At 41.1% G+C, this 72089-nt stretch overlaps 1 protein-coding gene and 1 pseudogene across 1 annotated transcript; both read left to right on the forward strand.

The window, feature by feature from the left end:
* The first annotated feature begins 14244 nt into the window (after positions 1–14244).
* Positions 14245–39914, forward strand: LOC122436916 (cytochrome P450 2J2-like). The gene is made up of 9 exons (XM_043461178.1): positions 14245–14503; positions 18121–18283; positions 21038–21187; positions 21414–21574; positions 25714–25890; positions 28276–28417; positions 28769–28956; positions 34982–35120; positions 39392–39914. The coding sequence occupies exons 1-9, from the start codon at positions 14294–14296 to the stop codon at positions 39568–39570; spliced, it is 1509 nt and encodes a 502-aa protein (XP_043317113.1). The 5' UTR covers positions 14245–14293; the 3' UTR covers positions 39571–39914.
* A 14754-nt stretch (positions 39915–54668) lies between these two features.
* On the forward strand, positions 54669–54790 carry LOC122437395 (annotated as a pseudogene).
* Positions 54791–72089: the final 17299 nt, after the last annotated feature.

Here is a 72089-nt window from a genome sequence, read left to right on the forward strand (position 1 = left end):
AATTGCTCTGGCTTGGATTTCCACAACTGTGTTGAATAGAAGTGGTAAGAATAGGCATCTTTGTCTTGTACCAGTTCTTAGAAGAAAAACTTTCTGTTTCCCCCCACTGATTGTTACCTATAGGCTTTTAATATAAGGTCTTTAAGGTCAGTTCCGTCTACACCTATTTTTTTGAGAGTTTTATCATGATTAGATGTTTATTTAATTCTGTCAACTGCTTTTTCTGCATCTACTGAGAAGATCATGTAGCCTTTATGCTTCATTCCACTGATGAGATGAATCACATTGATTGATTTGTTTATGTTGAACCATCCTTGTGACCTGGGGATAAGTCCCACTTGGTCATAGTCTCAGTTCAGTTCAGTTCAGTCAGTTGTGTCCGACTCTTTGTGACCCTATGAATCGCAGCATGCCAGGCCTCCCTGTCCATCACAAACTCCCGGAGTTTACTCAAACTCATGCCCATCAAGTCGGTGATGCCATCCAGCCGTCTTATCCTCTGTCGTCCCCTTCTCCTCCTGCCCCCAATCCCTCCCAGCATCAGGGTCTTTAACAATGAGTCAACTCTTCACATGAGGTGTCCAAAGTACTGGAGTTTCAGCCTCAGCATCAGTCTTTCCAATGAACACCCAGAACTGATCTCCTTTAGGATGGACTGGTTGGATCTCCTTGCAGTCCAAGGGACTCTCAAGAGTCTTCCCAACACCACAGTTCAAAAGCATCAATTTTTCGGCACTCAGCTTTCCTCACAGTCCAACTCTCACATCCATACATGACCACTGGAAAAACCATAGCCTTGACCAGACAGACCTTTGGTGGCAAAGTAATGTCTCTGCTTTTTAATATGCTATCTAAAAAAAATATATATATATATGCTATCTAGCTTGGTCATAACTTTCCTTCCAAGGAGTGAGCATCTTTTAATTTCATGGCTGCAGTCACCATCTGCAGTGATTTTGGAGCCCCCAAAAATAAAGTCTGACACTGTTTCCACTGTCTCCCCATCTATTTCCCATGAGGTGATGGGGCCAGATGCCATATCTTAGTTTTCTGAATGTTGAGGTTTAAGCCAACTTTTTCACTCTCCTCATTCACTTTCATCAAGAGGCTTTTTAGTTCTTCTTCACTTTCTGCCATTGGGCTTCCCTGATGGCTCAGAGGTTAAAGCATCTGCCCGCAATGAGAGAGACCTGGGTTCGATCCCTGGATCAGGAAGATCCCCTGGAGAAGGAAATGGCAATGCACCCCAGTATTCTTGCCTGGAGAATCCCATGGACAGAGGAGCCTGGTGGACTACAATCCATGGGATCGCAGAGTCGGACATGACTGAGCGACTTCACTCACTTTCACTTTCTGCCTTAAGGGTGGTGTCATCTGCGTATCTGAGGTTATTGATATTTCTCTCGTCAGTCTTCATTCCAGCTTGTGCTTCCTCCAGCTCAGCATTTCTCATGATGTACTCTGCATATAAGCTAAATAAGCAGGGTGACAATATACAACCTTGACATACTCCTTTTCCTATTTGGAACCAGCCTGTTGTTCCATGTCCAGTTTGAACTGTTGCTTCCTGACCTGCATTCAGATTTCTCAAGGGGTAGGTCAGGTGGTCTGGTATTCCCATCTCTTTCAGAATTTTCCACAGTTTATTGTGATCCACACATTCAAAGGCTTTGGCATAGTCAATAAAGCAGAAATAGATGATTTTCTGGAACTCTCTTGCTTTTTTGATGATCCAGCTGATGTTGGGAATTTGATCTCTGGTTCCTCTGCCTTTTCTGAAACCAGTCTGAACTTCTGGAAGTTCACAGATCATGTATTGTTGAAGCCTGGCTTGGAGAATTCTAAGCATTACTTTACTACTGTGTGAGATGAATGCAATTGTGCAGTAGTTTTAGCATTCTTTGGCATTGCCTTTCTTAGGGATTGGAATGAAAACTGACCTTTTCCAGTCATGTGGCCACTGCTAAGTTTTCCAAATTTACTGACGTATTGAGTGCAGCACTTTCACAGCATCATCTTTTAGGATTTGAAATAGTTCAACTGGAATTCCATCACACCTCCACTAGCTTTGTTCATAGTGATGCTTCCTAAGGCCCACTTGACTTCCCATTCCAGGATGTCTGGCTCTAGGTGAGTGATCATACCATCATGATTATCTGGGTTGTGAAGGTCTTTTTTGTAGAGTTCTTCTGTGTATTCTTGCCCCCTCTTCTTAATATCTTCTGCTTCTGTTAGGTCATTCCATTTCTGGTTAAGTATGAATGAATAGAAGAGATGGAAAGAGAAGGTGGTTTCTTTGTCTTCAAAAGTGGAAAACTGTCATCCCCACTGGCTCCCTGGTAAAGAACCCACTTGTCAATGCAGAAGATGTGGCTTTGATCCGTGGATTGGGAAGATCCCCTGGAAAAGAAAAATGGCAACCCACTCCAGTATACTTGCCTGGGAAATCCCATGGAGAGAGGAGCCTGGCAGGCTGCAGTCTATGAGTTTGCAAAGGAGTCAGACACAACTTAGCGACTAAACAACAACTTGTCTCCATGACTGTTTTGTTTTCTCCATCAGCTCCACAATTTCTTTCCAAGGATAATGAATTACCTTCCAGGACCCCACCAACCTCTCTTTAGTAAATGGGAGAAACTGAACATGTTTATTACCAGTGTGATTGAAAACCACAAGAGAGACTGGAATCCTGCAGAAGCAAGAGACTTCATTGATGCTTCCTTCCGGGAAATAGAAAAGATGAGAAACCAGACTTTTCTCCTTAATTTTGTTCTTAAAAAGAAATGAGGAGATTCGGGTTTACTGCTGCTGTACCAAATCACCAAAAATGTGGAATCTTAAAAAAACACATTTATTCTCTTATAATTCCAGAGGTCAGAAGTCTGAAGCCAGTTTCTCTGGACTGAAGTCAAGGTGGGGGCGGGGCTGCTACTTCTGGAGGCGCTTGGGCAGAATCCATTCATGGACTTTTCCAGCCTGTAGAGGCTGCCTGTACTCCTTAACTCAGGGCCCCTTCCTCCATCTTCAAAGCCATCAAAATAGCGTCTTCTCTGCTCCCATCCTCACATCTTCCCTTTACACCTTGCTTGTACCCCTCTTATGAGACTCTTGTGATTGTATTCGGCTCCCTAGGATAATTCAGGATAATCTTGCCATATCAAGATCTTTAAGTTGATTGTATTTACAAAGTTCTGTCTGCATTTAGCATTCATGTGTTCCCGAGATTAAGACATGGACATCTTTGGGGATCATTATTCAGCCTACCACAGGGGAGGAAAAATATAGGCAGTATTTCATAGAGTATAGGAATAACATAACTCAGAATTGTTGATACAAGTAAAAATAAAGATAGAGATTTAATGGTATTTGACTTGAAGTCTTTGGAAAGCCGAAATACTGTCTTTTTGAGGTCTGTTCTCTATTCTTCCCCCATGTCTGAAGGAGATACACACAAGAGGAGAACTAAGTATTATTTCATGGTTCGTTGGATCAATACTCAGTCTCCTACCCCTTCCCCCAGCTCCCCAGTGCAGAACACAAGTGAAGCTGAGTCAGATGCCAGATTTAAACGTGAGGAAGTTCTGCTTTCCTCCCTCATCCCCATGTCATGCACTTTTCCAACATTATAGGTCAGAAGCAGGAAAAAAACTGAAATTGTATGTATATTCTTTAACATGGTAACCCCTCTGGTTAATACACATCACTGTAGGTGGTATCATCTTTGACATAGATTATGTCTTCCTTCTCCTAGAGTTGGCAGAATTGTACACTTCTTTGCAGCTCCTTTTTTATTTCCCCTTATTGGCATACCTTTAATAGATGCATTGATATCTCCTCAGAGGAGGATACTTCACTTGCTGTAAGGTGTGCAGATGTGGAGCCACACACAGGGAGGAGTGCTGACACTTTGAAGCTCCTGGAGGAAGGTGGGAAAGATGCTGGAGTGCCAGGAGGAATGGCTGATGGAAGTAGACATGTTTAAATTAACCTAAAAATTTGAGCACAATGAAGGACAGAAACAGATATGAACCTAACAGAAGCAGAATATATTAAGAAGAGGTGGCAAGAATACACAGAAGAACTATATAAAAAAGATCTTAATCACCCAGATAACCACGATGATGTGATCACTCACCTAGAGCCATAAATCTTAGAGTGTGAAGTCAAGTTAGTCCTTAAGAAACATAACTACAGACAAAGCTATTGGAGGTGATAGAATTCCAGTTGAGCTGTTTCAAATCCTAAAAGATGATGCTGTTAAAGTGCTGCACTCAATATGCCAGCAAATATGGAAAACTCAGCAGTGGCCTCAGGACTGGAAAAGGTCAGTTTTCATTTCAATCCCAAAGAAGGACAATGCCAAAGAATGTTCAAACTACTGCATAGAAGCACTCATTTCACATGCTAGCAGAGTAATGCTCAAAATTCTCTAAGCCAGTCTTCAACAATAGATGAACCGAGAACTTCCAAATGTTCAAGCTGGATTTAGAAAAAGCAGAGGAACCAGAGATCCAATTGCCAACATCCATTGGATCAGAGAAAAAGCAAGAGAATTCCAGAAAATCATTTACTTCTGCTTCATTGACTATGCTAAAGCCTTTAATTGTGACAATAAACTGTGGAAAATTCCTTAAGAGATGGGAATACCAGACCACCTTACCTGCCTTCTGAGAAACCTGTATGCAAGTCAAGAAGCAACAGTTAGAACCAGACATGGAACAACAGACTGGTTCCAACTAGGGAAAGGAGTATGTCAAGGCTGTATATTGTCACCCTGCTTATTCAAATTATATACAGAGTACATTATGCAGAGGTGGGATGAGATGGGGTCAGCCCTGAATAGGGAGCCCTGGGAGGGAGATTCCAGGTCACAATGGAGGGAAACGTGGTGTAGAGAGAAGGTGCCTCATACTTGAGAAGGCTTGATCTGATGTTCACTTTCTTATACTTCTCAACAATTTTCTTTTGAAGATTGAAAAAAATTAAAACAGAATTTTGCTTTTTGTGTGTTTTTATAGTCATTGTTTGCTCATGGATATTTGAAAGACTTTAGGCTAGATGTCATTTGTAGGTCAACCCAGCCCCTCACTTGTTCTATCCACAGCCTGCATCTTCATCCTGTGCCTCACCTGCCTGACCCCTGAAGGTACTGAGTGTGCACTTGTGGACTTAGCTCCTTGGGCTTCAGTTTACCCAGCTGGCTGTGATTAAATAAGTTGAGTACATAAAGCCCCAGGGCCTAGTCAAGTACATAAAGCCCCTCCCTTTGCTCAGATTTTGCAGAACTTCATAGAACTTTCATTTTCATCTGGGAAATATAAAGTAGAAAATGATCCTTCTCTAAAGAATGAATTGCTATAAAAACCAGAGGAAATAATGGACTTCAAGTGACTTGGAAACCATAAAGTATATCACAAAAGTCATAACTCTGATCTGCCTCCTTCTGTTTCCTTCCTTAGATGGGGACTTGCTTCTGGCCTGTTGAGATGGCCTAGGTGAAAGTGATGCCAAGTAGCAGATAAGAGAATTTTGGACTGGGGCAGCCATGAAGGTCTCTCAGAAAGGCCCTCACACCTGGTAGCATTGGGCAAGCTTATCCTGCTTCTGCCTCAGACTGGCCCCTGGGAAGTCAGTGGGCAGGTAAATTCCTGATTGATAGGCAGAATTCTATAGACAAGCAGTTTATCTGGTTTACCTAAGAAACCCTACCCTGACCTTGGACACTAGAGCTAAGAAGAATGTCACTACATATATACAAATGTGGAAATCAGGTTAGGGGGAAACAAATATGGAAATATTTCCTGTCTGTAAGGTGCCTCCTTACCTTCAATCCTCTCTCATGCATTTATTCTCAACCCCATTATTGCTGTTAACAATGTGGTGGTTGTGATCTTTTCTTGAAAATTGATTGTCAGCTGTGGTTGACAAGCATTTCCAGCCTAAACACAACTGATGAGCACTGGTAGAATGTCTTATGCTGAAGCTGAAGCACCAATATTTTGGCCGCCTATGTGAAGAGCCAACTTATTGGAAAAGACCCTGATGCTGGGAAAGATTGAGGGCAGAAGAAGATGAGGGCAACAGAGGATGGATGGGATGGTTGGATGGCATCACTGACTCAATGGACATGAGTTTGAGTAAACTCCAGGAAATAGTGAAGAACAGGGAGGAGGCCTGGTTTGCTGCAGTCCATGGGCTTGCAAAGAGTCAGACATGACTTAATGACTGAATAACAACAACAACAGAGTATTTTATAGCAGGAAACAGAAATGTGGGAATCCTGCTCAGCCCTCCTGTGTGTGATCACTGAGGGGAGAAAATGGCATCAACCAAAGGGCCAGGTCCCACTGAGCATCCTTGGGGTTTGGATACCGACCCCCATTTAGACATAAAATGAAACCCAGTAAACTGCCCTAAACCTTACAGAAGGTCTTTTTTCCTAAGGCTGTTAGAATTAAGGAATTTAAATAGCTCAAAACAAAAAGGACCATGAGAACATGGGGATATTCATTCCTATTGCTGAGGATTCAGTAAAAGCCAATCCAATGAATACCATTAGAAAGGGAAATAGACCAAGTGAGGAGGAGAGAAAGAGAATCTGGTTGGAGCTAACCTGAGCCTGTTGGAGCCAAGAGTAAGTCTCGGTGAAATGATTTTGTTTCCTAAACAGGAAGATTTTGTTTCCTAAACAGGAAACAGAGGGAGAGCTTGGTGTAGACTAGACAGGCGTGGCCTGGAACCCCAGCCTGGGGTGCTTTTCAGTAAGAGCTGTGTCTCATCCAGAATGTCATAGAACTTGTCACAGAATCTGAATTTGGTCATAGAAATTGGTCTGAATCCCCAGCCACCCCCAACTGGAATGCACTTTCTGTGTAACTTCCTGGAAAGTTGCATGTCTGCAAAGCACCACAAATGATATTTCTAGAATATAACCAATATAACCAGGCCTTGAACTTCCTGAATATCTGAGACCTTGTCTTCCACTTCTTTTTCCCCCAACTGGATCATCCATATAGGAAACTGAGAAATCGGCCAAATTTCTATCCATTATGTGCTCAGTCTCATCTGTTTAATGAAGGACTGTATTGGAGTCATATCTGAGGTCTATTCCTGCTCTGCTGTGCATTTTCCATGATTCCAGAAGAAGAAGCATTTACCTTCTCCAATGGAATTAGTGGAAAACCCCTGAATACTCATCCTACCTAATAGATGTAGCAGGACCCAGGCTCAAGTAGCATGTGACCACAGTTAACCAGAAGCTTGGGGACACAAGACTGGGAGTAGCTGAATTTTCCTCAAGCTCATATTTTAGAGACTCTAAAATATGAATTCTCTAGTGTAAAAGCATTACACAAGGATTTTGTTTTCTGTCCTTTTGTAACTCTCTTATTCCTCATCTGTTTTGGAAGCTCCCGGTCCCCTTTCCCTCTTCCTTTGTATCTGTATCTGACACGTAGTGTGGCCAGCATATGACATGTTCTGTGACGTCATGGGTGAGATGCAGATTTTACCAAAAAGCACCCCAGACTTGAATATTCCCTTCACCCTTGTCCTGCCTTAGAGGTTGTGCACCAGAGAGGGGGGTCTATCAGACCCTTATATATAAATATATAGGGGCCTGACAGGAGGTGAAGGCTGGCAGATGGCTAAGAAACAAGGGCAGCTACCTGGGTGTTTCTTTGTTAGACCTGGGAACTCCGCGGTCTACCTGCATGTCAGGCTCTTCTCCCTGTGATCTGACTCAAGCCTGCTTGTTGCTAAGATACCATGACAGAAGCTGAAGGGCACTAAGAATGAGAGTCCACGGTCATTCGTCCATGTCAATCATCCCAAACTCCAATCTATATTTTATCTTCTTAGCAAGATGAGACTACTCTGTTCTAAATCTACCCCACCCCCCAACTTTCTTGTGTTTCAGTGAATTGGCCCATTTCATCTAGGTTATCAAATCTGTGGGCTTATAGTTATTCATAATATTCCTTTCTTACAATGTCCATAAGATGAGTAGTTATGGCACTTGTTCAGTTATGATAATAATTTATACCCTCTTTTTCTTTTTCTCAGCTACTTGGCTAGATGTTTGCCAATTTAAAAAACATTAAAAAATTTTTTTTGATTTTCTATAATTTCTCCATTTTGTTTCTATTTTCAATTTCATTCATTGCTGCTCTTGTTTTTGTTATTTATTTTCTTGTGCTTTCTTTAGATTTAATTTTCTTTTCTTTTTATACAATCATGAGTTTGGCATTTAGATTGTTTATTGCAGACCTTTCTTCTTTTCTAGCATATGAATTCAATGCTTTAAATTTTCCTCAAAGCACTGACTTCACTTCATCCACACATTTTGATAAGCTATATTTTCATGTGTTCAAAGATATTTTTATTTTTTGGAGCTTTCTTCTTTGAGCCATGTTTATATTTATCAGTATGTTGTTCAATACTCAAGTGGTTTGAAGTTTTCCACCTGCTATTTTTTAATTGATTTCTAGTTAACTCAGTTTTGTTATGAAAGCATAATTTGTGTGATTTCTATATTGATATTTGATAACATGTGTTTTATATTAGAATGTAGCCTATTTGGTGAATGTTCTACATGAGCTTCAGAAGAATATGCATGCTGCTCTTGCTGGATGATGAATTCTATATAGGTTAATTGGATCAAGGTAATCGATAATGCCATAGAGTTCAACTTTGCTTTTACTGGTTTTCTGCTGCTTTTCTTTCTACCATTGATGCTAGAAGGGTATTCAAGTCTCTAACTATAATAGTACATTCATCTATTTTTCTTTGGAGTTCCATCAGTTTGCCTGCATGTATTTTCAAGCTCCCTTGTTAGGTGCGCACACATACAATTACTATGTCGTCTTGGAAAGCTGACCTGGTTTCGTTACGTAATGCCCTTTTAAAGTTTTTGATACTTCTCCTTGTTCTGATATCAGCAATTAATACAGTTACTTCAGCTTTCTTTGATTGGTGTTAGCATGATATATCTTCCTTTAACCCTTTAATTTCAAACTACCTATGTCTCCATAATTAAAGTAGGTCTGTTCTAGACAGCATATGGTTAGGTCTTTGTGTGTGTGTGTGTATGTATGATCAAAGCCAATTAATAAGAGATCTACTTAGGAGCTTCCCAGGTGGGACTAGTGGTAAGGAACCTGCCTGCCAATGCAGGAGACACAAGAGACACCAGTGCAATCCCTGGATTGGGAAGATCCCCTGGAAAAGGGCAGCGCCACCCACTCCAGTATCCTTGCCTCTGTCCATGGAGAATCCCATGGACAGAGAAGCCTGGGGGCTACAGTCCATAGGGTCACAAAGAGTTGGACACAACTGAAGCAACTTAGCATGCACACTCTTGTTTTAGAGCGTCTCTGGTGGCTCAGTGGTCAAGAATCTGCCTGCCAAGCAGATGTGGGTTTGATCCCAGTAGGGAAGATACCCTGGAGGAGAAAGTGACAACCCACTCCAGTTTTCTTGTCTGGGAAATTCTATGGGCACTGGAGCCTGTTGGGCTGTAATTCATAGGGTCCCAAAAAAGACATGCAACTGAACAATAGCTATTTGCTGTATGAAATTTATGTATGCAGTACAATACTCTTAACTCTAAAGACAGTATTGTGCACAAGACTTCTAGAAATTTTCCATCTCACATGGCTGGAACTCTACTGATGGAACAGAAATTTTTCATTTCCTGCTTCCCCAGGGGCTTCCAGGTGGCACTAGTGGTAAAGAACCCACCTGCCAATGCAGGAGATATAAGATATGTTGGTTCAGTCCTTGGGTCAGGAAGATCCCCTGGAGGAGGGCATGGCAACTCACCCCAGTATTCTTGCCTGGAAAACCCCCTGGACAGAGAAGCCTGGCGGGATATAGTCCATAGAATCTCAGAGAGTCAGATATGACTGAAGCAAATTTCACGCACTCATGCCAGTCCCTGGAAACTACTAAGTGTAGGGGAAATTGGGACATTGGGCACTGTTGGTGAGAATATAAAATGGTGCAGTTAGCCCAGAAAAGAGTTTGGAGGTTCTCCCGTTTGATCCACTGATCCCATTACGTGGCATTTATCAGAAAGAATAGAAATCAAAATCTTAAAGAGAGATTTTCATTTCACTGCAGCATTATACATAATAGCAAAGAGATGGAAATCAATGTCCATTAATGAATGAAGAGATAATGAAAATGTGGACTGTACATACAATGAAATATTCCTCAGGAGTAAAAAAAGGAGGGAATCCTATCAAATTCTAGAAATAGATAAGCTATGAGGACTTTATGCTAAGTGAAATAAGCCAGCCACAAAAGGACATGATTATATGATCCTGCTTCTCTCAATTATCTAGAATAGACAACTCTTAGATGAAAGTGTAGGGTCTCCAAGGCTGTTTGGCTATTTACAGTTTTGAGGTTTCACATGGATTTTAGGGTTATATTTTCTATTTCTGTATAAAGCATGCCTTTAGGATTTTGATAGGAATTGTTTTGACTAACATGAACAATTTAATTAAATTAATCCTTCCAGTTTGTGAACATAAGATATATTTCCATTTATCTGTGCCTTCTTTTATTTTCCTCAGCAATATTTTATAGTTTCCTTTGCCTTCTTGGTTATATTTATTCCTAAGTATCCTGTTCTTTTTGATGCTGATCTAAAACTATCTCTGTGTGCAAATAACATTATCTTAATATGTAAAAAATCCTAAAGATTACACATGCACACACACAGTCATAAATGAATTCAGCAAAGTTGCAGGATAAAAATCAACCTACAAAAATCAGTTGTGTTTCTAAACATTGAAAACAATCATCTGAAACAAGTCTTGGTTTCTTTTTAATGGGCTCTGGGAAGCAATCTTTTAATTAGTATGTTTAGAATATTAACATTTAATGTGGTTATTGATACAGACTGTTAACTACCGTAGTCATTACTATTTTGTATTCATTGCTTTTGGGGAGGTTTTGCCTTTCACTTTTTCTCCTCTCTTGTCTGGTTTTAACTGAGCATTTTGTATAGTTCCATTTTCTTTTCTGTCTTAGCATGTGAGTCATATTTCTTTTTTAAAATATCAGTGGTTGCTCTATAGTTCACAGTATACATTTCCAGCTGATTCAAATCCACTTTGAACTCCACTACAATGCTTGATCGTTAGTGCAAGTACCTTATAATAGAACTTTCCTAATTCCTTCCTCTGTCCTTTCCAACTACATCATGCATACCACTATCCCTAAGCTAGAATCACTGAACCCAATGTTAATATTTTTTATTTTGAACAAAATCTTATGCATCAGATCAGTTAAGAAAAAGAAAGTAAGAGGTTTAATGCACCTTAATTTTTTTCTCTAATATTCTTACTTTATTTAGATCTGAGTGTCTGACCTACATATCTTTCCTTTTTTCTGAAGAACTTATTTTAACATTTCTTATGAAGAAGTTCTTCTAGCAACAAATTTCCTCAAATATTGTTTGAAAAGATGTTTCCTTTTCCTTAACTGCTAGATGGAACAAAGAACTGTATCTGCACAATTTTATCATTGAAGAAATCCACATAAACAGGTGAGTTCAGTGCTTCACATATAAGAGCCCACAAGAAATGTGCTGCTGCTGTTTTTCTGATTGTTCATGAGGCTGGGTTTTAATCCTTTAGTGAGAAGTTGATTGAAAAACACAGCTCAAGTGTCTGGTGCACTCTGAGATGCAATGACCATAAACCTTAGAGCACCATTGGTCTCAGAGAATAACACACCTGGATATGGAACAAAACAAAAAAAGCAGGAGGAGAGGCCAGTTGGCAGGACGTTGGCAATTTGATCTCTGGTTCCTCTGCCTGTTTTAAATCCAGCTTGTACAGCTGATAGTTCTCAGTCCACGTACTGTCCCCTGATAGATAAGAATCTTGTGCAAGCTCCCTGATTGGAGAGACTTGTTTGTTAGTTCAGTCACTCAGTTGTGTCCAACTCTTTTTGACCCCATAGACTGCAACATGCCAGGCCTCCCTGTCCTTCACCATCTCTTGGAGCTTGCTTAAGTTCATGTCCATTGAGTCGATGATGCCATCCAACCACCTTGTCTTCTGTCGTCCCCTTCTCCTCCTGCCCTCAATCTTTCCCAGCAGCAGGGTCTTTTCCAATGAGTCAGCTCTTCCCATCAGGTGGCCAAAGTATTAGAGCTTCAGCATGAGTCCTTCCAGTGAATATTCAGGGTTGATTTCCTTTAGGATTGACTGGTATGATCTCCTTGCTATCCAAGGGACTCTCAAGGGTCTTCTCCACACCACAGTTCAAAAGTGTCAATTCTTCAGCACTCAGCCTTCCTTATGGTCCAACTCTCACATCCATACATGACTGCTGGAAATACCATAGCTTTGACTATACAGTCCTTTTTTGGCAAAGTAATGTCTCTGCTTTTTACTTTGTCGTCTAGGTTTGTCATAGCTTTTCTTCCAAGGAGCAAACATCTTTTAATCTCATGGCTGCAGTCACCATCCACAGTGAATTTGGAGCCCAAGAAAATAAAGTCTGTCACTGTTTCCTTTGTTTCCCCATTTCCCATGAAGTGATGGGACCAGATGCCATGATCTTAGTTTTTTAACTGTTGTGTTTTAATCCAGCATTTTCACTCTTCTCTTTCACTTTCATCAAGAGGCTCTTTAGTTCCTCTTCACTTTCTGCCTTAAGGCTGGTGTCATCTGTATATCTTAGGTTGTTGATATTTCTTCTGGCAATCTTGATTCCAGCTTGTGCTTCATCCAGCCCGGCATTTTGCATGGTGTACTCTGCATATAAGTTAAATAAGTAGGGTGACAGTACACAGCCTTGATGTACTCCTTTCCCAATTTGGAACTAGCCTGTTGTTCCATGTCCAGTTTTAATTGTTGCTTTCTGATCTGCATACAGATTTCTTAGGAGGCAGGTAAGGTAGTCTGGTATTCTCATCTCTTTTAAGAATTTCCTGCAGTTTTTGGTGATCCACACAGTCAAAGGCTTTAGCATAGTCAATGAAGCAGAAGTAGATGTTTTTCTGGAATTCTCTTGCTTTTTCCATGATCCAATGGATGTTGGCAATTTGATCTCTGGTTCCTCTGCCTTTTCTAAAGCCAGCTTGTACGTCTGGAAGTTCTTGGTTCACATAACTGTTGAAGCCTAGCTTGGAGGATTTGGAGCATTACTTTGCTAGTATGTGAGATGAATGCAATTATATAGTAGTTGTTTGAACCTTCTTTGGGAGGGACTGGCTGTGGGGGAAACTGAGTCTTGTTCTGGTGGGCAAGGCCATGCTCAGTAAGTCTTTAATCCAATCACTGCTGATGGTGGGGCAGTGTTCCCTCCCTGTAGTTTGGCCTCAGGTGGTAGGGGTAACAGCGATAATGGCTACCTCCTTCAAAAGTAGTTATGCAAGCATGCTGTGGCTCCCAGGACTATTTTAGTCAGTGCTCCTGACTCCGCAGCAGGCCATTGTCAACCCATGCCTCTGTCAGAGACTCCCAAACACACAAAGGCAAGTGTGATTCAGTCTCTTGTGAGGTCACCTCTCCTTTCTCCTGGGTCCTGGTGCACACAAGGTTTTGTTTCTGCCCTCCAAGAGTCTGTTTTCCCAGTCCTTTGGAAATTCTGTAATCAAATCCCCCTGACCTTCAAAGTCAGATTCCCTGGGGATCCTCAGTGTTTTTGCCTGATCCCCAGTTTGGGAAGTCTGTTGTGGGACCTAGAACTTTCCCAGCAGTGCAAGAACTTCTTTGGTATAATTGTTCTCCAGTTCGTGAGTTGTCCGCCTGGTGGCTCTATAGTGGGGCTAATGGTGATCTTCAAGGGGACTTAGGCCACATGCTGTGGCTCCCAGGAGTGCTATTGCCAGAGCCTCTGCCCCTGCAGCAGGCCACTGCTGACTCATGGCCCAGGGAAGCCTGATGTGCTGCCTCCATGGGGTGGAAAAGATTCAGACAGGACTTAGGGACTGAACAACAAATTGGAAAGAGGAGAGGAAAAGGTGGGTCTTAGGGACTGAACAACAAATTGGAAAGAGGAGAGGAAAAGGTGGGTCATGGAAGGGTAAAGTGACCAGGTGCCAAGAGGAACAAGGGGCAGGGCTCACTTGAGTGGAGGGGGGGAGGGAGGAGGAGAGGTGGGGGCAGGGAAGGACAGAAGAGGAAGGGAGGGAGGGTAGGGTCTGACAGGAAGGGCGGGGCAGGGCCTGGACATAGGGCAGGAAAGGCGTTGTGCAGAGATTATAAATTCACAGGTGCGGGGACCTTCCTTGCCTCTGATTGCTAAAGAGGAACCAGACAGAGCAGCCATGCTGGAGGCACTGGGCTCCCTGGTGCCTTCCCTCTGGACCATGCTCCATCCTGGCACTGTCTTACTGGGAGCCCTTGTCTTTCTCCTCTTTGCTGATTTCCTCAAAAGGCAGCGCCCGAAGAACTACCCTCCAGGGCCCCTGCGCCTGCCCTTCATAGGCAACTTCTTCCAGTTGGACGTGGGGAAGGGGAACCTGATTCCTCAGCAGGTAGGAGTAGGTGAAAGTGCCCAAGTGCATCCTGACCCTGACCTTCAGGACCAGGGCCATTCTGGGTACCAAGGGTGGGAGCCTGGGGGTTCAGAGGCTAAAGTGGTCACCCAGGTACATCCAGCTACAAGCCTCTCTCTTCTCCTATGCAACTGGCATGATTCAACCTGTGCTTCGTAGGGATGAAATATTAACTGTTTACTATTTAAGTGTACTAGACAAGATGTGCTTTGGGGGTATAGTGGTGGTACAGGTTTATTGTACAAAAGATGAAGAGCTTCTTGGTCCATCTAGATGATGGAAAAGGTGTAAATATTGAACTGTAGCACTCAAATGAAGCCTCACATACTGCCAGGAGCTTTGTTGTTGTTTAGTCTTCTCCAGCACCACAGTTCAAAGGCATCAGTTCTTTGGCATTCAGCCTTTTTTGTCATCCATCTCGCACATCTGTACGTGACTACTGGAGTTTAGTCATCTGCATATTTTCTCTCATGTCAGGGATCCTTGGATAGAGTATGGTTCAGAACCCACTCTGCATCCTCTGTAAATCTTTTTGGTTGACCAAGTGACCCTTTGTCTCTCTCTCTTTTTTTTTTTTTTTTACTGGAGCCTCAAGTGTAACAGACACAATACATATTTTAAATCATTTAGTTATGTCTTTTTACATATTACTGGGGCATTCTATTTAGAGCATGATCACTTTGTCTTTTTAATATTATTATCCTTGGTTGGGGGAGAGGGAATGCTAAGCTTTCGCTCTTAGAGGTTCTGTTTCCCATGTGTAAAATGGTGATACTCCTTACCACTTTTCAACTACATTGCTCCCATCCCTACCAAGACAGAGCCCCCACCGTCAGGCTTCTCCATCTGCAATCACTCTCAAGTATTCACTTAAAAATGTCATCCTCTGCCTAGGTTTTCTTAGTGCTTCCTGCTCCTTCCCAGAGCTCATATTCCTAGAGCTCACTCCAGGATCCCTTCTTGTAGCCTCTTTCTACTTTATAGTCTTCTCCCTTCAGGGTTCCCTAACTGTGGCCACCCTGAATTCCTTAAAATTCCCTTCAACCCAATACTATCTCAAGAATCTATCCCAATACTAACCCTGTTTCCCTGCCTCTCAGGACAGGTACCTTCATGACAGGCAGCTCTGTGGTAGGTGGTTATGATGATGAAATAAAAGGAATATTCAGTGTTAACATAGCTTATAGTTGGCGCTCAACGAATAATAGGTCTAGTTCCCTAGGGATGCCTGGAAAAGTTTAAACACAAGCCTATATTACAAAGTTCAGATGCACATGACTTTACTGGTTTCTGGAAGAAGCACCCCATTGCTATTGCTAAGTGATAGAATTAGTATTTAGAATATTAAAGTCCTAACCTATACCCTTTTTAAGAAATGTGTTGTTTTTCACGTATTGTGAAATATTCTTGTTTTCTTTCTGTTAATAATTTCCAACTGGAGTCCATTAGGGCAGAGGGCATACACTGTGTGATTTTCACCTTGAACAATTATGTAACGGTTGATTTTATGACCCATGATAGATACTTGAAACAATATGTCTTCTGCTATTGTTGAGAAGAGTGTTCTGTACTCTGTGTCAGGTAGACCTTATTAGATGTTTGTGTTGTTTAAGTGTGTCTGTACCCTTGTCTAGTCAAGGCTATGGTTTTTCCAGTGGTCATGTATGGATGTGAGAGTTGGACTGAGAAGAAAGCTGAGCACCAAAAAATTGATCCTTTTGAACTGTGGTGTTGGAGAAGACACTTAAGAGTTCCTTGGACTGCAAGGACATCCAACAAGTCCATCCTAAAGGAGATCAGTCCTGGGTGTTCATTGGAAGGACTGATGTTGAAGCTGAAACTCCAGTACTTTGGCCACCTGATGCGAAGAGTTGACTCATTGGAAAAGACCCTGATGGTGGGAGGGATTGAGGGCAGGAGGAGAAGGGGACAACAGAGGATGAGATGACTGGGTGGCATCACTGACTCGATGGACGTGAGTTTGAGTAAACTCCAGGAGTTTGTGATGGACAGGGAGGCCTGGTGTGCTGCGATTCATGGGGTCGCAAAGAGTTGGACAGGACTGAGTGACTGAACTGAACTGTACCCTTGTTGATTTCTTATCTACTAATTCTATCAATTACTTTAAGAGTCCTGATATCTGCAACTGGAAAATACAGGTTTGTCTATGTGTTTATTCAGTTCTGGTGTGTGTGTGTGTATTGTTGTGTTATATGTACTGGTCACTCAGTCATGTCCAACTCTTTGCAACCCCATGGACCTAGAGCCAGACATCCTGGAGTGTGAAGTCAAGTGGGCCTTAGAAAGCATCACTATGAACAAAGCTAGTGGATGCGATGGAATTCTTTACCATCTAAGCCACCAATAAATTTGGCAGCTCTTTTATGGCATACACACAGACATTAAAATTGCTATGTCATCTTGGTGAATTGGCACTTGGTGAATTGGCATCTTGATGAACTTAATTATTACATAATATCTCTCTTTATCTGTGATGACTGTTTTTGCCTGAACTTTATCTGATATAACCACAACAGCTCTCCTTTGGTTAATGTTTGCATAGCATATGATTTTCCACTCTTTCACTTTTAGCATACTTCTATGATTATATTTAAAATGAGTTTTTCTATGTAACTTATAGGTCGGTTATTATTTCATTCTACCAAACTCTTTTAATTGGTGAATTTAGATCATATATATTTAGTGTATTTTTTGATGTGTGAATGCTAAAGTCTATTGTTTTACTATTTCTGTTTTTCACTTTGTTTTCTATTCCTCTATTTCCCCTTTCTACTCTTACTGTGAGTCACTTAAACATTTTTTAATGGATCCACTTTAATGGATCTGTAGTGTTTTTTAGTATATCTCTTTGTATTCCGCTTTAAGTGCTTGCTGTAAAGCTTACAGGCTATGCATACATACATTACTGCCTCATCTGATATTGTTTCCATTTTAAGGCTGAGGAAACTGACTGAAATCTGTCAAATGATTTGCCTAAGTTATTCAGAATTGATAATGGTCAATAAAGGACTTGAACCTAAGACTATTTGAATCCTACACCCAATCTCTACTTAGGCTATCTGACTTCTCTTGATATCAGTTCAGTTCAGTCACTCAGTCCTGTCTGACTCCTTGAGACCACATGAACGGCAGCATGCCAGGACTCCCTGTCCATCACCAACTCCCAGAGCCTACCCAAACTCATGTCCATTGAGTCGGTGATGCCATCCAACCATCTCATCCTCTCGTCCCCTTCTCCTCCTGCCCTCAATCTTTCCCAGCATCAGGGTCTTTTCAAATGAGTCAACTCTTTGCTTGAGGTGGCCAAAGTATCAGAGTTTCATCTTCAACATCAATCCTTCCAATGAACACCCAGGACTGATCTCTTTTAGGATGGACTGGATGGATGTCCTTGCAGTCCAAGGGACTCTCAAGAGTCTTCTCCAACACCACATCAATTCTTCTGTGCTCAGCTTTCTTTATAGTCCAACTCTCACATCCACACATGACTACTGGAAAAACCAGCTCCGCACATCCTCCATCCAGGACACGAAGACATGTACATACCCAACTGTGACTCTTCTACTTTTTTTCAGATTGTGAAGAAATATGGGAACATTATTAGCCTGGATTTAGGTGTAGTTCATTCCATTATTATAACTGGATTGCCCTATATCAAAGAAGCCCTTGTCTACCAGGAACAAAACTTTGTAAACCGCCCCAGGGCACCTCTTCAGAAACGTATCTTTAACAATAAAGGTAAGTTCCATGACCAAAATAAGAAGCATGTGTTTGATATTCCTGTGGTCTCTGAAAGTGCTTCCAACATTCCCAGGAACCAGGCCCCTCATAAAATCTCTGCCCCTCAAAGAAGCTGAGTGACCCCATTTCCTGTTGAAGTCACCTCCTCAGGGAACCTGGCCCAGTCAGCTCTAATGTCAAAGGATTTGGGAGAAGTGGCATCACCTGCATGAACTCACTCTGGATGCTTTGATAAATGAGTATCCTCATCACTCAGTGATGTGATGTGTTTTTTTAAGGAGAAGAAAGGCAATGCTGCGTTCTCAGGCTCTCTTCTATTTTCTCATTCAAATCTTCAAATCTTTCCCCCCAGAAAAATATGTAGATCATCTTCCTCCTACTGACTCTGTGATCCCTTCTTGTTTCTAATTCCTTATGCTCTATTGTTAAAGCTGTGCCTACAAAGTATCTCGAGTTTTCTGTCAATGGAAGAGTTTGGCATGAATACTTAAAATGATCATAAAATAAACTTGGTAAATGAACTTACATTTTAAAAAATCTGAATGAAAAACTAAGATCTATTCCTCTACCAAAGCACTCTTCCCCGCCCCCCCCCCAGTGGTTTGTCAATTCCTCTTTGAAATATTGCACCTATTAACTCTACATCCGTTTACTCTATGTCTATAATGTGAACCCAGTGCTTGGCTCTAGTTATATAACAGTGAGTAGAACGGACAAAATCCTTGCTTTTCTATAACTTACAAGTGATTAGGAAAGACAATATCAATTACACAAATAATTTAAGGCCTCGTTGTTATGAAGAGTAGGATTCACTTGTGACAGATATCTAATCTAGTCTTGAGACTCAGGAAAAGCTAATAAAGTAAATGACAAGTATTAAAGTAAAGAAGCAATCCAGAAATCCGGTGAAGAAGCAATCCAGAATAGAATATGAAAAGTTTCTAAGGTGGGAAGAAGGACAGTGAACTGAGGAATTGAAAGGGGGCCAGTGTAGTAAATGCAGGGATTAAATGGAGATAATTAAGTGGAGATGAAGCTGGTGAGTGTGGCCAGAAACAGTTCATGCACGTTCTTGTTAAGGATATTGCTTTTTATCCAAATAACAATGGAGACTCCTGAATGGTTTCAGTAGAGGAAGGAATCACCATATTTACATTGTACGTTTTAGAGACTAATCTAAGCTGCAATATCAAGAATGGAATAAAAGTAGCAAGAGACTATGGAGTCTTGGAGGTTAGAGGAGGTGGTGTCCTGGATGAGGGAGGTAGCAAGAAATGATAGCACAGTAGGTTAGAAGAGGAAAGTGACTGTGAAGATACATGGATTTAAGCTACTCAGGAGGCAAGTCCAATAGGACATGATGACCTAGACAGAGGGAGAATGAGGTGTTGAGATAGACACCCAAATGGGTAGGTATAGGAAAGAAGGGACTTGTAAAGGAGGACAGGTGTTGGCTAGCCTGTGTGGGAAGTTGTATGGAGCAAACCATGAAGTCACTCATTGATTTGCTGAATGTGAAGCCAGGAGAGTCGAGCAGCAGGCAGTTGCGTATGCACCTGAAGCTGAGAGACAATAGCACATGTTGACTATCAGTAGATGTCATTTGAAATTTTGGCGTGGAGGAGATTTCCTAGAAATGGAGGATAGGGTAAGAAGAGAAGAGGCTTCAGACCTAATCTTGAAGAGCTCCATCATTTCAAAATTGAATCAAAGAAGGTAAGTTAACCAAAGGTATGATAATTTCTCTGAAGTCAGAGAATTAACAGAAAAATCTGGAGAGTGTGATGTTCTGGGCTCCATTGGCAGAGAGTGTTTCAAGAAGAAAGCATCTCATGCTGCTGAGACATCAATATGAGGCTGAAAAGGATCCTGGATTGAACAGTAGGAAGAGCTATTTCACTAAGGTGGTGGAGGCCAAAGGGAGATATTAGAAGGAGTTGAAGAGTGCAATGAAATGAAGAAATAAAAGGATGGTGACCTCACCTGTGTTATAAAATAAATGCAGTTATATGGCACACATTAAGACATGTTCTTTTTTCCTTTTTCTGTGGTATTCTTTCTGCACAGTGTTCACATCTTTTTTGTTTTCTTGGGTGATTTATAAGATCTTTTATTATTTATTATATTTATATATTTATAATATTTGTATTTATTTATAAATATTTATTTATATTTATAATTATAATTTATAATTATAAATTTATATAATTTATAAAATAAATAATTTATAAATAAATATTTATTTATTATATGTTTTATTATTTATAAGATCTTTTCTCCTTATGAGCATTGACTTTGTCTAATCCATAAATTCATACTTAGTATGTAGCATAGCAAATTCTTAAATGTGCTTATGTGACAAGTAATCAAAGCGTGGATTTTGGAGTCAGGAAGACTTGAATTTGAATGTTGTTCAGATGTTTACTAACTCTATGACCTTGTAGAGTGTAGTTTTTGCCCTTGAGCCTCATTTTTCTCATCATCAAAATTGGAAGGCTGATTTGGCAGTAATGGTTATACTTACATTAGAGAGATTCTATGAGTACTAAATTACATAATGCATTAAAAATGCTAATGTGCCCAGCATTGCAAGCAATCAGTAAATTCAAGCCATTATATCCATTGCTTAGGGATTACTTCTCTGAATAATTTTCAAGTGCCTTAAAGAGCTTCTCCTTCTTTTCATCTGATATGTCATCACCCATGGACCTTGTTGCCTTGCTTTTCATAACATTGCATTCATTTCCCCAGGCTTGATCAGGTCCAATGGCCAGGTGTGGAAAGAGCAAAGAAGGTTCACCCTGATGACTCTGAGGAACTTCGGTTTAGGAAGGAAGTGCTTAGAGGAACGCATTCAGGAAGAGATCACCTACCTCATCCAGGCAATAGGAGAGGAGAACGGTCAGTGGGTCGTAGGACAGATGCAGGGACTGTGGTTCATGCTTTCACTAACCAGAAGCTTATCAATACCTACATGCCTGTCCTAGTACCAGCACTTTGTAGGGTCCTGGGGTCGTTGTCTTGGTGGTGGTTCTGTAGTGTTTATGTCACATATCATGTAAAGTAGACTTTTAGTGGAATGAGAAAGAAACCTATCTGAAGGCTCCATCTCTTCTTCTGTCTCCAGCACAGCCTTTTGACCCTCACTTCATAGTCAACAATGCTGTTTCCAATATTATTTGCTCCATCACCTTCGGGAAGAGATTTGACTACCAGGATGATCAGTTCCAGGAGCTGCTGAGGCTGCTGGATAAGGTCTTGTGTCTACAGACATCAGTGTGGTGCCAGGTAAAACAGTTCATATTCCATGTCTTGAAAAAAATATTGGGCTGATATCAGAATCAGATGAGATGGAGTCACCCTTTCCTTTTTAGCTGAAATCTAATCTTTTTCAACACAAGCTTATTTGAAATCAATCTGTTGATTTTACTGTTTTGGGTATTATTCTTTAATATTTACTGTAGACAAAGAAAATTTCCAGCATTCATATAAAGTGCAAAACTTTACATGACAAACCATGTATGCACTTGTGTTTTTTTCCTTAAAAAACATAACATTGCCATCACTTTTGAGTTCCTCCTATCCATATCCTCCCTAGTTCCACACCTGCATGATCCTCACATGTGTGCTTCTATGCCTGGCTCTTCCTTGGTCCATTGCTTTGAGATTCATTTCTTAGTTGCTCTTCTTTTACTCTGCATAGTTTCCCACTGCATGAACATGAAACCGATTTTTATTCTCTTGAAAAACACTTTGGGATTGATGGACACTTGGGGATTTCCAATTTGGGGATGTTATAAATAAATCTGCCATGAGCATTCTTGTTCAGTCATTCCTGTGGGCACACACACTCATTTCTCTTGCATATACACCTGGACATAAAAATAGTTAAAGCTGTCGAAGTGGTTGTCCAATTTACATTCTTATCTACACATGATATTATCAGTTTCCTAAACTTGTGAGATATGGATTTAAGGGACTCAAACCTCACCCCTTCCTTAGTAGTCCCCGTCCTCCCCTTTTGTCCTGCTAGGGTTTTGAGCCTGTCAAAACCTCTGCTCAACCCATTGGCCTCTCAGCCCCTTTACTGGATTTGGAAGACACTTCTAGGGGAAAATCAGACCCAAGTGTTGAAGTAAATGCTTGAGTATCTAGAGGAGGATTTACTTTCATTCATTTTTAACAAGCAACATTGCCTGAAAGTTTATGGACCCATCTCACCAAAACTGAATAAGTTAGCATGAATCCTAGCACAGTAAAGGAATATAGAATCTGCCTGCAATGCAAGAGACACTGGAGACCTGGGTTCAACTCCTGGGTCAGAAGGTTCCCTGGAGAAGGAAATGGCAACCCACTCCAGTATTCTTGCCTGAGAAATCCCGTGGACAGGGGAGCCTGGTGGGCTATAGTCCATGGGGTCAGAAGAGTCAGATATGACTGAGTGACTAAAAAAAATGAATCCTAGTACAGTAAAGGGGTATAATGAATGTGAGCTATTATAATTATTATTGTTAATGTTATTTTTGAAAAACATTCTGTATTGTCACCTCTAATCATGATAACCCCTCATTCAATAATTCCATTTTCTACTCTCTTAGGAAGTCTGGGACCTCACTGAGTACCTTGCTGAGTATTCCCACTGAAAAGAAATTCCTGGGATGGTTGGATGGGGTAGTAGGTCAGGGGTAAGGGAAGGGGTACCATGCAGATGTTCAAGCTGGTTTTAGAAAAGGCAGAGGAACCAGAGATCAAATTGCCAATATCTGCTGGATCATCGAAAAAGCAAGAGAGTTCCAGAAAAACATCTATTTCTGCTTTATTGACTATGCCAAAGCCTTCGACTGTGTGGATCACAATAAACTGTGGAAAATTCTGAAAGAGATGGGAATCCCAGACCCCCTGACCTGCCTCTTGAGAAATCTGTATGCAGGTCAGGAAGCAACAGTTAGAACTGGACATGGAACAACAGACTGGTTCCTAATAGGAAAAGGAGTACGTCAAGGCTGTATATTGTCACCCTGCTTATTTAACTTCTATGCAGAGTACATCATGAGAAATGCTGGGCTGGAAGAAGTACAAGCTGGAATTAAGATTGCTGGGGGAAATATCAATAACCTCAGACATGCAGATGACACCACTCTTATGGCAGAAAGTGAAGAGGAACTAAAAAGCCTCTTGATGAAAGTGAAAGAGGAGAGTGAAAAAATTGGCTTAAAGCTTAACATTCAGAAAACTAAGATCATGGCTTCTGGTCCCATCACTTCGTGGGAAATAGATGGAAATAGACACAGTGGAAACAGTGTCTGACTTTATTTTTTGGGGCTCCAAAATCACTGCAGATGGTGATTGCAGCCATGAAATTAAAAGACACTTACTCCTTGGAAGGAAAGTTATGACCAACCTAGATAGCATATTAAAAAGCAGAGACATTACTTTGCCAACAAAGGTCTGTCTAGTCAAGGCTATGGTTTTTCCAGTGGTCATGTATGGATGTGAGAGTTGGACTGTGAAGAAACCTGAGCACCGAAGAATTGATGCTTTTGAACTATGGGTGTGTTGGAGAAGACTCTTGAGAGCCCCTTGGACTGCAAGGACATCCAACAAGTCCCATCCTAAAGGAGATCAGTCCTGGGTGTTCATCGGAAGGACTGATGCTGAAGCTGAAACTCCAGTACTTTGGCCACCTCATGCAAAGAGTTGACTCATTGGAAAAGACCCTGATGCTGGGAGGGATTGGGGGCAGGAGGAGAAGGGGATGACAGAGGATGAGATGGCTGTATGACATCACCAACTCGATGGGCATGAGTTTGAGTAAACTCCAGGAGTTGGTGATGGACAGGGAGGCCTGGCATGCTGCTATTCATGGGGTCATAAAGAGTCGGACATGACTGAGCGACTGAACTGAACTGACTGACAATGCATTTTTAGAAACACAAAGTAGTTCAGCAACTGTGATAGACAACTGCACATACTTTATTTCAGTTAATTATTTAAACAATTCTTTAAGGATGAAATGAAGTATCCTGATGTGTCCAAGCAGATATTGAAATGTGTAAGCAAATCCACATAGTGGTCCACTGACTCTCCATTAGGTACACTAATGATCTCATGTGATTTGGTCATGAAAGTAATCCTGACACCCCAATGTCATGACAAATTACATCACCATCATTATCATCATTATTATTGTTCCCCAAATTTCTGAGAAAGCAGCAGAGCTAATAGTCAAACCCATGTCTGTTTCATTATAAGTCTAGGAAATTTTCCATTATGTTGTGCTATCTATTTTATATCAGAAAGTATTAGAAAAAATATATCCAAAAGTCGCTTAATTTTATTAAAAATATCTTACCCACATGGAGAATACATCATAATGGGCAGATAATCAAATATATATCTATTTTTAACATAGGTGGCTAGCTAGCCAAACAGTGGTATTTTACACACACAAAAACAATAATATACACACATATGCTAGAGACAGGGCTTCCCTGGTGGCTCAGACAGTAAAGCATCTGCCTGCAATGTGGGACACCTGGGTTCAATCCCTGGGTCAGGAAGATCCCCTGGAGAGGGAGATGGCAACCCACTCCAGTACTCTTGCCTGAAAAATTCCATGGACTGAGGAGCCTGGCAGGCTACAGTCCATGGGGTTGCAAACAGTCAGACATGACTGTGCAACTTCACTTTCTTATGCTAGAGACAATTGCCATGAAAAAAAAATAAAGCAAAATTAAGGGAGTGGGGAAAGGGTTCCAGAGGTGCTGCTACCTAGGGGATTATCAGGATGAATGAAATGAAAGGCTAGTGTTATACAGATTCCAGAGGAAGACCAATTGCGATTGAAAGAATAGCAAATGCAAAGGACTAAATACTGTCTTCCTTGACGTAATCACAGAGACCAATGGGGATGAACTAGAAAGACTAAAAGAGACTTAAGATGGCAGTGAGTTACAGCAGAGGAAGGGACAGGAGGGTGAGGGGCCAGGACACGGAGAGCTCCAGGCCAGGAGAAGGATGTAGAATTTGTCTAAACATCTTCAAAAGTCACAAGAATATTGAGGAATAAACAGTGAAACAATCTATTAAACTGTTAAAGGATCCCTCAGGCTGCTCAGTAGAAAGACTGGGAAGGGAGTTAAGGAGAGAATCAGGAAATCTGTTGGAGGCTTTACAGAATCCAGGTAAGAAATGGTGGTGGTTTTTACTAAAATGCCAAATGCATGGAGCAGTGAAAAGTGGTTCAAAATTGGTTATATTTTGAATGAAGGGCTGAAACGCTTTGCCAGAGGGGAAAGAAGTGGATTGAGGCAAAGAAGATGAGTCAAGGATGATGCCAAGGGTCAAGTGTAAGTAAAGAAAAGACATAGAAAGTAGAACACTGTCTCAGCCCCTTGTCCACTTGACTGTTTTGTTTTCTCCATCAGCTCTACAATGTCTTTCCACGGATAATGGATTTCCTTCCTGGTCCCCACCAACAACTCTTTAGTAACTGGGAGGAACTGAAAATGTTTGTTGCCGATGTGATTGAAAACCACAGGAGAGACTGGAATCCTGCTGAAATGAGAGACTTCATTGATGCTTATCTCCAGGAAATAGAAAAGGTGAGGGAACCTGGGTGTTTTCCTGAGTAGTGTTCTTAAAGAACAAGTGAAAGGATTCTGGTTTCTTATGCTGCTGTGACAAATCACCACAAATTTGGGGGCTGAAAACAACCAGGGCCCCTTCCTCCATCTTCAAAGCTATTGATGTAGCTTATTCTCTGCCCCCATCCTCACATCTTCTCTTTATGTTCTACTTACTTCCCCTTATAGACTCTTGTGACTATAATGGTACACTGGGATAATCTAGAATAATCCTCCCATATCAAGATCCTTAACTTCATCATATCTGCAAAGCTCCATCTGTCAAAAAGTATTCGCCCATTCCAGAGATTAGGACATTCATATGTTTGTGAGTCATTATTCAGTCTATCACAGGGGAGAAAAACAGAGGCAATATTTCAGTGTGTACGAATATCATTAACTCAGAATTGATGATGAAGCCAAATAAAGAGTATTTGGCTTGTGCGCATGCTTAGTCACTAAGTCATGTCCAACTCTTTGTGACCTCATGGTCTGTAGTCCACCAGGCTCCTCTGTCCATGGAATTTCCCAAATAAGAATACTAGAGAGGGTAGCCATTTCATTCTCCAGGGGATCTTCCCACGTCTCCTGCATCTCAGGAGTAGCCCATTTGGCTTGAAATCTTTGGAAAGGCCAAATACTTCCTTTAAATCTATTCTATCCTCTACCCATACGTGAAAGATCTGTACACAAAGGAAAAAGAGGCATTGTTTTATTATTACTTGTCAATACCTAGTCTCCTACACTTTTCTCAAGCTTCCCAGTACAGAATACAAAAGTGAAACTGAGTCTGATGCCCAGAGTTTAGCCTCAAGTGGGAGGGACTTTTGTCTTCCTCCCTCATCCCCATGTCATCCACTTTTCAGTATTATTTGCAAAAAGCAGGAAAAAGGCTAAATTGGATGTATATCCTTTAACACAGTGAACCCCCTGGTTACTGTTCATCATTGCGTCAGTGTCATCATTTTGGTCTCATTAGATTGTTTGTTCCTTCCCTGGAGTTGAAAGAACGATGCATTTTTTCTGTCTCCTCTATTTCACCTAATTGTTATAGCATTCATAGAAGCGTTGATTCCTCCTGAAAGGAGACTGCACTTGCTATGAGGTGTGCAGTTGTGGACAGCACACAGGGCATCACTGACACATTGAAGCTCCCGGAGGAAGGTGGTAAAGATGCTGGAGTGCCTTTCAGAATGGCCATTGGAATCAGAGATGCTTAACTGGGGAGACCTGAGAATTGTACTTTAGTAAAATACATTTTATTCGTTCTGGTGTCAGTAAAAGCATTTGTTGAGGATTTGTTATATGCCATTTCCTACTCACATAATCCATAATGCCACTTGATGGGTGAATATTGTTATTTCCGTTTATGGGAAAAGCAATTGAAATAGAAACAGGGTTGTGTGTGTGTTAGTCACTCACTTGTGTCCGACTCCGCAATCCCCTGGACTGTAGCCTGCCAGGCTCTGCTGTCCATGAAATTCTCCAGGCAAGAATACTGGAGTGGGTTGCCGTTTCCTTCTCCAGGGGATCTTCCTGACCCAGGGGTCAAACCCCAGGCTCCTGCATTTCAGTGAGATTCTTTACTATCTGAGCCACCAGGGAAGCCCAGATAAGTTGTGGGCCTTAGTTCAGGGCTGAGATTAAAGCCCTGGAGGTGTGGGAGTTGAACCCAGGGCCTCATGCATGCTAAGCACAAGCTCTACCACTGAGCTACACCCCAGTTATAGACACAATTAGTGGTTTAGGAATTGATCTAGTTGTACACATAGTGAATGCTGTGGCTAACGTTGGAACTGAAGGCTGTTTTTCCAGTGTAATAACACGTGTGTGTATGCAGTCTCTTAGTTCTGTCCAACTCTTGTGGTCCCATGGATATAGCCCACCAGGCTACAATGGACAGAGGACTCTGGTAGGCTACAGTCTAAGTAATTTTCCAGAGTATGATGGGCTACAGTCCACGGTATTTTGCAGACAAGAATACTGGAGCAGGTTGCCGTGTCCTACTCCAGGGGATCTTCCCAACCTAGGGATCAAACCGGTGTCTCTGGTGTCTCCTGCATTGGCAGGCAGATTTTTTACCACAAGACCCAGGATAATAATAGATTCTCCCAAATTATGGTAGTAAAATAAATTAACTGACCCATTTTCATCCATCAAAAGTAACAAAAGCTTCCAGCACTTGAGCAGGAGGATGATAATGATACTGCAGTAATAAGTTTCTGCATCCTGGGATGGCTAAAGGGAAAGTCATTTCTCCTAGAGGGAGGAGGTGTCTTCTTCCATATTCTCTCTTGAGTGAAGCTCCCTGTGCTGTGGCAACTTAGAATCATCTGAAAAGTCAATAATCACTATGCTTTCTAGCATAAAGGCAATGCTACTTCGAGTTTCCATGACGAAAACCTCATCTACAGCACCCTGGACCTCTTCCTTGCTGGAACAGAGACAACTTCAACCACCCTGCGCTGGGGGCTGCTCTACATGGCCCTGAACCCTGAAATCCAAGGTGAGCACATCCATGCATGTGCCTGGATCAGGTCAGAGTGCTTCCATACATCAGTTCTTATAAATCTTAATGTTCCTAAAAGGAAAGTTGATTTATCCTCACTAATAAGATGAAATTAAGGCTCAACAAGTTTCAGGAACTCGCAGCAGGAATGTTGTTGAGCAAGAGTTCGGTGCCAGATTTGTCTCACACCAGGGCCCACTTCCCACTCACATACCTCCCTGAGGAGCAGTCTGGAGAGCTCACTATAGCGTTAGCCATTTTGATCCTGGTTATTCCATTCCTTAGCTTAACCAGGCTTAAGGAAAATTATGGAATATTAGAATGATACAGCCTCCTCTTATCTCCCAGAAAAAGTCCAAGCTGAGATCGACAGGGTGCTCGGCCAATCACAGAAGGTGAGCATAGCAGCTCGAGAGTCCATGCCCTACACCAACGCTGTCATCCACGAGGTGCAGAGAATGGGGAACATCGTCCCCATGAACGTGCCCCGGGAGGTGACAGTGGACACCACCCTGAATGGATACCACCTGGTCAAGGTAATTAGAGGCTCACTCACAGCCTCAGATCTCCAAGCTTCTATTTTAAATGGTGTGAATCTCAACTGGAAAAGTGACATGTTTTCTTCTCTTAGGGAAACACTTATGGGGAGAGGTATTTTTGCTGGTGGAATACTAGATTTTTTTCTTTCATTTGGGATCTTTGGAAGATTAATTCAAATATAAGTTAATAGGTGTTTTGGAGGAGAAGGGGGATTCCTAGGTAAATATGTTTATTCAAAGACTGGCTTTTCTTTGCTACGAGATTGCTCAGTGTTCTTACTCCGTGATGTGCCTTGTGAATATTTCTGGGGATACAGCTGCAGCAATTCTCAGACAGACTTTGCTAGAAGGTCCTTTCGTTTGCCTTGGGAGAGCTTCTCACAGGATAGGGACCTGCCAGACTTATGTTGAAAAATTCTGCTTCTTAATCCTGGGGGCAGAAAATGTTGAATTATGAGGGACATGTGGGACCACTTGAACCAAAATCACATCAGTACTGGTGTTTCTAACATAATATCCCCACAGGTATTGTTTCCAGCGTTAACTCACAGTCCCTTGATGGGACTACCTCAAAAGGGAAAAGAATCCAAGCCTGTGCCGTATTAAAATAACACAAAAGAGGAGAAGGAAACCAATACTTCCTTGGTTCCTAAAGCAGTCAGGACTATATATATTCTTTCAAAACGTCTGATTCAGTTCTCAGAATAATTCTGCTATCCTCATTTTACAAATTTTATATCCAGGCTCAGAGAGTGATTAATCTTGTTTAAGAATTCTCAGTTACAAAGTGACAAGAGTTGGGTTCCAGAAACAGACTTGTTCTGAGGCCCAGGCTCATCCTTGTCTACACCACGTTCTCTCTATAGGACTTTGACTTTAGAAGAGTCTCCCTGCAATTGTTCTCGGTGGTTCTCTGTTAAATTCCGTGTTCACAGAGGAAATTCTGCTCGCCCTCTGCCCTGCTCTCTCAGGGTCTCAGCAGACAGCTCTGCTGTGCCCCAGTGTCCTCTCTGCACACCGCACATTCACAGTCTGCTTTCTCACCGCCCTGGTCCATCTCTGGGGATGCATGCAGTTGGTCTGAGTCCCTGTGTGTGTGGGACCTGGGGTTGACCTCAAGGAAAAAACACAGGAGCTTCTCCCGTGGGCTCCCCTTGGGCTCTGTCCCTACAGAGCCAGTAAATGCAGCTATTCCTGCAGCAACTGCATTTCCGATTTTCTTGCTGATTGACTATCTTGTGTGTGAAATATGAGGTCTAAAGGTTTTCACAGGTGATCTTTGCATATTCACAGCATTATATTTAACTGCAGAGAACTATCCTAGTTCAAAAGATTCATTCCAACAGATTTTTTTCTGATGTAATGTTCTGTGAGACCCAGGGAACCAACTAAAACTGGTTTTTATTTTATTTATTTATTTAATTTATTTTAATTTGAAGATAGTTGCTTTACAATATTTTGGTGGTTTTTGCCATACATCAACATGAATCAGCCACAGGTGCACATGTGTCACCCTATCTTGAACCCCCCTCCCACCTCCCTCCCCACCCCACATCTCAGGGCACCTGCTTTCTGTGTCCTGCTTCATGCATCGAACTTGCACTGGGCATCTATTTTATATATGGTAATGTACACGTTTCAATGCTATTCTCTCAAATCATCCCACCTTTGCCTTTTCCCACTGAGTCCAAAAATCTGTTCTTTACATCTGTGTCTCTTTTGCTGCCTTGCATATAGGATCGTCATTACCATCTTTCTAAATTCCATATATATGCATTAATATACTGTATTGGTGTTTCTCTTTCTGACTTACTTCACTTTGTATGATAGGTTCCAGTTCCATCCACCTCATTAGAACTGACTCAAATGTGTTCTTCTTTATAGCTGAGTAATAGTCCATTGTGTATAGTACTACAACTTCCTTATCCATTCGTCTGCCAACGGACATCTAGGTTGCTTCCATGTTCTAGCTATTGTAAACAGTGCTGCAGTGAACACTGGAGTAAACATGTGTCTTTCAATTCTGATTTCCTCTGTGTGTATACTCAGCAGTGGGATTGCTGGGTCATATGGCAGAATGGAACTGGAGGAGTCAACTTTCCTGACTTCGGCCTATACTACAAAGCTAGTCATCTGGACAGTATGGTACTGGCACAAAGACAGAAGTATAGATCAATGGAACGAAATAAAGAGCCCAGAGATAAGTCCATGGATACCTTATTTTTGACAAAGGAGGCAAAAATATACAATGGAGAAAAGACAATCTCTTTAACAGGTGGTGCTGGAAAAACTGGTCAACCACCTGTAAACAAATGAAACTAGAACACTTTCTAACACCATACAGAAAAATAAGCTCAAAATGAATTAAAGATCTAAATGTAAGACCAGAAACTATAAAACTCTTAGAGGAAAACATAAGCAGAACACTCTCTGACATAAATCACAGCAAGATCCTCTAGGACCCACCTCCCAGAGTAATGGAAATAAAAACAAAAATAAACAAATGGGACCTAAGTAAACTTAAAAGCTTTTGCACAATGAAGGAAACTATAAGCAAGGTTAATAAAGCAGCCTTCAGAATGGGGGGAAATAATAGCAAATGAAACAACTGACAAAGAATTAATCTCCAAAATATACAAGCAGCTCATGTAGCTCAATACCAGAGAAACAAACAACTCAATCAAAAAGTAGGCCATAGAACTAAACGGACATTTCTCCAAAAAAGACATGCAGATGGCTAATAAACACATGAAAAGATGCTCAACATTACTCATTAGAGAGATGCAAATCAAAACCACAGTGAGATATCATCTCACACCAGTCAGAATGGCTGCCATTAAAAAGTCTATAAACAATAAATGCTGGAGAGAGTGTGGAGAAAAGGGAACCCTCTTACACTGTTGGTGGGAATGCAAACTGCTACAGCCACTATGGAGAAGTGTGGAGATTCCATAGACTGATTTTTAATAGCAACTAAAAAGTCACCCTGGAGGATGTCATGTACGGTGCTTCTCCACAAAGCCCTGATACGGAAGCTCTGAAGCACTGGTTGCCAGGCTTCAGGAAGCACCCCTCTATTAGCAAGTGAAACTGACTAAAAACAAGAGAAAAGAAGATGAGGTAATGGATGCTGAGGAAAACCAGGTACATGACCAAGGATACACAATGAAAGTGATCCTCAAGTTGTGTAAGATTTAGGTCCCACAAAGCTGGCCTGGTTGATTAGCTCACGATGATGAAATAGCAGGACGTCAATTTAACTCTTCTTATGTAAACACAAAAATCACAATTATCTACTGGGTACTCAGTTGCTCAGTCATGTCAGACTCTTTAAGACCCCTTGGACTGTTCCCCACTAGGCTTTTCTGTCTATGGGATTTTCTAGGCAAGATTACTGGAGTGGGTAGCCATTTCCTTCTCCAGGGATCTGCTCAATAACCATTAACAAGACTGCTGAAACGTATCAAAAAAGACACCAGTGGGAATTTGCCGTATGACTCAGGGAGCTCAGACTGGTGCTCTGTAACAACACAGCGAGGAAGGATGGGGTGGGAGGGAGGGTCAGGAGGGCAGGGACACGTGGATACCTATAGCTGATACATGATGTATGGCAGACACCCAGCACAGTATTGTAAAGCGACTATCCTTAAATTAAAAATAAATAAATTTTTAAAAGGATACCCTTCTGAAAGAGACACGTGCACCCCAACGTTCATCGTAGCACTGTTTGTAATAGCCAGGACATGGAAGCAACCTAGATGCCCTTCAGCAGACAAATGGATAACGAAGCTGTGGTACATATACACCATGGAATATTACTCAGCTGTTAAAAAGAATTCATTTGCATCAGTTCTAATGAGATGGATGAAACTGGAGCCCATTATACAGAGTGAAGTAAGCCAGAAAGATAAAGACCATTACAGCATACTAACACATATATATGGAATTTAGAAAGATGGTAATGATAACCCTATATGCAAAACAGCAAAAGAGACACAGATGTACAGAACAGACTTTTGGACTCTGTCGGAGAAGGCGAGGGTGGGATGTTTCAAGAGAACAGCATTGAAACATGTATATTATCTATGGTGAAACAGATCACCAGCTCAGGTTGGGTGCATGAGATAAGTGCTCGGGCCTGGTGCACTGGGAAGACTCAGAGGGATTGGGTAGAGAGGGAGGTGGGAGGGGGGATCGGATTGGGGAATACATGTAAATCCATGGCTGATTCATGTCAATGTGTGACAAAAACCACTACAATATTGTAAAGTAATTAGCCTCCAACTAATAAAAATAAATGAAAAAGAAAAAAAAAAGGATACCCTAAATCCAAAGACAAGAGGAAGCCACAAGAAGATATCAGGAGGGGTAGAACTGCAACAAAACCAACTGCCATACCCACCAGGTGCTGTGCTCAGTCACTCAGTCATGTCCATTCTGTGAGCCCATGGACTGTAGCCTGCCAGGCTCCTCTGTCCATGGGGATTCTCCAGGCAAGAATACTGGAGTGGGTTGCCATGCCCGCCTCCAGGGGATCTTTCCAATCCAAGGACCAAACACAGGTCTCCCACACTGCAGGCAGATTCTTTACAGTCTGAGCCACCAGGGAAACCTATCCGCCAGGTGGGCAACCTGCCAACTGGTAAGCAATTATACTACAGAAGTCCTGCCACAGTAGTGAAAATCCTGAGCCCCAAGGCAGGCATCCTAGCCTAGGGGTCTGGTAACAGGAGGAGGAGCCCCCAGAGAATGTAGCTATGAAGATGAGCAGATTCTGATCTCAGGAATTCCACAGGGCTGGAAGGAAAGAGGACAGTCTTGGAGGGCACACACAAGACTGTGTGCACACCAGCACACAGGCAAATAAAGCAGTGACCTCATAAGAGGCTGGACCAGACCTACTGCTAGTATTGGAGGGTCTCCTGCAGAGGCAGGGGGCAGTACAGCTCACAGCAGGGAAAAAGACTCAGAGTGGCAGCTCCAGCAGGCACTCATTGGCATGAGGATGCCCAGAGGCTGCCATACAAAGAGGCCTGGAAAATATTGGGAACAAATGACAAATTGAGAAACTGAAAAAGACGTGATGCAGTAAGCATGCAGGCAGAAGGCTGGTGACTCAGAGTGGGCAGGTGATGTGCCCATAATCAGAGATGGAAGCCACTGAGGGGTATCTATCGAGGTCCAAATATGGTGGGGGGATAGGAGGGACATAATTAAATCATGTCCAAAGCTAACTCAGCTTTCAATGTGTCCAGCACATTGAAGGGGAAAGAAAGGATATGGATGTAGTTAGGACTAATGTAGGAGTGTGGGCAACCAAGGTAGTAACTTGGTCCAGGCAGTGATGGACCTAAAATGGAGGTGATAAAATCAAGAGAAATTTCAAGTAAAATTGACCAGCCCGGTGAAGGACTGGATGAAGGCAGAATGAGGGAAAGGGAGGCATTAAGGAGGACTCCTGAGTTTCTTGCTGCATACCAGGAAGGATAATGGTTTCTTCCACTCAGTGATGTTGTTCTATTATTAAACTTTCTGTGGAATTTACTAGATAATGGAGGGAAGAGAATGCGAGAAACTTAGACGAATGAGACATTTTTCATGCTGGACAAACTGCCATAGTTACCACTTGAGTAAGCAGCTGGGTCAATTTTGGTCTAGAACTGCCTGCCCACTGTCACATTATTCATATATGTTTCATACATGTTCTTTGAAGCATATGTGTTCTCTCCCAAGTTCTCCACTGACAGGTCCCTGCAGAGATCCATTCTGCACTAAGAGCAGTCACACTTCCCGGATAAATTCCCAGCAGATAATTCCAGTCCATCACTGTAAGCTGTCCTATGGCAAAAAAAAAAAACAACAACCGTGCTAGGGATTGGGTTCAGAAGGTGGTGGGTTGGTGAGGCTGAGGGAGTTTAGGGTGCTGTCAGCCCAGGTGTGGGAGTGCCGGAGGACTGCTGCCCCTCTGTACATGTATGTTGTGTGGGTCAAGTCTTGTCTGGGTCTCTTCTGCTTTCTCCAGGGATCCATGGTCCTGACCAACCTGACTGCACTGCACAGGGACCCTGCAGAGTGGGCCACGCCCGACACGTTCAATCCAGAGCACTTTCTGGAAAATGGACAGTTTAAGAAAAGGGAATCCTTTCTGCCTTTCTCAATAGGTGAGTAGTAAGAAATAGGACTGTGGGAACCCAGGACTCCTCTGTCTGCCCTTGCGTACTCTTCTCCTTGTGATGCTTTGCTTTAGTTGGAACGTCTCCTGATAGCCCTGCCCAGCATGACTCACTCTTGTGGTGGTTACACCTCAAGAGTCCCTGGGCTGAGCATCCCCAGGACTCATGCTTTTACTTCCTAAGCCCTGGCTTGACTCTGATGGAGATTTCAGCTTCACAATGTTATGTCCCTGCCAACACGGGGACAGAAGCTTAGCCTCCTCCTGTTACCCACAAAGAAGGTTGAAATCTTACCATCTGAGTAGTTTTACGTGTTCCAAGATCTTTTCAGGACCTCCCACTCACAAAAATGTAAAGTGAATAACTAAGAAAGGGATGGGGGAGCTGCCAGTAAAGGGGCTGATTGTCATTACGGGCATCACAAGGGACTCAGTGCCATGGACTTACGTAGATGAGATTCTACTCTTTAAGATCTTCCTGAAGAGATCTTTTTAAATTTTGCCTTTTTAAATTCTAATAACCCTTTACAAATATAGTTACATCATTCACACGGCACACAACCTGAAATGTATGAAAGAGAATGCAGGGAAACTCTCTCTCATATTTCCAAGGCAGCCAGTTCCAAAAGTTCCAAAATCTCCAAATGTTTTAACTCATAACTGTGAAATGAGTAACAAAATTCTTCATATGTACCAGATAATGAGTTATGTATTTTGTTGAAATCGTTTCAAATAATTTCCCAAATCCTTAATTCTATAAATGTTTCCTGAGCACCTGTTATGTGTATTCATTCCTAAAGATATGAAAAATGATTCAGTAGACAAAAAGACCATGCAACTCTCATGAACCATTTGTTCCCCTGTAACCTTACAAGATTAAAATTTGAATCACCACTTTGGGTATAAGGAAGGTAACTGAAGTTTAGCAGGGTCAGCTATGGAATATACAGTCATAAAAGTCATGGGGGCAGTCCTAGAACTGAGTGTTATTCAGGTTTATCCAATACTAATGCCTGTGCCTCTTCCTAACAGTGTCTCCTAAAACAATAACTAAATGCTACACTGAGTTGACATTCTGAAATCCATAGTAGCTTTCTTATCATTAAGTTAAATTAAATACAGATTAATTTTATGTGACAGTATCATTTTGCTGATCATGCCACAAAGGCACAGCGAGGAAGGGTCTGGAATTTGACCCCATGTAGGCATGATCCAGAGCCCAGGCTTTCCTGCTGTAGGACTCTGTCCTGAGTGTATTTGAACTCATTCAATTAGATCTTCTGTGTCTTTCTTCTCCAATTCTGTGCCACTTTTGCTTACACTGGGCAAGTCAGTGTAATCTGAAAGAAGAAATGAGATGTAAGAAAACCTTCTAGTCTTTCTGTCTACAAGAGCTTCAGATTTCCTGTTATAGTACAAAGTTTTAGCTGTTTTAAGTGTTATAATTATTCTCCCTTAAGTTTTTGTTGTTGTTGTTGTTGTGAGAGTTGTAACACACCCTTCCAATTACAGATTTTATTTGCAAGGAAATTATTTTATTTCACATGTACAGCAATCCAGTTATTAACAGTTCGACAGGAAAGAAGTCAGTATTTCCTTTCCCAATGTAAAGAAATTAGGATTTAGAGAAAGCTGTTTCTTGTCCAAGGACATGTGCCCAAGGAATTGGCAGAAAACAGCCTCAGACTCATTTGTTGTTGGTTTTTTTTTTAATTTTTTTTGTAAAGTAGAGTTGATTTACAATATTGTGTTACTTTCAGTAGTAGAGCAAAGTGATTCAGTTATACATATATATTTATAAATATATATATATGTGTGTGATCTTAGCTGGGCTCTCTTGCCTGTGTAGGAGGTCAGATGACTGAAGACTGATCTAGGACTACCTCGGCTGGGTCAGTGGGGCTCTTTTCCAAGTTACCTCCTCCAGCAAGCTAACCCCAATGGGTGTACATGCAGATGACAAGACCCAGGAGGGAGGAAAGCACACAGTGCCTCCCGAGGGCCAGGCTGGGAACTGGCAACCATCACTCCCACTGCGTTCCAGGGCCCAAGCAGGTCATACTATGAGCCCCTGTTCAAGGGAAAGGGAAACTAGCACAGTTTTTAATGGGAAGGGCTATGAAATCACATTGCAGATGATGTGGGTACAGGGTGGGGGTGGGAATTGGAACAAGTGTTGCAATCAGGTAATATCAGTCTTTCTGCCTGAGAAGAATGAAATTCATAGAAGGTAAGCAATTTGGGATTTTCCTCAGCTGTGGCAGAATGCAGCCTACTTAAATAGAGTAGGAAACAGAAACCTGAAAAATGCTCTAAATCAAAAAGTCAACACTACTATTAGGTTTTTCTCCCACCAAACTCCATTTCGGGCACAGTTGCTTTGACTCATTCTTGATCCAGCACTTTGTAAAGAGAGCTTCCTTGAAGAATGGGGTGTGGAGAGCTCCCTCCCTTCTCTTGGAGAGGTGATCAGGTGTGGAATTAGAACACACACACAGTGAGGGCAGATGGCAGAGGTATTATTGCAAACATATTTTTTTTTCTTTTGTTTCTTCATTTAAGTTTTTCCCTCTTGATGCAGCAGAGCAACAGACATCTTCATGAAAGACAAGAGGCTGAGTCCTCATTTTTCAAAACAATCACTGAGTCATAGGAGACAAGAAGAGAAAGACCTTTTTTCAGAAACCCTAGACCAATTCTCTCATTCCTAGTGAGGTGATTGATCTAGTTATTTAGTGGGAGCACCAGGGAGAAGGTCCACATTTCCCATAGTCCAGAATGAAGTTGTAGAATCAAGTAGCTCTCCTTTTCATGATTTTGAAATCAAATTCATGTCTCCTGTATTACTCGTATCCTTGTTCAGCCATATAATGTAGTTAGGAGATTATTTTACAAGTTTGACAACTGAAAATGGTGTAGGTTGGTGAGACTATTTACTCATAGCCCAGAACTGGTTACTGATGAAACAAACACTGTAAACCTGGACCCTGACTCCTCTGTGGGTCCATTTTTGTCACAAATCTGGATTGCTCGAGGAGAATTTTCAGTATTTACAATACAGCTGGTTTGGTACCATTTGAACAAATTTCTTCATTTGATTCATTTTTAACTGATGTCCTCACTGTACTGTTCTATTAGTGATACGTAAAGAGAGCAGAGAGAGGGGAACAGAGATGATTAAGAACTGCTAGTGGGAAACACAGGCACAAAATTATATAAAAAGGACATAATTCTGAAGCATATTTTGATTTATTAAACACATTTGCAGGCATTCTCTAATCTTATTTTTCAACAACTGCTTACAGGCAGAGGACAAAATTGAGGCATACATACAATAACTATTTTTGAAGAATATTTCATGACATGGGGAAAAACCAAAGTAACAATAACAATGCCCAGAATTAACTACAGAGAATAATCCCAGTGATGGGTGTGCAGGAGAATCTTTAGAAAGACAGTGAGGAAATATGTTCATTGTTAACGAGGGTTTTGCCTGGATTATGGGATTACAAACATCTTTTATATCTTTATACTTCTCAGACTTTTTTTTTCATTTTTGCAGTGAACATGTATTAATTAGTGAGAAAGTAAGTCATTAAAACACCCACAAGAGAGATAATGGAGACCAGAGAAGGGTATTGTAACCCAAGTGGGGAGGAGGGCATCATGAAGGGGAGGGGCTGGGGGAAGCCTGGAAGAGATGGTGCAGAGGTGGGATGAGATAGGGTCGGCCCTGCACGGGGAGCCCTGGCAGGGAGATTCCCAGTCACGATGGAGGGAAACATGATGTAGAGAGAACATGCCTCATACTTGAGAAGCCTTCATCTGATGTTCACTTTCTTATACTTCTCAACAGTTTTTTTTTTTTAATAATGATTGAAAAATATTAAAACAGAATTTTGCTTTTTGTCTGCTTTTGTCATCATCATTTCCTAATGGATTTTTGAAAGACTTTAGGCTAGACGCCATGTGTAGGTCAACCCAGCCCCTCTCTTGTTCTGTCCACAGCCTGCATCTGCACCCTGTGCCTTACCATCCTGACCCCTGAAAGTGCTGAGCTCTGCGATTGTAGATTCACTTAACTGGGCTTAGGTTTACAAGGTGGTTGCCATGAAATAAGCCAACTACATAAAGGCCCAGGCAGGGCCTATCAGGTTCTCACTTTGCTCGGGTTTTTTAAGACGTGGTAGAAGATTTCAGTCCTTGTGAGACACAGTCACCATCTGAGCAGGTAACTCATCTCATATTTTTTTCTTTTAGGAAAGCGGATGTGCCTTGGAGAACAATTGGCCAGGACTGAGTTGTTTATTTTCTTCACTTCACTTCTGCAAAAATTTACCTTCAAGCCTCCAGCGAATGAGAAGCTGAGCCTAAAGTTCAGAGAAAGCCTGACCAACTCCCCAGTCAGCTACCGCCTCTGTGCTATTCCTCGGGCCTAAAGTTGTCAAGACAGGGAGGGGAAGGAAAGCAAGCAGAATGGGCCTGTCCCCCACCCCAAGGCAGGACGCCTGCTCAGAAGTGAGGGAGCAGCATCCAGTGCCTCTAGGACAGGTCCCAGGAACTGGACTCAGAGGAAACTGGATCCAAACCCCAGCTTTACCATCTCCAGTGGGGCCTTGGGCAAATCAGTTGTGAGTGATTTCATTTTCATCTGGGAAATATAAGTTGGAAAATGATTTCTTCTGTAAAAGAAAAATTAATGCAAAGATCAGAGGAAATAAAGGGCTTTAAATGGCTTGGAACCCATAAAGCACATCATAAAATTCATAGTTGTGATCTACCACCTTCTGTGTCCTTCTTTAGAAATTTGCTTCTGGCTTATTGAGATGGCCTGGATCAAAATGGTGCCAAATGGTGGATAAGAGTTAGACGTTGGGCCCTGGGCAGCCATGGAGGTCAGCCAGAAAGGCCCTCACACTTGGTAGCACTGGGCAAGCTTATCCTGCTTCTCCCTCAGACTGGCCCCTGGGAAGTCAGCAGGGCAGGTAGATTCCTGATTGATAAGCACGGTTCTATGGAAAAGCAGTTTCTCTGGTTTACCTAAGAAAACACTACCTTGACCTTGGACACCAGAGCCAAATAGAATGTCACCAAATTTAAACACACATGGAAAGCAAGTTGGGGGAAGTAAATGTGGAAATATTTTCTGACTTTAAGGTGCCTTCTTACCTTAAAACCTCCCTCATGCATGATTTCCAAACCCCCTTATTGTTTTTAAAAACATGGTGGTTGTGATATTTTCTTCAAAATTGATTGTCACTGTGATTGACATGTATCCCCAACCTAAACACACCTGATGAGCATTGACAGAGTATAGTATATAAGGAGACAGAAATGCAGGAATCCTGCTCAGCCCTCCTGTGTGGGTACTAAGGAGAGAAAATGCCATCAACTGGAAGGCCAGGTCCCACTGAGAGCCCATGGGGTTGGGATGCCAACCCGCATGCAGACAAGCAATGAAACCTGGTAAACTGCATTAAACCTTATAGAAGGTCTTTCTTCCTAAGGCTGTTAGAATTTAAACAGCTCAGAGCAAAAAGGGCCATGAAGACATGGGGCTTTTCAATCCTGTTGCTGGGATTCAGAGAAAAACTAAATCAGTGGGCACCATTAGAAAGGAAAATAGAAATAGGGAGGGAGGGAGTGAGAGAGAGAGAGTCTGGCTGGATCTATCCTGCATCTGTCAGAGCCAACTGGAAGTCAAACAGAAATGGTTGTGCTTCCTAAAGTGCATGGGGAGGGTTTGAGCTAAACTAGAACTCACTTCATGGAAAAGAGACAGGGAAAAAGTGAAAACATTAGCAGACTTTATTTTCTTGGGCTCCAAGATCACTGCAGATGGTGACTGCAGCCATGAAATTAAAAGACGCTTGCTCCTTGGAAGAAAAGCTATGACAAAACTAAACAGCATTAAAAAACAAAGACATCACTTTGCCGATAAAGATCTGTGTAATCAAAGCTATGATTTTCCAATGGTCATGTACAGATGTCAAAGCTGAACCATAAAGAAGGCTGAGCACTGAAGAACTGATTCTTTCAAATTGTGGTGCTGGAGAAGACTCTTGAGAGTCCCTTGGACAGCAAAGAAATCAAATTAGTCAATCCTAAAGGAAATCAACCCTGAATATTCATTGGAAAGGCTGATGCTGAAGCTGAAGCTCCAATACTTTGGCCACATGATGCAAAGAGCTGACTCATTGGAAAAGACCCTGATTCGGGGAAAGGTTGAGGGGAGGAGGAGAAGCAGGCAACAGAGGATGAGATGGTTGGATGGCATCACCGACTCGGTGGACATGAGTTTGAGCGAGCTCTGGGAGTTGGTGATGGACAGGGAAGCCTAGCTTGCTGCAGTCCATGGGGTCACAAAGAGTTGGACACAACTGAGTGACTGAACAACAACAGCAGGAAACTGAGAGCCCCAGCTGCATCACCCAAATGCACTTTCCTTGTAAAGTCTTGGAAAGCTGCCTCTCTGGAAAGCACTGCAAATTATATTTCCAGAATAAAAGGAATCAAACCAGACCTCGAACTTCCTGAACATCTGAGACATTTTCTTCCACTCTTTATTCCCCCAATCAGTTCATCCTCTTTGGAAACTAAGAATTGGCCAAAATACTTTTCAGTCTGTGCTCAGTCTCCTAAATTATAAAATATAGGGCTTTGTATAGTCATCTCTGAGGTCCATTTCTACTCTGTTGTGCATTTTCCATTACTCTATAAGGGCAGGCATTTACCTACTCCCATGGAATCAATGGAAAACCCCTGGACACTCATCTGGCCTGATAGATGCAATGGGGCCCAGACCCAAGTAGCATGTGACCACAATTAACCAGAAACTTGGGGACACAGGACTGAGGGTAGTTGAACTTTCTGCCCATGCAAAACATCTCTTCTTTTCTCAAAGCTCATTGAGAGACTGTAAAATATAAATTCTAGATCTGTAAAAGCATTACAAAATAATTTTTTTTCTGTCCTTTTAATAACTCTCTTATTCCTCATCTATTTTGGAAGCTCAAGCTTCCCTCTCTTTATTCCTTTGTGTCTGTGTCTGACACACAGCATGCCAGCCTATGACATGTTCTGTGACATCATGGATGAGGCACTGATTTTCCTGAAAAGCACCTAGGTTGTGAATACTCCTTTCATCCCTGTCTTGCATGGGTCTCAAACAGACCCACTTTAGATATGGAGACACAGAAGAAATTAAAGAGTTGGAAGAAGACATACCATCCTGAAAATTGAAAGTGTTAATCTTTCAGTCATGTATGACTCTTTGTGACCCCATGGACTATAGCCCACCAAATTCCTCTGTGCATGGGATTCTCCAGGCAGGAATACTGGAGTGGGTTGCCATGCCCTCTGCACATATACCATCCTAACACCAATCAAAAGAAAAGTTAAGTAGCTGTACTGAGTGCTGATATCAGAGCAAGGAAAATTATCATAAACTTTAAAAGGGAAGTACATAACAAAAGGATCAGGTCTCCACAAAGACATAGCAATTCTATAATGTGTATGCACCTGCAAACTGGTGGAACTGCAAGGGAAAATAGATGAATTTCTTACTGTAGTTAGACACTTGAATATCCCTCTACCATCAGTGGACAGAACCAAGAGTCAGAAAACCAGTAAAGGCAAAATTGAGCCATGCAATATTACAATTACTTGGATCCAATTGACATTTATAGAATCTAAATAGGTTCATAATAGATTCATAATGTAGAATATATATAGAATAAATATAGAATTCTAAATAGATTCATAATCTAACTAAAGCAGCATGCATATTCTTCTCAAGCTCATGTTGAACATTCACCAAATAGGCCACATTCTAAGTATAAAGCACACTTTATCAAATATCATATGGAAATCACACAAATTATGCTTTCATAACAAAATGGAGTTAACTAGAGACCAATAAAAGAATAGTATATGAAAAACGTAAAACTACATGAATATTGAACAACACATAAATAAACACGGATCAAAGAAGAAATCTCAAAAAAATATCTTTAAACAAAGAAAATATAAGCTATCAAAATGTGTAGATGCAGTGAAATCAGTGCTTTGAGGAAAAGTTATATAGAATAAAGAAAGGTTTAAAATAGACAATCTATGCTTCTACCTCATGGTTCTAGAAAAGGAAGAAACAATTAAATCCAAAGAAAGCATAAGAAAATAGATAATAAAAATGAAAGCATCAGTGAACAAAATTGAAGATAGAAAAATAGAGAAAATGAGCAAACCCAAAAGTTTTCATTTTTTTTTAAATTGGCAAACATCTAGTGAAGTTAACTAAGACAAAGAGAGAGGTGGTATAAGTTACTATTATAGATGAACATGCAACACCACTACTCATTTCATGGACATGAAAGGAATATTATGAACAGCTCTGTGCCCGCAAATTTGATAGATGGGCAAGTTCATTGAAACACAGTCTAGAATAACTCACAAGGAGAAACAGATATCTCAATAGGCCTATATCTATTGAAGAAATAAAATAAATAGTAAACTTTGAAAAGGGAAAGCACCAAATCCAGAAGCTTTCAAATATATATTCTACTGAACTTTAAGAAGAAAATTATAACAAGTTGCTACAGTCTCTTTCAGAAAATCAAAGCATAGAAAATACTTAATAATTCAGTCCTTGAGACCAGCATTGCACCAATTAAAAAAAAAAACAAAAACAAAACCAAGGACATCAGAAAAGGGGAAAAATCAAGCTCTCTCTGAATATAAGTGCAAAAATCTTCAAACAAGTATTAGTAAATCAAATCCAGAGATTACACAAAGAGTTATACAGCATGATCAAGTGGGATTTTTTTCTGTGGTGCAAAGTGGATTTGAAATTTAGTTAATGAGGCTCCATCACATCAACAGGCTAAAGAAGAATATTCATATGATTTCATCAACAGATGCAGAAGGAGCATTTGACAAACTCCAACATGCAGTAGTAATAAAAAACTCTTAGCAAATGAAGAATAGAGAAGGACTTCCTCAACCTGATAAAAAAAATATCTACAGAGAACTCATGGCTAACTACCATCACAGTCAATGATGAGAAGCTTATTCAAGATTGTACCAGAAGTCCTAGCTAATGAAATATGAAAATGAGACAAAAGACAAAATATATATATATGTGTGTGTATATATATATATATATATTTATGTATATATATATATACACACTACCAAGAAAGAAACAAAATGTCTATATAGAGAATCACAAGAAATTAACAAAATGCCTTCTGGAACTAGTAAGCAACGATAGCAAGTTTCTAGGATAGAACATTGGATTATACTACAAAAGTGTTAAATAAAAAAAGATTAACACAGAAAAGTTAATTTCTTTAAATACCAGCAAAGAACAATAGGAATTTGAAATTAACAACTTAGTATCATATGCAAGCTAAATATGGGAACTTTCTTTACTTACCACTCATTTTTATATAAATTCATAATACAAAATTGATGATCTGTTCCTAAAGGTTTTATGGAAAGGCAAAAGATCCAGAATAATAAACACAAAATTGAAGGAGAAGAGCAAAGTTGGAGGACTAACACCAGCAGACTTCAAGACTTACTGTAAAGCTGCATATCAGGATGTGTGGTATTGGTGGAGAATAGACACATGGATCAGCAGAACAGAATAAAGACCCCAGAGATAGACTCAGAAAAATGCAGCCTTTTAACAAAGGAGCAAATGCAATTCAATGTAGAAAAAAAGTAATATCTTCTGAAAGTGTTGCTGGAATAACTAGACATCCCTATAGAAAAAATGAACCTGGACACAGATCTTACTTCTCACAAAAGTTGACTCAATATGGATCACAGATGTATATGTAAAACTCAAAACTGTTAAACTCCTAGAAGATAACAAGGAAGCTATCTAGATGACCTTGAGAGTTTCTCAGTGATTTTCCATACAACACCAAATGCATGTCTTATGAAACAAAACAGTAAGCTAGACTTCATTAAAATTTTTAAAAAATTAACACTTATTTGAAAGTGCACTTTGAAAATTAGCCATATTTCTTTCAGATTGTAGCTGTTCAGATAAGTGTGGATGAGAACTTCTACTGGACTGTATCCAGAGGAAACTGATTAGAATGGATAAAATTCCCAAATTCACCGAAAACCTAGTAGATATCAGAGATCTCAGAACTTTTGCCTTAATCTGATTTAATTCTTACAGCTCTCTGTATGAAGTGAAAATATTATTCTCATTATACAGATGGTCCAAAAGAGTAAAGTGTTTTGCCAAAGCTCACCAAGGCAGAATGAATGGCACAGCCAAAATAAGAACCTGGGTTTTTTTTAGTCAAAGACATTTGTCAACTATATTCAAATATGACTTATAAAAAATTAACTATAACAGTGATAGTAATAAAATAGGTTACCAGTGAGTGCTCAACATTACTTATCATTAGGGAAATGAAAATGACAATGAGCTATCCCCTCATACTTGTCAGAATGGCTATTATCAAAAGACAAAAGATATCAAGTGTTGGCAAGTACATGAACAAACCCTTGTACACTGTCAGTGAGTAAGTAAATTGGCACAACCATTATGGAAAACATTATAGACATTACTCAAAAATTCAAAATAGATCAACCTTATGATCCAGTAATCCTACTTCTGGGTAAATATCTAAAGAAAGGGAATTAGTTTAATGAAGAGACATCTGTACTACTATGTCCACTGTAGTATTATTCACAAGGGCCAAGACATGGAAACATCATAAGTCTCTTTCAAGGATTCAGTGAATATACAAAATATAAAGAATACATATAAACAAATATATACGTATATGAAGTGAACTGAAGTTCACTTAGTCATGTCCAACTCTTTGCAACCCCATGGACCATACACTCCATGGGATTCTCCAGGCCTGAATACTGGAGTGGGTAGCCATTCCCTTCTCCAGGGGCTCTTCCCAACCCAGGGACTGAACCCAGGTCTCCCACATTGCAGGAAGATTCTTTACCATCTGAGCCACCAGGGAAGCCCATATATGTATATACATAGTACTTTACACAAACACACCAATAAGGGTAGCTTCAGAGATGACCTATGTTAATGTAGCTTGATTGCAGTGATCTCTCATTTTATGTACTTAACATATAAAAAACATCAAGTTAAACTTCTTCAATTCAGTTCAGTTGCTCAGTCATGTCCGACTCTTTGCAATCCCATGAACTGCAAAACGGCAGGCTTCCCTGTCCATCACCAATATCTGAAGTTTACCCAAACTCATATCCCTTGTGTCAGTGATGCCATCCAAATGTCTCATCCTCTGTCATCCCCTTCTGCCTTCAATCATTCCAGGCATCAGGGTCTTTTCAAATAAGTCAGCTCTTTGTATTAGGTGGCCAAAGTATTGGAGTTTCAGCTTCAACATCAGTCCTTTCAATGAATATTCAGGACTGATTTCCTTTAGGATGCACTGGTTGGATCTCCTTGCTGTCCAAGGGATGCTCAAGAGTCTTCTCCAACACCACAGTTCTAAAGCATCAATTCTTTGGCGCTCAACTTTCTTCATAACCCAACTCTCACATCCATACAAGACTACTGGAAAAACCATAGCTTTGACTAGACAGACCTTCATTGGCAAAGTAATGTCTCTGCTTTTTAATATGCTGTCTAGGTTGGTCATAACTTTTCATCCAAGGAGCAAGCGTCTTTTAATTTCATGGCTGCAATCACCATCTGCAGTGATTTTGGAGCCCAAAAAAATAAATTCAGCCACTGTTTCCCCGTCTATTTGCCATGAAGTGGTGGGACCAGATGCCATGATCTTAGTTTTCTGAAGTTGAGTTTTAAGCCAACTTTTTCACTCTCCTCTTTCACTTTTATCAAGAGACTGTTTAGTTCGCTTTCTGCCATAAGTGTGGTGTCATCTGCATATCGGAGGTTATTGATATTTCTCCTAGCAATATTGGTTCCAGCTTGTGCTTCCTCCAGCCCAGCATTTTTCATGATGTACTCTGCATATAAGTTAAATAAGTAATGTGACAATATACAGCCTTGATGTACTCCTTTCCCAATTTGGAACCAGTCTGTTGTTCCATGTCCAGTTCTAACTGTTGCTTCTTGACCTGCATACAGATTTCTCAGGAGGCAGGTCAGGTGGTCTGATATTCCCATCTCTTTAAGAATTTTCCAGAGTTTGTTGTGGTCCACACAACAAAGGCTTTGGCATAGTCAATAAAGCAGAAGTAGATGTTCTTCTGGAACTCACTGGCTTTTTTGGTGATGCAACAGATGTTGGCAATTTGACCTCTGGTTCCTCTGTCTTTTCTAAAACCAGCTTGAACATCTGGAAGTTCATGGTTCATGTACTGTTAAAGTCTGACTTGGAGAATGTTGAGCGTTAATTTGCTAGCATATGAGATGAGTGCAATTGTGTGGTAGTTTGAGCATTGTTTAGCATTGCCTTTCTTTGGGACTGGAATGAAAACTGACCTTTTCCAGTCCTATGGCCACTGTTGAGTTTTCCAAATTTGCTGGCATATTGGTTGCAGCACTTTCACAGCATCATCTCTTAGGGTTTGAAATAGCTCAACTGGAATTCCATTACCTCCAGTAGCTTTGTTCGTAGTGATGCTTCCTAAGACCCACTTGAATTCACATTCCAGGATGTCTAGCTCTAGGTGAGTGATCACACCATCATGATTATCTGGGTCATGAAAATCTTTCTTGTATAGTTCTTCTGTGTATTCTTGCCACCTCTTCTTAATATCTTCTGCTTCTGTTAAGTCCATACAATTTCTGTCTTTTTTTGTGCCCATCTTTGCATGAAATGTTCCCTTGGTATCTCTAATTTTCTTGAACAGATCTCTAGTCTTTCCCATTCTATTGTTTTCCTCTATTTCTTTGCATTGATCACTGAGGAAGGCTTTCTTATCTCTCCTTGCTATTCTGTGGAACTCTGCATTCAGATGAGTATATCTTTCCTTTTCTCCTTTGCCTTTAGCCTCTTGTTTTCTCAGCTATTTGTAAGGCCTCCTCAGACGTCCATTTTGCCTTTTTGCATTTCTTTTTCTTGGGAATGGTCTTGATCACTGCCTCTTATACAATGTCATGTACCTCATCCATAGTTCTTCAGGCACACTATCAGATCCAATCTCTTGAATCTGTTTGTCACTTCCACTGTATAATCGTAAGGTATTTGATTTAGGTCATACCTGAATGGTCTAGTGGTTTTCCCTACTTTCTTCAATTTAAGTCTGACTTTTGCAATAAGGAGTTCATGATCTGAGCCACAGTCAGGTTCCAGCCTTGTTTTTGCTTACTGTATAGAGCTTCTCTCTCTTTGGCTGCAAAGAATATAATCAGTCTGATTTCGATATTGACCATCTGGTGATGTCCATATGTAGAGACTTCTCTTGTTTTGTTGGAAGAGAGTTTTTACTGTGACCAATATATTGTCTTGGCAAAACTCTATTAACCTCTGCCTGGCTTCATTCTATACTCCAAGGCCAAATTTGCCTGTTATTCTAGGTGTTACTTGACTTCCTACTTTTGCATTCCAGTCCTCTACAATGAAAAAGACATCTGTTTTTGTGTGTTAGTTCTAGAAGGTCTTGTAGGTCTTCATAGAACCTTTCAACTTCAGCTTCTTAGCATTACTGGTCGGGGCATAGACTTGGATTACTGTGATATTGAATGGCTTGCCTTGGAAGTGAACAGAGATCATTCTGTCGTTTTTGAGATTGCATCCAAGTACTGCATTTCAGACTCTTTTGTTGCCTATAATGGCTACTTCATTTCTTTTAAGGGATTCTTGCCCACAGTAGTAGATATAATGGTCATCTGATTTGCATTCACCCATTCCAGTCCCTTTGAGTTTGCTGATTCCCAAAATGTTGATGTTAACTCTTGCCATCTCCTGTTTGACCACTTCCAATTTGCCTTGATTCATGGACCTAACATTCCAGGCTTCTATGCAATATTGTTCTTTACAGTGTCAGACTTTACTTCCATCACCAGTCACATCCACAACTCGGTGTTGTTTTTGCTTTGGCTTCGTCTCTTCATTCTTTCTGGAGTTATCTCTCTACTAATCTCCAGTAGCATACTGGGCACCTACCAGCCTGGGGAGTTTGAGAGAGTCAATTCCTAGGCAAGTTGATAAGAAGTCTAGGGGTCCCCATGGAGAGAAGGGTCTGGAATTCTCAAGGAGGAAGAAAGGACAAACTTTTTTTCCCCCTCTACATTCCTTAGGATTATATAACAATAATGTATCCTGCTTGAGGACAGTCTCTGGAAAAAACCTTCTGGCTAATTCTGTTAAATCCTGGGAGTAGGTCTGGTGAGGTCTTTACAACCTCTAGACATTCTTTTGATTCACTGTAATAACTAATTTGAGAGTATATAATTCCAGTGCTAAGGCTAGCAAGGGGGTACTCTTTCTACCCCCTTCTGATGTCTATGTCAGAAGCTTTCACTATCTCCCTTACACTTTAATAAAATTTTATTGCACAAAAGCTCTGAGCAATCCAGCCTCACCTCTGGCCCTGGATTGAATTCTTCTTCTCCGGAGGCCAAGAACCCCGGCATCTTTGCGTGATTCAGCAACAACCTTTCAAGTTCATCTTTCAGTGTCCTGTCTTTCTGCCTTTCACACTGTTCAAGGGGTTCTCAAGGCAAGAATAATGAAGTGGTTTGCCATTCCCTTCTCCAGTGGACCATGTTTTGCCAGAACTCCCCACCATGACCTGTCCATCTTGGATGGCCCTACATGGCATGGTTCATAGCTTCGTTGACTTAGACTAGACTGTGGTCCATGTGATCAAATTGGTTAGTTTTCTGTTATTGTGGTTTTAAGTCTGTCTGTCCTCTGTTGGAGAGGGATAAGAGACTTATGGAAGCTTCCTGATGGGAGAGACTGACTGAGGGGGAAGCTGGGTCTTGTTCTGATGAGAGTTCCAGAAAAACATCTACTTCTGCTTTGTTGAATATGCCAAAGTCTTTTATTGTGTGGATCACAACAAACTTTGGAAAATTCTTAAAGAGATGGAAATATCTGACCACCTTACCTGCCTCTTGAGAAATCTGTATGCAGGTCAGGAAGCAACAGCTAGAACTGGACACAGAAGAACAGACTGGTTCCAAATAGGGAAAGGAGTACGTCAAGGCTGGATATTGTCACCTGGCTTATTTAACTTACATGCAGAGTATATCATGAGAAACGCTGGGCTGTATGAAGCACAAGCTGGAATCAAGATAGCTGGGAGAAATATCAATAACCTCTGATACGCAGATGACACCACCCTTATGGCAGAAAGTGAAGAACTAAAGAGCCTCCTGATGAAAGAGAAAGAGGAGAGTGAAAAAGTTGGCTTAAAACTCAACATCCAGAAAACTAAGACCATGCATCTGGTCCCATCACTTCATGGCAAATAGATGGGGAAACAGTGGCTGAATTTACTTTTGGGGGCTCCAAAATCACTGCAGATGGTGACTGCAGCCATAAAATTAAAAGACACTTGCTCCTTGGAAAAAAAGTTATGACCAACCTAGACAGCATATTAAAAAGCAGAGACATTACTTTGCCAACAAAGGTCTGTCTAGTTAAAGCTATGGTTTTTCCAGTAGTCATGTATGGATGTGAGAGTTGGACTATAAAGAAAACTGAGCACCAAAGAATTGATGCTTTAGAACTGTGGTGTTGGAGAAGACTCTTGAGCATCCCTTGGACAGCAAGGAGATCCAACCAGTGCATCCTAAAGGAAATCAGTCCTGAACATTCATTGAAAGTACTGATACTGAAGCTGCAGCTCCAATACTTTGGCCACCTGATGTGAAGAATTGACTCATTAGAAAAGACCCTGATGCTGGGAAAGATTGAGGGCAGGAAGAGAAGGGGACAACAGAGGATGAGATGTTTGGATGGCATCACTGACTCAATGGACATGAGTTTGGATAAACTCTGGGAGTTGGTGATAAACAGGGAAGCCTGCCATGCTGCAGTCCATGGGGCCACAAAGAGTTGGACACAACTGATACTGAGGGACTGAACTGAACTGAGCTGATGGGCGGGGCCATGCTCAGTAAATCTTTAATCCAATTTTCTGTTGAAGGGTGAGGCTGTATTCTCTCCTTCTCTGTGTGCAGATGATACTATATTAATATGTAGGAAACCCTAAAGATACCACATACACAAAAGCTCTTAGAAATAACAAATTAATTCAGCAAAGTTGCAAGATCCAAAACCTACAAAACTGTTATGTTTCTGTACATTTTTAATAAAAAGCCATCTGAAAGGGGTCTTGTTTGTTTGTTTTTTTTTTATGGACTCTGACAGACAGTCTTTTAATTAATGTGTTTAGAATATTAACGTTTAGTGTGGTTATTGATACAGACTATTATCTACCATATTCATTGCTATTTTCTGTTCATTGCTTTTGTTTTTTGTTTCTTTTTGTCTTTCACTCTTTTTTTCTCTCCTTTTAACTGAGTATTTTGTATAATTCCATTTTCTCTTTGTCTTAGCATGTCAATTATATTTCTTTTTTAAAATTTTAGTGGTGGCTGTATAGTTCACAGTATGTATTTCCAACTGATTCAAATCCACTTTCAGGTAGAACTAGTCTATTTGATTGGTAGTGCAAGTACATTATAGTAGAATTTTCCTAATTCATTCTATCCCTTCCAATATTTTATCTTAAATATCATTTATGTATATGCTAAAATCACCAAGTATATTGCTGCTAATTTTATTTTAAATAAACTTCTATCAGCTCAATTAAGTAAAAGCAAATAAGATTTAATATTTTAATTTTTTTTCTTTAATGTCCTTTGTTTAGATCTTTGTTTGTGTTCTATACATCTTTCCTTCTTTCTGAAGAACTTAATTAATCATTTCTTGTGAGGCAGGTCTACCAGCAACAAATTCTGTCAAACTTTGAGAAGATGTTTATTTTTCCTTAACTGCTAGATGGAACAAAAAATGCATACACATAATTTTTTTTTACTGAAGCAATTTATATAAAACAGAGAGTTCAGTGCCTTGTTATAAAGTAGTTCACAGGAAATGTCAGCTGCTGCTGTTTTTCTGAAGGTTCACCAGGCTGGGCTCCATCCTTTGGTGAGAAGGTGATTGAAGATTGGGAAGCTCAAGTGTCTGTGGAGTTCTCTGTGATATGATGAAACCATAAACCTTAGTGCCCCTGTGGTCTCAGAGAATGACAGACTCTCTAGTTAGAGCAACAAACCAATGAGAAACAAACCAACACGTGAGAAATGGAGTATTTCCTGCTGTATCAGTATACAAAGGATGTCAGAGTCATCAGCGATTGCAGTCATCACAGATGGTGAGCTGATTAACCTCGAGGGAACTCGGGAAGAAAAGAACACTTGCCACCTAGCAGCCTTCAGACTGCAGCCACTCCCTATGTTGAGCCCTGAGGAAACTCAGGATGTGAGGACACAGGATACTGGCCCCAGATAGGTGAGGTGCCTATCAAAGGAACGATTTCAGTGAGCCCAGACTCTTACATCTTTCCATACATAGAAAAGTGCTAAATTTCTTAACTTGAGATATCTGGTTTTCCTTTAATTAACATAAATCTTTTGCCTTTCAGACTACCTAACCTTTGTTGCAAAACTTCTAAATAATTTGGCTCCCATCTTCACCTCCTCTGAGCAGTTCTCTCACTGTTACTTGAGATGCTGCCTTCTGGATTCAAAGTCCTAAAGTGAAAGTGAAGTCGCTTAGTCATGTCTGACTCTGCAACCCCATGGACTCCTAACTGGCTCTTCCATCTATCCATGGGATTTTCCAGGCAAGAGTACTGGAATGGGTTGCCATTTCCTTCTCCAGGGGATCTTCCCAGCCCAGGAATTGAACCTGGGTCTCCCACATTATAGGCAGAAGCTTTTACCACCTGAGCCAAGAGGAAAGTCCTAAAAATTCCCACCAAATAAAACATACCTTTAAATATTTAGGTGGTGAATATTCTTTAAGTTGATGAAACAAAAAACTTCCAGCCTGTCTTTTTCTGATATCTAAGCATGTTCTCCAGGGAATCCCATGCCTGACATCCAGTGGATAGCAGGCAGGCTGGAATACAGCCCAGAAAGGGAAAGGATCTATTAGCGGCCAGTTGTGGGGAGGGGAGGAGGGGGAGGAGGGGCTACTCCATCTACAATCCACTCTCAATAAAGTATTCATTTAAAAATGTCATTCCTCTGCCGAGATTTTCTTAGTGCTTCCTGCTGCTTCCCAGAGTTCATATTTCTTAGGGAGCCACATGGATCCCTTCTTGTAGCCTCTTTCCACTTTATAGTCTTCTTACCTCAGTGGTCCCTAACTGGTTACTCTGAATTCCTTAAAATTCCCTTCAACATCCAACACTCTCAAAAATCATCAGCTTCTTCCCTGCCTCTCAGCACAGGTACTTTCCTGACCAACAGCTCTGTGGTAGATGGTTGTGATGATTAAATAAAAGGAATGTTCAATGTTAACATAGCTTATTGTTGGTACTCAGCAAAGAATGGTTCTAATTCCCTAGAAATGCCTGGAGCACTTTCAACACAAGCGTGCATTACAAACTCAAGTTCAGATGGAGATGGCTTCATCACTTTCTAGGAGAAACACCCAGTTGGTAGCACTAAGTGACAGGATTAGTATATAGAATTTTAAAGCTAAGGTCCTAAACCTGTATACCTTCTTTGAGAAATATGTTGTTTAATTTCCAAGTATTAGAAGTCTTTCTTATTTTCTTTACCTGTTAATGATTTACACTTGGAGATCATTAGGGTCAGAGGACATTTAACTATATGATTTCAACTTTGAACAAATATATAAAGGTTAGTTTTATGACCCAAGATAGAGTCCATGCATACTTGAAAAAAATATGTCTTCTGCTGTTGCTGTGTGGAGCATTCTGTACTATATGTCAGTTAGACTTGAAGAGATGAGTTTGTTGTTTAGTGCTTTTATACCCTTGTTGACTTCTTATCTACTAATTCTATCAATTACTAGAAGAGGCATGTTGAAGCTTCTAACTATAATTAGAGGCTTATTTCTGTATCTAGTTGGTTCTGGTAGTTTTACTTTATGTATTTGGCAGCTCTTTTATTTGGCACATGCACATTAAAATTGTTACATTATCTTGGTGAACTGGCTCTTTAACTATTACATAATGTCCTTCTTTATCCCTGATGATTTTCTTTGCCTGAACTTTATCCAATATAATTTAGCCACAGCAGCTCTCTTTTGATTAGTATTTGCATAGCATATGCTTCTCCATTCTTTCACTTTTAACCTACTTATACGGTTATATTTTAAATGTGTTTTTATATGTAACATATAGGTGGGTCATTTTTTTCATTCTGCCACTCTCTCTTTTAATTCATTAATCTAGATCATTTATATTTAGCATAATTTTTGAGGTCTGAAAAATTAAGTCTGCCATTATACTATTTACTTTCTATTTTTCACTTTTTTTTATTCCTCTGTTTCTCCTTTCTGGTCTTCCTGTGGGTCACTTGAACATTCTGTAAGAATTCCATTTTAATTTATCTGTAAGCTTTGCGCAGTGGCAGTATCGTAGCCAATGAAGTTTATCCGAGGCATGATTATTGCTAATTGAAAACTAATTTATCTGTAATATTTTTTAGTATGTCTCTTTGTACTGTGCTTTAAGCACTTCCTATAAAGTTGTACACATAGTAAATGGTGTGGCTCACATTGGAACCAAAGGCTATATTCCAGTGTAATAATAGATTCACCCAAATTATGGAAGTAAAAAATAATAACTGACTCAATTTTTATCTACCAAAGGTAACAAAACCTTCCAGCATTTGGGGAAGGAGGATGCTAATGATACTTCAGTAATAAGCCTCTGCCTCCTGAGATGGCCAAAAGGAAAGTCATTTATCCTGGGTAGGGATCTCCTTCCTTGTTCTCTTTAGGATGAAGCCCCCTTTGTTGTGGCAACTAAGAACCATCTGAATAAGCCAATAATCACCGTGCTTTCTAGCATAAGGGCAATGCTGATTCAAGTTTGCATGAAGAAAACCTCATCTACAACACCCTGGACCTCTTCTTTTCCAGAACAGAGACAACTTCAACCACCCTTTTCTAGGGGCTTCTCTACATGGCCCTGAACCCCAAAATCCAAGGTCAGTGCATCAGTGGGTGGACCTGGCCCAGGCCAGTATGCTTCCATAAATAAGTTCATATAAATCTCAGTATTCCTAAAGGGAAATTGGATTCATCATCACTAATAATGAGAAGAAACTGAGGCTCAAAGAGCTTTAGGATCTCATAGCAGACATGTTGTGGAGCAAGAGTTTGCCACCAGATTTGTCTCATACCAGGGCCACTTCCCACTCACATACCTTCCTGAGGAGCTAGTCTGGAGAGCCTACTATAGCTTTAGCCATTATGATTCTGGTTACTCCATTCTTTAGCTTGACAAGGCTGTATGAAAGTTGTGGGAAAATAGAATAATAGAAGCTCTTCTGCTTTTTTCAGACAAAGTCCAAGCTGAGATTGGCAGGGTGCTTGGCCAATCACAATAGCCAAACTCAGCCGTTCCAGACTCCAAGCCTACACTGATGCTGTCATCCACGAGGTGCTGAGAATAGGAAACATCATCCCCATGAACGTGCCCCAGGAGGTGGCAGTGGACACTACTCTGGCCGGATAACACCTGCCCAAGGTAATTAGAGGTTCACTAACAGCCATAGTCTTCAAGCTCCTATTTGTAAATAGTAGGAAACTCAACTAGAAAAGTCACATGTATTCTTGTCTTAGGGAAACACTTAAATGGAGGGAGAGATGTATTACTGTTGATATGATACCAGATTTTTTTTCTTCATTTGGTGTCCTTAGAAAATTAGTTCAAATAAATGTTAACAGGTGTTGTGGTGAAGAAGGCGGATTCCTAGGTCAAACATGTTCAGGCAAAGATTGACTTTTCCTTGCTATGAGATTTCCCAGTGTTTTTACTATGTGATATGCATTGTCAGAGCTTCCCTGGTGGTGCTAGTGGGAAAGAATCCACCTGCAAAGCAGGAGACTCAGGTTCCATCGCTGGGTTAGGAAGTTCCCCTGGAGGAGGGCACAGCAACCCACTCCAGCGTTCTTGCCTGGGAAATCCCATGAAGAGAGGGGCCTGGTGGGCTGCAGTCCTTGGAATTGCAAAAAGTTGGACATGACAAGCAACTTAGCATGCACACATGCAAGCACATACATTGTTAATACTCGTGGAGATAGAGCAGGCAGCAATTCTCAGTCAGCCTTTGCCATGACGTCCTTTTCTTTGTCTTAGGAGAGCTTCTCACAGGGACCTGCCACACTTACTTTGGAAAATTCTCCTTCACAATCCTGGGACTATAGAATGTTGAAATATGAATACATATTTGAGATCACCTGCACCAACATTACATTAAACTAGTGTTTCCAACATATCCCCAAAGGTATTTCTCCAGCTTTAACTTACAGCCCCTTAATGAGATTACCTCACAAGGGAAAAGAATCCAAGCCTATGCAGCATTAAGTATTAAAAACAGAAAAGAATTGTTAAGCAATGATTATGTGCCATGGACTATAAAGGTTCTTTCAAAATGTCTTTATCAGTCTTCAGAATAATTCTGTTATCCTCCTTTTAGAAATTTGAAATGAAGGCTCAGAGAATTATTAATCTTGCATTTGAATTCTCAACCTCAAAGTGACCGGAGCTGGGTTCCAGAAACAAACCTGTTCTGATTTCCAGGCTCATCTTTTTCTTACCATACATGTTCTCTCCACAGGAGCTGCTTTACTTTGACTTTGGAAGAGTCTCCCTACAATTGTTGTGTGATTCCCTGTTAAATTTCCTGTCCTCTCCTAGGCGATTCTGCTCTGCCTCTTCCCACCCTTCTTAACAATCTCAGCAGACGGCTCTCCTGCGCCCCCTAGTGCCGTCTCTGCACACTGCACGCCACCTCGGTCCACCTCTGAGGATCCACTGCAGTTTTTCTGAGTCCCTCTTGTGTGTGGGGCCTGGGATTGTTCTCAAAGCAAAACCAGAGGAACTTTCCCAATGTGTTTCCCTTGGTCACCATCGCTGCAAACCAGGAAAAGCAGCTGTTTCTGCAGTGAGTGCATTTACTATTTTCTTGCTGATTGACCATCTTGTGGGTGACATTGAGAGCTAAATGATTTCACAAATGATCTGTGCATATTCATAGCAATTGATTTAGCTCCAGGGAACCATCCCAGCTCAACAGACTCGTTCCAACGGGTTTTCTTTTCTAATGTATCGTTCTGTGAGGCCCAGTGAGCCAACTAAGACTGATTTTTAATAACAACTTGAATAATAACCTGGGGGGGTATCATGTGCAGTGTTTCTCCACACAGCCCCAAGCTGAGGAGTTCTGAAGCGCTTGGTACCAGTTCTCTGCATGCAATTTTCTATGAGCAAGAGAAACGACTGAACACAAAGGGAAAAAGTGGGGGAGGTGGATACTGAGGTAAGCCAGATTCTTGCCCATGTAAACACAATGAGAGTGCTCCTCAAGTTGTGTAAGGTTTAGGTCCCACAAAGCTGGGGCCTGGTCAGTTAGCTCAGGAGGGTAGGGTAGGAGGTTATGGGTTTAACCCTTCTTATGTAAACGTAAAAGTCACAATTATCTGTTGAAAAATCATTGACCAAAAAAAACAAAGAAAGTTACCAAAAAGATATATTACATCCAGAGACAAAGAAGGAGCCATAAGAAGATGGTAGGAAGGGCGCAAGTGCAGTAAAATCAAATCCCATACCCGTCAGGTGGGCCACCTGCAAACTGGAAAGCAATTATATTAATAACAATTCTGCCGCAGGTGTGAAAGTCCTGAGCACAGTGTAAGGCTTCCCAGCCTGGGGGTCTGGTAACAAGAGGAGGAGCACCCAGAGAATGTAGCTTTGAAGACCAGCAGCTTTTGAACCCAGGAACTCTACAAGGCTGTGCGGGGAAAAGAAACTCCATAAATGAAGGTCACACCCAACGTCGTGTGCACACCAGGACCCAGGGAATAAGGCAGTGACCTCATAGGAGACTGGACCAGACCTACCTGCTAGTATTGGAGGATCCCCTGCAGAAGCAGGGGGTCAGGGACAGCTTTGGCTCACACCAGGGATAAAGACATTGGAAACGGCAGCGGCAGCTTCAGCCAGTACTCACTGGCATGAGGAAGCCCAGAGGCTGCCATGAAAAGAGGAGTGGAAAGAAGTGGGAACAAATGGCATGACTAAGAAACTAAAAGAAGTTTGATGAAGTGGGAGTGCAGGCAGAGGGAGAGTGGCTCACACAGGGGCAGGTGGTGTGTCCTTCATCTAAGAGAGATGGGAGCTATCGAAGGGTATCTATAAAGGTCCAGGTGTAGTGGGTGGATAGGAGTGGCATAAAAAAATCATGTCCGAAACTAACTCTGCTTTCAGTATGTTGAGTACATTGATGGGGAAGAGAAGATGGGCATGGATGGGGCTACTGTAGGAGTGTGAACAACTAAGGTAGTAACTTGGACTAGGTTGCAATTGACATAAAATGCCACCCGCAATAGCATCAAGAGAAATTTCAAGTGAAATTGACCAGCACAGTGAAGGATGGAATGAAGGCAGAATGAGGAAAAGTGAGGCTCTAAGGAGGACTCCTGGGTTTCTTGCTGCATGCCAGGAAGAATAGTGGTTCCTTCCACTGGGTGACCTGATTCTATTATTAAACCTTCTATGGAGTGTCCTAGATAATGGATGGCAGTTAATGGGAGAAAGTTAGATGAATGAGATTTTTTCCATGTTATAGAAGCTCCCATAGTTACCTCTTTACTGATCAACTCAGTTGATTTTGGTCCAGAACTGCCTGCCCACTGTCACATTATTCATACATGTTGCATACATGTTCATTGATGCATACGTGTTCTCTCCCAAGGTCTACACTAAATCCTGCAGAGATCCATTCTTCACTCAAAAGTAATCACAGTCACCTGATAAAACTCATCATTTTAAGCTCTCCCATGGCAAAGAGCAAGGTCCTAGGGGTTGGGCTCAGAAGGTGGGGGGTTGGGGATGTTGAGGGACCTCAGGGTGCTGTCAGCCTTAGTGTGGGAGCCCGGGGAACTGCTGCCCCTTTGCACACATATGTTGTGTGTGTCAAGTCTATGTGAGTCTCATCTGCTTTCTCCAGGGACCATGATGCTGACCAACCTGACTGCACTGCACAGAGACCCCGCAGAGTGGGCCACGCCTGACACGTTCAATCTAGAGCATTTTCTGGAGAATGTACAGTTTAAGAAAAGGGAATCCTTCCTGCCTTTCTCAATAGGTGATGACAAGATATAGGCATCTGAAAATCCAGAGTCCCTTTCTCTGCTCTCAGCTTCTCTTCTCCTTGTGATGCTTTGCTTTAGTTGGAACGCCTCCAGATCGCCCTGCCCAACGTGACTCCCTCTTGCTGTGGTTGCACCTCAGGATTCCTTGGGTGGAGCGTCACCGGGACTCATGCTCCTACTTCCTAAGCTCTGGCTTGTTTCTGATGAAGATGTCAGCTTTAAGTTGTTCTGTCTCCCAGAACACTGGGAACAGAAGCTTAGCCTCTGCCTGCTACCCACAGAGAAGGCTGGAACATTGCCGTCTTTATAGAATGTTAAATGATCCAAGATCTTTTTATGGTGGCATATTCCCTAGTGGCTCAAGGGCTTCCCAAGTGGCTCAGATGATAAAGAATCTGCCTGCAGTGTAGGAGACCTGGGTCCAATCCCTGGGTCAGGGAAGGTCCCCTGGATATGGGAATGGCTACCCATTCCAGTTTTCTTGCCTGGGAAATCCCATGGACAGAGGAGACTGGTGGGCTACAGTCCATGGGATCACAAGGAGTCAGACACGACTGAATGACTCACACTTTCACTTTGCTTCTCTGGTGGCTCAGACGGTAAAGAATCTGCCTGCAGTGCAGGAGACCTCAGTTTGATCCTTGGGTCAGGATTGAAACTAAAGCTAATTGCTAAGAAAGGGATGGAGGAGGCACCAGTAAAGTGGCTACTTCTTTATTTTTATGGGCAACACAAGTCACTCTAGGTGCCATGGACTCACTAAATGAGATTCTATTCTATATATTATCTCTGAAGAGGTACTTTTGCCTTTTTAATTTCTAATAACCTTTTAAAAAATCTAGTTAATACGTTTACAGGGTGTGCAACCAGAAATGTGTAAGGAGAAAGCAGAGATATTCTCTCACATTTCCAAGTCATCCAGTTGCAAAAGGGTGTATCTCTTAACAGTATGAAATAAGAAAAATTCTTCATATATACCAGATAATTAGTTAAATATGCTCTTGAGATTGTTTCAAATAATTTCCCAAATCCTTGATTCTATAAAGGTTTCCTGAGTACCTATTATGTTTAAGCATTCAGCCTGGAGGATATGACAATGATTAGGTAGGAAAAAAAAAAAACAATGCAACTCTCATGGACCATATATTGTAGTGTAATCTTACAAGGTTCAAATTCCAGTCATCACGTTGGGGATAAGGAAGGGCTCTGAAGCTTAGCAGGGTCAAGAATGGTACCTACAGTCATAAAGCTCACAGGGACAAAGTTAGAAGTCAATGTTAACCAGGTTTATCAAACATAAAACCTGAATTTGGAATGTGGCATGATTAGATGCATCATTTAGAAAAATAACTGGCACTGCTGAAGGTTAAATTGGAGATAAGTAAGATTTAATTTATGTATATAATTACCATCAACAATGATGAAAGTGATGACCACAAGATGTGTAGGTTAAGTGCTATGGAAAGATTATACATACCTCTTTCATGTTGAAGAATATTTCTAAAAGGACAGACAGTAATCTATGTTTGATGTTACTCTTTTTTTCTTTCTACATCACTCCAGTTTGTATTGTCTACCGTATAGTCTGTAATTTAAGATAAACCTTAGGAAACAGTTTCCAAATTTAAGTTAAAAGGATCTGTGTATTAACAGCTACAGCATCATTGTTTTCATTTCATTTTAGTTGGCTTTACCTTTCACTTAAAATCTGTACAAAAACAAAAAATGTGCCCTTCCTAGCAATATCTCCCCAAAATAGTGACTACATGCCACAGTGAGTTGGCACTCTGAAATTCATAAAAGTTTTCATATAATTAATTTAAATTAAATATAGATTGATTTTTTTGTGACAGTATCATTTTGCTAATCATGCCAAAAAGGCACAGAAAGGGAGGGACTGGAATTTGACCTCATGTATACATGATGCAGGGAGAAGGAAATGGCAACCCACTCCAGTGTTCTAACCTGGAGAATCCCAGGGATGGGGTCGCACAGAGTCGGACACGACTGAAGTGACTTAGCAGTAGCAGTAGCATACGTGATGCAGAGACCAGGTTTTCCTGCTGTAGGACACTGTTTTGCATGTATCTGGACTGATTCTGATTAGATCTTCTGTGTCTTTCTTCCTCTGGTTCTGTGCCACCTTTGCTCACTTGGACAAGTCACTTCCTAACATGAAAGCAGATATGAGATGCAGGAGAACCTTTCAGTCTTCCGATCTACAAAAGCTTCATATTTCCTGTTATAGTTGTTTTAAGGACAGTTGTTCAAAGTTTCAGTTGTTTTAAAGTAGTATAATCATTCTTATTTCTTTTGCCGTTGTGGTTATTGAGAGGTTCTAATTATAGTTCTAATTATAGATTTTATTTGCAAGCAAGTTGTCTTATTTAATACTTACAGCAATTGAATTATTAACAGTTAAAGAGGACAGGGATCAGAGTCTCCTTTCTCAGTGTAAGGAAATAAGGGTTAAAAGAAAGTTATTTCTCATTCAAGGTAATGTGCCCAAGGAATTGGCAGAAAAGGGCCTAATACTCAAGTTTTGTTTTAATTTTTATTGAAGTGTAGTTGATTTACAATGTTATGTTCATTTCAGGTGTACAGAAAAGTGATTCAGTTATACATACATATATATCCTTTATCTGGGTTATTACAAAATATTGAGTATAGTCCCCTTTACTATACAGTAGGTCCTTGTTGGTTAGGTATTAAGGTCTAACCGAGTATTCTAAAACAAGAAGAATGTAACTCATTTTCCCATTTAAAAGCCCTCCATTTTATCATTCACCAAGTTCATATCATATGTATCAATTATTATTTTAAGTCACTGAGTTTTCCACCTTTGTAATGTAGCAATATAACAGGTATACATTATTGCTCACAAGTCTACAGTTGAGCTGGGAGCTCCATTGATCTTAGTTGGGCTCTCTTGTCTATGTGGAAAGTCAGTTGGCTGAGGCTAATCTAGGATGACCTCGGCTGGAACAATGGGGCTCTTTTCCAAGTTTCCTCTCCAGGAAAGTAGCCCAACTGGTGTACATCTGGAAGATAAGACCCCGGGAGGAAGAAAAGCACACAGTGCTTCCTAAGGGTCAGGCTTGGAATAGATAACCATCACTCCCACTGCTTTTTGGGCCCATGCAGGTCATACTGTGAGCCCCAGCTCAAGGAAAAGGGAAAATAGCACAATTTTCATGGGAAGAGCTGTGAAATCACATTGTGAATGATGTGGATTCAGGGGAGGTGGGGCAATTGGAGCCAGTGTTGAAATCAGGTGATCTCACTGTCTGTCTTTCTGCCTGAGCGAAATTCAGAGAAGGCAAGCACTTTGGGGATGCTATCAGTCATGACAGAATAAGGCCTAGCTAAACAGAAGAGCAAATAGAAACCCCAAACTCAACTGAGTCACAGTGTCAACACCACTGTCAGGTTTATTCCTACCACACTCCCATCTTTGGAGCTCAATTGCTTTCCCTCGTTCTTGATCCAGTACTTTGTAAAGAAAGCTTACTTGAAGGAATGGTATGTATATAACTCTATCCCTTTCCTTAGGAAAAACAGTCAGGTATGGGATTAGAAAGTGAAAGAGGAGAGTGAAAAAGTTGACTTAAAGCTCAACATTCAGAAAACTAAGATCATGGCATCTGGTCTCATCACTTCACAGGAAATAGATGGGGAAACAGTGGAAACAGTGGCTGACTTTATTTTTCTGGGCTCCAGAATCACTGCAGATGGTGATTGCAGCCATGAAATTAAAAGACACTTACTCCTTGGAAGGAAAGTTATGACCAACCTAGACAGCATATTAAAAAGCAGAGACATTACTTTGCCAACAAAGGTCTGTCTAGTCAAGGCTATGGTTTTTCCAGTAGTCATGTATGGATGTGAGTATTGGACTATAAAGAAAGCTGAGTGCCGAAGAATTGATGCTTTTGAACTGTGGTGTTGGAGAAGACTCTTGAGAGTCCCTTGGACTGCAAGGAGATCCACCCAGTCCATCCTAAAGGAGATCAGTCCTCAGTGTTCATTGGAAGGACTGATGTTGAAGCTGAAACTCCAATAACTTTGACCACCTGATGCGAAGAGCTGACTCATTGGAAAAGACCCTGATGCTGGGAAAGATTGAGGGCAGGAGGAGAAGGGGATGACATAAGATGAGATGGTTGGATGGCATCACTGGCTCGATGGACATGGGTTTGGGTGAACTCTGGGAGTTGGTGATAGACAGGGAGGCCTGGAGTGCTGCGGTTCATGGGGTCGCAAAGAGTCGGACATGACTGAACGACTGAACTGAACTGATTATAATTTTCACAACTTTTTTCACTTTTGCTTTGAACATGTATTAATTAGGGAGATAACAAGTTATTATAAAACACCCACAAGAGAGATGGTGGTAGAGCCCCATGTGGGGTGTTGTAGCCCAAGTGGGGGAGGAGGGCATCATGAAGCCAAGGGGCTGGGGGAAGCCTGGAGCAGGTGACTCAGAGGGTGGGATAAGATGGGGTCAGCCTTGCACATGGAGCCCCGTCAGGGAGATTCCCAGTCATGGAGGAGGGAAATATGATGTAGAGAAAAGATTCCTCGTACTTCAGAAACTTTCTTATACTTTCACTTTCTTATACTTCTCTTATACTTATACCTATACTTCTCTTATACTTATACTTTCTTATACTTCTCAACAGTTTTCTTTTAAAAATTGAGAAAAATTAAAACAGAGTTCTGCTTTTTGTCTCTTTTTATAGTTATCGCTTGCTAATGGATTTTTGAAAGACTTTAGACTAGATGTCATTTGTAGGTCAACCCAGCCCCTCTCTTGTTCTATCCACAGCCTGTACCTTCTTCACCCTGTGCCTCAGCAGCCTAACCCCTGAAGCAATGTAGTGTGTGATTGTGTATTTAGCTTGCTGGGCTTAGGTTAACCCAGGTGGTTGTGATCAAATAAGTTGAGTACATAAAGGCCCAGGGCTGGGCAGACCCTCCCTTTGCTCAGGATTTGCAAGAAGAGGTGGAAGGTTTCACTCCTTGCTTTTACAGACACCACCTGAACAGGTAACTCATATTTTCTTTCAGAAAAAGTGGGTGTGCCTTGGAGAACAATTGGCCAGAACTGACCTGACAACAAGGAGCTGAGCCTGAAGTTCAGAGTGAAACTGACCCTCGCCCCAGTCAGCCACTGGCTCTGTGCTGTTCCTCGGGCCAGAAGACATCACGAGGAGGAGGGGAAGGAAAGCAGGAAGAATGGGCCTGTTCCTCCCCTCTCCTGCCTACCCAAGGCAGGGCGCCTGCTCAGAAGTGAGAGAGCAGCATCCAGTGCCTCTAGGACAGGTCATAGGAACTGGACTCAGAGGAAACTGAATCCAAACCCCAGCTTTACCGTCTCCAGTGGGGCCTTGAAAAAATCAATTATGTTGGGAGTGATTTCATTTTCATCCAGAGGATTTAAAGTGGATGATCTCTAAAGGGAAAAGTACTGTAAAGATTAGAGGAAATAATGGGCTTTAAGCGGCTTGGAATCATAAAGCACATCATGAAAGTCATAGCTGTGATCTGCCGCCTTCCTGCTTCCTTCCTTACATGGGGATTTGCTTCTGGCCCGTTGTGATGGCCTGAGTCACCTTCCCTGCTTATGTGCTCAATCATGTCCGACTCTTTGTGACCCCATGGACTGCTCCTCTGTCCTTGGGATTTTCCAGGCAAGAATATTGGAGTGGGTTGCCATTTCCCTCTCCAGGGGATCTTTCCAACCCAGGGTTCAAACCAGCATCTCCTGTACTGTCAAGATGATTTTTTACCACTGGGCCACAAAGTGGTGCCCAATGGTGGATAAGAGTTAGAAGTTGGGCCCTGGGGCAGCAGGGAGGTTGCCCAGAAGGGCCCTCAAACTTGATAGCACCGGGCAGGCTTATTCTGCTTCTGCCTCAGACTGACCCCTGGGAAGTCAGCAGGGAGGTAGATTCCTGATTGATAGGCACAGTTTTATGGAGAAATGGTTTCTCTGGTTTATCTAAGGAAACACTACCTTGGCCTCAGACACCACAGCCAAGAAGAATGTCATGACATTTAACTGAATATGGAAAGCCAGTTTGGGGGAAACAGATGTGGAAATATTGTCTGTCTTTGAGGTGACTTCTTACCTTAAATCCTCTCTCATGCATTATTCCCAACCCCCATATTGGTGGTAACAACATAGTGGGTGTGATCTTTTCTTGAAAATTGGTTGTCAGTTTTTTATTGACAAGTATTAAGCTGGCAGGCTCCAACCCTTGGGGTCGCAAAGAGTCGGACACACCTGAGCAACTAACACACACGCACACACTATTCGCAGCCTCAACACAACTGACGAGCATTGGTAGAGAGTAGAATTAAACAGATAGGAATCATGCTCATCCCTCCTGTGGGGTCATGAGGGGAGAAAATGGCATCAACTAGAGGGCCAGTTCCCACCGAGAGTCCCTGGGGTTTGGATACCAACCCCAAGAAGACATACAATGAAACTTGATAAACTGCACTAAATCTTATAGAAAGCCTTTTTTCCTAAGGCTGTTAGAATTAAGGGATTTAAATAGCTCAGAATAAACGGGGCCATGAGGACATGTGGCTTTTCATTTTTGTCGCTTGTGATTCAGAGAAAAGCTAGATCAGTAGGCACCATTAGAAAGAGAGACAGAAGTAGGGGTGGAGAGCAAGAGAAATAGAGGGAGAGAGTCTGACTGGAGGTAGGCTGAGTCTGTCAGAGCCAACTGAAAGTCCAGGAGGAATGGTTGTGCTTCCTAAAGTGCGTGGGGAGGATTTGCGTTAGAGTAGAAAGTGAGAGCCCCAGCTGCCACCCAAATGCACTTTCTTTATAACCTCCTGGAGAGCTGCATCTCTGGAAAGCACCACAAATGATACTTCGAGATCAAAAGGAATCAAACAGAACTTGAATTTCCCAAACATGTGAGACCTTGTACTCCACTCTTGTTTCCCCCAATCAGATCATCCCCCTAGTAGACTGAGAATTGGCCAAAACGCTTTTCCTTATGTGCTCAGTCTCCTAAACTGTAAGATATATAATTTTGTTGAGACGTCTCTGAGATCCCTTCCTGCTCTGCTGCACATTTACCATGACTCTAGAAGGACAAGCATTTACCTACTCCCTGTGGAATCAGTGGGAAACCCATGGACACTCATCCTGTGGAACAGATGCAGTGAGACCCAGACCCAAATAGAGCATGACCACAATTTACCAGGAAGCTTAGGGACGCACAATGGGGTCTAGCTCAACTTTCTGGCCATGCAAAATGTCTCTTCTTTCTTCAAAGCTCATTAAGAGACTATAAAATATGAACTCTTGACCAGTAAAAGCATTACACAAGGGTTTTGTTTTCAGTACTCTTGTAACTCCCTCATTTCTCATCTATTTCGGAAGCTCCAGGTCCCCTTTCCCTATTCCTTTGTGTCTGTGTCTGACACATAGTGTGGCAGCAAATGACATGTTCTGCGACATCATGGATGAGACAGATTTTCCTAAAAATCATCCCAGGCTGTGAATATTCCCTCACTGCTGTCAGCATTAGAGACACTGACCTGCACAGGCTTCTGTGTTATTTAAAGTTAGGTTGGATCTTAGCCTCCTACAAGCAGATGAGGAGCAGGGCACTCGGGACACCCTGAGTCGTATAGAAATGTGTTCAGGGTCGGGCATGACTGGAGGACGTGCACAAGGGAGGGGTCCAGCAGAGGAGCCACTTCCCAGGCCCCTGTGTGTTTACAGACAGGAGGCAGGAGCTGGCAGATGACTAAGAAACAAGGAGAGCTTCCTGGATGTTTCCATGTTAGACCTGGGAACTCAGAGTCTACCTGCACGTCAAGATCTTCTCTCTGTGATCTAACTTAAACCTGCTTATTCAAAGCTACCAAGAAAGAAGGACATGGGCACTGAGGATTCGGGTCCAGGGACACTGGTTCATATCAATCATCCCAAATTCCAATCTATATTTCCTCTTCTTAGGAAGATGAGACTATTGTGTTCCAAATTTCTTCCCTTTTCTTGTAAGGGAGTCAAGTCATTGTCTGCAGGAAGTATATATATTTTACTTAATATGTGAAATATTTATATATATATGTGCTTGCACGCTCACCTGCTCAGTCATGTCCAACAGTTTGCAACCTCATAGACTGTAGCCTGCCAGGCTTCACTGTCCATGTGTTTCTACAGGCAAGAATACTCCAGTATTCTTGCCATTTCCTCCTCCAGGGTATCTTCCCGACCCAGGGATTGAACCTGCCTTTCCTGTGTCTCCCGCATTGGCAGGCAGATTCTATACCACTGAGCCAACCAGGAAGCCCTTTTTATACATATCAGTTCAGTTCAGTTCAGTCACTCAGTCATATCCGACTCCTTGTGACCCCATGGACTGCAGCATGCCACACCTCCCTGTCCATCACCAACTCCCAGAGCTTGCCCAAAGATGTCCATCAAGTTGGTGATGCCATCCAACCATCTCATCCTCTGTCATCTCTTTCTTCTCCTGTCTTCAATCTTTCTCAGCATCAGGGTCTTTTCTAATGAGTCAGCTCTTTGCACGAGGTGGCCAAAGTATTGGAGTTTCAGCTTCAACATCAGTCCTTCCAATGAGCATTCAGGACTGATCTCCTTTAGGATTGACTGGTATGATCTCCTTGCAGTCTAAGGGACTCTAAAGAGTCTTCTCCAATGCTAGAGTTCAAAAGCATCAATTCTTCAGCACTCAGTTTTTTTATGGTCCAGCTTTCATATCCATACATGGCTACTGGAAATATCATAGCTTTGACTATACAGACCTCTATCGGCAAAATAATGTCTCTGCTTTTTAATATGCTGTCTACATATGTCATAGCTTTTCTTCCAAGGAGCAAGTATCTTAATTTCATGGCTGAAGTCACCATCTGCAGTGATTTTGGAGCCCAGGAAAGAAAGTTTGTCACTGTTTCCATTGTATTCCCATCTATTTGCTGTGAAGTGATGGGACCAGATGCCATGATCTTCGTTTTTTGAATGTTGATTTTTAAGCCAGCTTTTTCACTCTGCTCTTCCAATTTCATCAAGAGGCTCTTTATTTCCTCTTCACTTTCTGCAATAAGTGTGGTGTCATCTGCATATCTGAGGTTATTGATGTTTCTCCTTGGCAATTTTGATTCCAGCTTGTGCTTCATCCAGCCCAGCATTTCTCATGATGTCCTCTGCATATAAGCTAAATAAGCAAGTGACAATAAACAGCCTTGATGTACTCCTTCCCAATTTGGAACCAGTGTGTTGTTCCATGTCTAGTTCTGTTGCTTTTTGAATAGCATACAGATTACTCAGGAGGCAGGTAAGGTGGTCTGGTATTCCCTTCTCTAGAAGAATTATCCACAGTTTGTTGTGATTCACACAGAGGCTTCCAGTTCAGTTCAGTTCAGTCACTCAGCTGTGTCATTCAGTTGATCTATTTTAAATTTTTAAATTATCTCTATACTGTTTTCCAGTTTGCTTACCTACCAACAGTGTTCAAGGGTTCCCTATTTTCCATGTACCCTCCAACACCTGATATCTTTTGTCTTTTAGATAATAGCCATTCTAACAAGAATGAAGGGATAGCTCATTTGTCATCTTCATTTGCATTTCCCTAATGATGAGTAATGTTGAGCACTTGTTGGTACCCTGTTTCATAGCCTCTATAGACCATTTTTTTTATAAGTCATAGTTGAAAATAATTAACAAAGTTCTTTAAGTAAAAAGACCCAGGTTCCTATTTTGACCATGTCATTTATTCTGCCTTTGTAAGCTTTGACAAAAACACTTCTCTCTTTTGGACCGACTGTAAAAGAAGAAGAAGAATTTCACTTCATAGAGAGAGTTGTAAGAATCAAATTAGATTAAGGCAAAAGTTCTGAAATATATTATCTGATATCTACTTTGCTTTCAGTAAAAGTTGGGAATCTTATCCATCCTAATCAGTCTCCTCTGGACACATTCCAGTGGAAGGTCTTAACCACAGTTATCTGAACAGCTGCTCTGAAAGAAATATGGCATGCAGTTCCTCAAGTTTTCAAAAGTGCGTTTTCAAGTAAGTACGAAATTTTCTTCATTTTAACGAACTTTAAAAATTCTAACTTACTCTTGTTTCATAGAACATACTTTTGTTGTATTGAAAAATAATGACAAGCACTCAAGTTCATCTAGATATTTTCCTGTTATCTTCTAGGAGTTTTATACTTTTGAGTTTTACATTTAGTCCTGTGATCCATTTTGAGTCAACTTTTGCAAAAAGTGTAAGTTCTGTGTTCAGACTGATTTTTTGCATTGGGATGTCCAGTTGTTCCAACTGGCCTCATGGACGGAATTAGGAAGTATTTTGCATGCTTTGATTTTCTGAAAGAGATTGTAGAGACTTGCTATAATTTCCTTCTTAAATTATGTGTTTGGTAGAATACATCTGTGAAAACTTATGGATCTGGTGCTTTCTCTTTTGAAAGATTACTAATTATTTATACTATTTCTTTAATAGATACAGGCCTACTTCTCCTTGTGTGAGTTCTTATAGACTGTGTGTTTCAATGAATTGGCCCATTTCATCTAGGTTATCAAATTTGTGGGCCTAGAGTTGTTCATAGTATTGCCTTCTTATAATGTCCATGAGATTAGTAGTGATGATGCTTGTTCATTTATGGTAGTAATTTACACCATTTCTCTCTTTTTCTTAGTTAACTTAGTTAAATGTTTGCCAATATTTTTAATCTTTTTTTCAAAACCTTTTGGTTTTGTTCATAATCTGTATTATTTTCCCATTTTCAATTTCGTTCATTGCTGCTGTAATTTTTATTATTTATTTCTTGTGCTTTCTTTGGAATTGATATTTTCTTCTTTTGCCAGAATCATGAGGTAAAATCTTTTACCTCTATTCTACCTACTATTTTCAGCATTTCTTCTTTTCTAATATATGCATTCAATGGTATAAATTCCAAGTGCATCCTAAAAGCACTGATCACTACATCCACACATTTTGACAAGTTATATTTTCATTTGTTTATGGGTGTTTTTATTTTTTCTTTGAGATTTCTTCTTTGAGCCATGATTATTTATATGTGAGGTGTTCAATATCCAAGTGGCTTGTAGTTTTCTACCTACTATTCTTTTATTGATTTCTATAGCTCCATTTTGTTATTGGGCTTCTGATAGCTCAGTTGGCCAAGAATCCACCTGCAGTGCAGGAGATCTCAGTTCACTTCCTGGGTTGGGAAGATCCCCTGGAGAAGGAAAAGGCTACCCACTCCAGTATTCTGGCCTGGAGAATTCCATGGACTCTATAGTCCATGGGGTTGCAAAGAGTTGGATACAACTGAGAGACTTTCACTTTCACTTTCATTTTGTTATGGTGGCATAATTTGTATGATTTCTATATTGATATTTGATAAAGCGTGTTTTATAAGAATGTGGTCCATCTTGATGACTGTTTTTCATGAACTTGAGAAGAATGTGTATATTGCTCTTGTTGCCTGAGGAGTTCTATAAATGTCAACTAGATCCAGATAATGGCCTATGGCTTAACTTTGTTCTTGCTGATTTTCTTCCTCTTGGTTCTGTCCATTAATGGCAGAGGATTACTTATGTAAGCCTGGAGTGCTGCAGTTCATGGGTTCGCAAAGAGTTGGGCACAACTTAGTAACTGAACAACAGTATTTAAGTCTCTAATTATTAGCTGGCCAAAAAATTCCTTTGAGTTTTAAGTAAAAATAAAGGACATATTTTTCGTTTTCATCAAGAACTTTATTGAACAACATATTCACCATTTTGTTCCATTACCTCCTGCCGTCTTTCAGGCAACTTCACAATTCCATCTTCCCAAAAGTTTTTATCTTTTTGAGCAAAGAACTGTTCCAAGTGTTTGGTTTTTTTTTTTTTTTTGTTTTTTTTTACAGTCTTCCAGGAAATTGAAGTTTTTTCCATTAAGAGAATTTTGTCAAGACCAAAATAAATGAAAATCCAAAGGTGCGATGTCTAGTTATTTTAGCAGATGAATCAGAACTGTCCAGCCAAGCTGTAACAGTTTTTCCTTGGTCATCAAGAAACATGTGTTCTTGAGTTATCCTAGTGGAAGATTATGCATTTTCAGTTAACTTATTCCAAATACTTTTTGTCTCAGTGCTGCTTTCATTGGTCTAACTATGAATAGTACTTGCAATTAATCATTTGATTTCCAGAAGGAGCTCAGAAGAGAGGACTTCTTTTCAGTCCCACCATACACCAACATCATTTGCTTTGGGTGTAGACCAGCCATTGGTGATGGTTCACTTTGCTTGCCCCATGATGCCTTCTGTTCCACATCACTGTACAGTATCCACGCTTCATCACCCATCACAATTTGTTTTAAAAGCTGATACTTTTCATAACATGTAAGTAGAGAATCACATGTGGAAATACAATCAAGAAAGTTTTTTTTCACTTATGTGGAATCCAAACATCAAAGCAATTACCATAATGAAGACAGTGTGAACGATATTTAATGCTTGATTTGGATATTTTGTCAGTCATCTCCTATGTGGTATAAGGTTGACTGTTTTCAGTTAATACCTCAATTTTATTGGTATTATCTTCAATTACTATCATCTCCTGGCCATGGAGCATCATCCAGCGAGAAATCTGTGCACAAAAC

Source organism: Cervus canadensis, chromosome 2 (assembly GCF_019320065.1).
Source record: "Cervus canadensis isolate Bull #8, Minnesota chromosome 2, ASM1932006v1, whole genome shotgun sequence".
Lineage (NCBI taxonomy): Eukaryota > Metazoa > Chordata > Mammalia > Artiodactyla > Cervidae > Cervus > Cervus canadensis.

Bases quoted from the DNA above. Each gene is read 5' to 3' on its own strand.
- LOC122436916 (XM_043461178.1), top strand. From the start codon at position 14,294: ATGCTGGAGGCACTGGGCTCCCTGGTGCCTTCCCTCTGGACCATGCTC. The intron at 14,504-18,120 runs GTAGGAGTAGGT...ACTTTTTTTCAG, and splicing joins GGAACCTGATTCCTCAGCAG to ATTGTGAAGAAATATGGGAA. The intron at 35,121-39,391 runs GTGAGTAGTAAG...TTTTTCTTTTAG, and splicing joins CTTTCTGCCTTTCTCAATAG to GAAAGCGGATGTGCCTTGGA.